At 37.8% G+C, this 72,089-nt stretch overlaps 4 protein-coding genes across 6 annotated transcripts; 3 read left to right on the plus strand and 1 right to left on the minus strand.

The window, feature by feature from the left end:
• The first annotated feature begins 20,168 nt into the window (after nt 1-20,168).
• On the plus strand, nt 20,169-23,832 carry LOC131300911 (PHD finger protein At2g01810-like). The gene is made up of 2 exons (XM_058326934.1): nt 20,169-21,078; nt 22,058-23,832. The coding sequence occupies exons 1-2, from the start codon at nt 21,038-21,040 to the stop codon at nt 23,739-23,741; spliced, it is 1,725 nt and encodes a 574-aa protein (XP_058182917.1). The 5' UTR covers nt 20,169-21,037; the 3' UTR covers nt 23,742-23,832.
• A 17,107-nt stretch (nt 23,833-40,939) lies between these two features.
• On the plus strand, nt 40,940-45,593 carry LOC131300926 (disease resistance protein RPP13-like). Of its 3 annotated transcripts, none has more exons than XM_058326967.1 (2): nt 40,940-44,109; nt 45,313-45,593. In XM_058326967.1, the coding sequence occupies exon 1, from the start codon at nt 41,399-41,401 to the stop codon at nt 44,057-44,059; it is 2,661 nt and encodes an 886-aa protein (XP_058182950.1). In that variant the 5' UTR covers nt 40,940-41,398; the 3' UTR covers nt 44,060-44,109; nt 45,313-45,593. The 3 variants fall into 3 exon arrangements, with proteins under 3 accessions (XP_058182950.1, XP_058182952.1, XP_058182951.1); XM_058326969.1 differs by having other exon boundaries at nt 40,944-44,109; nt 45,143-45,593; XM_058326968.1 differs by lacking the exon at nt 45,313-45,593 and adding an exon at nt 44,241-44,402 and having other exon boundaries at nt 40,944-44,109.
• A 13,508-nt stretch (nt 45,594-59,101) lies between these two features.
• On the minus strand, nt 59,102-60,987 carry LOC131300071 (uncharacterized). Its single transcript, XM_058325728.1, has 3 exons — nt 60,793-60,987; nt 60,298-60,707; nt 59,102-59,344 (listed from the first exon to the last, which is right to left on the minus strand). Exons 2-3 carry the CDS (start codon nt 60,630-60,632, stop codon nt 59,341-59,343), a joined length of 339 nt encoding a protein of 112 aa, XP_058181711.1. The 5' UTR covers nt 60,633-60,707; nt 60,793-60,987; the 3' UTR covers nt 59,102-59,340.
• A 6,082-nt stretch (nt 60,988-67,069) lies between these two features.
• Nucleotides 67,070-68,800, plus strand: LOC131299724 (putative late blight resistance protein homolog R1B-12). The gene is made up of 3 exons (XM_058325302.1): nt 67,070-67,560; nt 67,666-68,050; nt 68,333-68,800. The coding sequence occupies exons 1-3, from the start codon at nt 67,070-67,072 to the stop codon at nt 68,798-68,800; spliced, it is 1,344 nt and encodes a 447-aa protein (XP_058181285.1).
• The last annotated feature ends 3,289 nt before the right edge of the window (nt 68,801-72,089 follow it).

The following is a 72,089-nucleotide window of genomic DNA, read 5'->3' on the forward strand; positions in this document are numbered from 1 at the left end:
TTGGACAACAAGTAATATTTAAGTTTTTAAAAAAAACCAGAATAAAGAGAACTAAAACAATTAAAAAACCAATCTATATTTCCATCTATTAACATATTAAGTCAAAAAAGAAACCTATTAAAATTCCTACAAGAAGAAATTAGATATAAAATAATTGAAGAGCAACTTACTATTAAATTTCTTGGTCAACAAATTAAAAATTTTAAAAATGAATTAGAAAAAGAGGTTTGTTCTAACCTTCCCAGTGCCTTTTGGCATCGGAAAAAACATATAGTAACTTTACCAAATATAAAATAATTTAATGAACAACAGATTCCCATAAAATCTAGACCTATTTAAATGAACCCTGAAGTAATGAAAACTTGTAAAAAAGAAATTAATAATTTGCTTGAAAATAAAATTATTCGAAAAAGAAAATCACCATGGTCATGTCCAGCTTTTTATGTCAACAAAAATGCAGAAAAAGAAAGAGGTGTACCGAGATTAGTCATAAATTACAAACCATTAAATACAGTATTAGAATGGATCAGATATCCAATTCCTAATAAAAAAGATCTAATCAATAGTTTAAGTAAAACAGTAATCTTTTCAAAATTTGACCTTAAAAGTGGATTCTGGCAAATCCAATTACACCCCAATTATAGGTACAAAACAACTTTTACTACACCCTTCCGACATTACGAATGGAATGTAATGCCTTTCGGATTAAAAAATGCCCCAAGTGAATTCCAAAATATAATGAATGAGATATTCAACCCATTTTAGTCATTTCAATATAGTCTACATAGATGATGTTCTCATCTTTTCAAATTCAATTGATGAACTTCGAAAATATTTAAATTCATTCGTGGATATTATTAAGCATAATGGATTAGTCATCTCTGCTTCCAAGATTAAATTATTTCAAACCAAAATAAGATTTTTAGGGTATGATATTCACCAATCAACCATAATACCAATCAGTAGAGCGATTTAATTTGCTGATAAATTTCCTGATAAAAATCAATTACAAAGGTTTTTAGGATCCTTAAATTATATAGCAGAATTTTATAAAGACCTTAGGAAAATATGTCAATCCTTATTTGAGAGATTAAGAGATAATCCTTCTCCTTGGTCATCCATATATACTTCTGTAGTCCAGAAAGTCAAAAAATATGTCAAGATATTACCATGTCTAGGTATTCCTATAGTCATTTCCTTTAAGATTATTCAAACTGATGCCTCCAATATTGGATATGGTGGCATTCTACTCCAAAAAGTCCATCCTACTTCTTCTGAACAGATTGTTCGTTTCCATTTTGGTCTTTCGAATAATGCACAAAGCAATTATAGTACTATTAAAAAAGAAATTTTAGCAATGGTGTTATGTATTTCTAAATTTCAAGATGATATATTAAATGAAAAGTTTTTAGTCAGAGTTGATTGCAAAAGCGCGAAATACGTTTTAGAAAAAGACGTTAAAAATATAGCCAGCAAACAAATCTTTGCCAGATGGCAGTTCATTTTGAGTATTTTTTATTTTGATATTGAATATATTAAAGGAAATCAAAATTCTATTCCTGATTTCCTTGCTAGAGAATTTTTATTTGGTAAACAATAATTATTGTTGTATCTGCAGTTCAATCATGGCAGAAAAAGTAAGAAACCAATTCAAACCATCAAAAACCAGCTTGCTCTCCCTCCAGCTGATTTAGCAAACAGGTATTAAGTTCTTGGGCAAATCCCCAAAACTGGGTACAATTCTACATTAGCATACATTCCATCATCTAGTCAAAGTGTTGTACCACCCAGCCAAAATATTTCAGTTGATCCTTTTTGTCCAACCCAGGCTATTCAAACTAGTCAACCAAAGTCCTCTTACCTTACAAGAACCACAGAATATGTTCTTAAACCAGTCAGCACCAACTTATTTTCCATTGAACCAGTTCACAAAAATATTCACAACCCAATTGAACTAGTAAAAACCTTTTTCCCTCCTGGATGGCATTTCATTCCTGCTCATCTAGACAAGACACTTTCCTTTTACAAGGATATTCTTCTACATCACAAGTCCATTGTAATAAAACCCATTACAGATCGAGTCAATCCAAATAAAGTCATTTACCATTCTCTTTATATTCACAACATTGTCAGCCTGGATGAATGGGGACATCCATCACTAGTTAGAAATCTTTCTAATCATCCAATTCAGTATAATTATTACGATTATATTGATTCATGGTTTAAGGTCATCCTTCATGAAAATGAATCTTTTATCCATTCTTGGTTCTTTTCATTTGACCATAAGTTCAAATATGTGATTCCATCTTGGTTCTTTCGGTGTTGAAATAACCACTTAAATATAGCTATAAGAGGGGGCGAAAGCACAGGCACAGTATGGAAGAATAAGAGAATTAGAGTATGACTAATTAAACGTGTGAATCGATGGAAGACACAATCGGTTTACTTAAAGGGGAAAGCACAGACCCAGTATAGAAACATATATGATTACTAGCACACAGTATAAAAAGAACAAGAGAATCAGAGTGCAAAGTATACTAAATGATTCGTTACTTAAAGAGGAAAAAGAAACACTACAGATGACTAGTGCAATTCCAATATAGGAAAGAATTGAAATTGAAAATTGAAAAGTGGAAACATAAATGATTACTAGCACAATGCTAGAATTGAAATTTTAAAAACAAAAGCAAAGCACTAACAATTGCAATTTTCAGATATCCATATAGCATATTATAATTACTTATTAAAATAAGTAAATGGAAAACATACTGATTACATATAGTATATTATAATCTATAAAGTATATTATATACTTAAACTATAACGTACTGATTTCATATAATATATTGTAATCTATAAAGTATAATATTTTTAAACTATAAAAAATATGTTTAATGAAACAATATATATGTGTATAACATATCTTTAATAAAATAATCTAAATAAAATTATATGGAAACATAAATGATTACTAGCACACAGTATGGAAAGAACAGGGGAATCAGAGTGCAGAGTATACTAAATGATTCGTTACTTAAAGAGGAAAAACAAACACTGCAGATGACTAGTGCAATTCCAATATAAGAAAGAATTGAAATTGGAAATTGGAAACATAAATGATTACTAGCATAATGCTAGAATTGAAATTTTAAAAACAAAAGCAAAGCACTACCAATTGCAATTGTCAGATATCCATATAGCATATTATAATTACTTATTAAAATAAGTAAATGGAAAACATACTGATTACATATAGTATATTATATACTTAAACTATAACGTACTGATTTCATATAATATATTGTAATCTATAAAGTATAATATATTTTAAACTATAAAGTATATGTTTAATGAAACAATATATATGTGTATAACATATCTTTAATAAAATAATCTAAATCAAATTATATATTAATCAAAGTAAGAAATCACTTACTGAAACTGTCTGATTTTAATTGCTGAATCAGGAAAGATACATGACTGAAGGTTTACAAGTGGTTTAGTGGGTAGGAAAGCTGGAGTATCAGCTCTTGACTAAGGTGATTACAAAAGAAGCAGAGTTTTTGAAAATACTGACTTCTCTCCCTAAACCAAACTTTCTTTCTAATTTGATCTGACTTGACTTGTTTACTACATCATTCTCGGTTCTTTTTATAGAGTAAGGACCTGAGATTTACAAATGCTGTGTATCTCAGCCATGTGACTAAAGTTGGTAACTATTCTCTTTCGGTGGAGATGTGACTAAAGCAGGTTATGGCTGTCTTTTGAAGATGCTGATTGTCTCCACTTTCGGTGCTGAAATAACCAAAAGTAGAATTTTATTGTTCTTCAAAAGCAGGAAAAACTTGCTTTTCTGTAGTGTTAACTATCATGATGACTAGAAATAGTGCTTGCTGTCATGTTGACTGGAAATAATGCTTCAGACTATTGGCCAAATGCTGTCATGATGACTGGAAATAATGCTTCAAACTAGTGGCCAAATGGGTCCTGAGCATCTTGGAAAGTTGATCCATATGGATTTTTTTGGGATGTTGCCGTGGCTGAATCTTCTAAGGAATTATCATCCTTTTCTTGACTAGCTTGAGCTATTAGCTGCTGGGCTAACATTAATAATTGTGAGCACTTGATTTTTGACTTGGATTTTGAAGGTCGAGAAGAATTAGGTGTTGGGCTTCCAAGCCTGATAGTGGAAAATGTAGGTGAACTTGGTTGTGGAAGAACTGCTACCTGGTTACTTGGTTGAATTTGTGCAACTTGAATTGGAAACTTGACTGGAGTTGGAACCTTGACTGGGAACTCTTCTTTGACTTGGTAAATGATCCGTTGATACTTATATGCATCCCACCATTTAACCAGATATTGGCAAGTAACTATTTTGTTGACGATATTGTATCGCCATTTTAAAATCCATGAAACTTTGTATTTTGTCATAAACAGTAAGAGAGCAGGGAACTGACTAGTGTGACTGTTTACTTGATACATGGAGGAAAAGTAATTGACTTGATCCATAAGCTCAAGTGGTAAGAGGTCAGGAATGGCTCCATTCTGATTCCACCACTGAAAGAACCAAGATGGAATCACAGATTTGAATTTATGGTCAAATGAAAAGAACCAAGAATGGGTAAAAAATTCATTTTCATGAAGGATGACCTTAAACCATGAATCAATATAATTGTAATAATTATACTGAATCAGATGATTAGGAAGATTTCTGAGCAGTGATGGGTATCTCCATTCATCTAGGCTGACAATGTTGTGAATATAAAGAGAATGGTAAATGACTTTATTTGGATTGACTCGATCTGTAATGGGTTTTTATTACAATGGACTTGTGATGTAGAAGAATATCCTTGTAAAAGGAAAGTGTCTTGTCTGGATGAGCAGGAATGAAATGTCATCCAGGAGGGAAAAAGGCTTTTACTAGTTCAATTGGGTTGTGAATATTTTTGTGAACTAGTTCAATGGAAAATAAGTTGGTGCTGACTGGTTTAAGAACATATTCTGTGGTTCTTGTAGGGTAAGAGGACTTTGGTTGACTGGTTTGAATAGCCTGGGTTGGACAAAAAGGATCAACTAGAATATTTTGGCTGGGTGGTACAACACTTTGACTAGATGATAGAATGTATGCTAATGCAGAATTGTACCCAATTTTGGAAATTTGCCCAAAAACTTGATACCTGTTTGCTAAATCAGCTGGAGGGAGAGCAAGCTGATTTTTGGTGGTTTTAGTTGATTTCTTACTTTTTTCTGCCATGGTTGAACTGCAGATAAAATAATAATAATTGTTTTCTAAATAAATATTCTCTAGCAAGGAAATCAGGAATAGAATTTTGATCTCCTTTAATATATTCAATATCAAAATAAAAAATACTCAAAATTGACTGCCATCTGGCAAAGATTTGTTTACTGGCTATATTCTTAACATCTTTTTTTAAAACATATTTTGCGCTTTTGCAATCAAGTCTGACTAAAAACTTTTAATTTAATATATCATCCTGGAATTTTGAAATACATAACACCATTGCTAAAATTTCCTTTTTAATAGTACTATAATTGCTTTGTGCTTTATTCCAAAGACCAGAATGAAAACGAAAAATCTGTTCAGAAGAAGTAAGATGGACTTTTTGTAGGAGAATGCCACCATATCTAATATAGGAGACATCGGTTTGAATAATCTTAAAGGAATTGACTGTAGGAATACCTAGACATGATAATGTCTTGACATATTTTTTAACTTTCTGGACTACAGAAGTATGTATGGATGATCAAGGAGGGGAATTATCTCTTAATCTTTCAAATAAGGGTTGACATATTTTCCTAAGGTCTTTATAAAATTCTGCTATATAATTTAAGGATTCTAAAAATCTTTGTAATTGATTTTTATCAGTACTTTCATCAGAAAATTTATCAGCAAATTGAATCGCTCTACTGATTGGTATTATAGTTGATTGGTGAATATCATACCCTAAAAATCTTATTTTGGTTTGAAATAATTTAATCTTGGGAGGAGAGATGACTAATCCATTATGCTTAATAATATCCATGAATGAATTTAAATGTTTCCAATGTTCATCAATTTAATTTGAAAAGATGAGAACATTTTCTATGTAGACTATAATGAAATGACTAAATGGGTCAAATATTTCATTCATTATATTTGTGAATTTGCTTAGAGCATTTTTTAATCCAAAAGGCATTACGTTCCATTTGTAATGTCCAAAGGGAGTAGTGAAAGCTGTTTTATACCTATCATTTGAGTGTAGTTGGATTTGCCAAAATCCACTTTTCAAATCAAATTTTGAAAAGATTACTGCTTTGCTTAATCTATTGATTAAATCTTTTTTTATTAGAAATTGGGTATCTGATCCATTCTAATACCGTGTTTAATGGTTTGTAATTTATGACTAATCGTGGTACACCTCTTTCTTTTTCTGCATTTTTGTTGACATAAAAAGCTGGACATGACCATGGTGATTTACTTTTCCAAATAATGTTATTATCAAGTAAATTATTAATTTCTTTTTTACAAGTTTCCATTACTTCGAGGTTCATTTGAATAGGTCTAGATTTTGTAGGAATATTTTGTTCATTAAATTCTTTTATATATGTTAAAATCACTATATGTTTTTTTCGGTGCCAAAAAACACTGAGAAGGTTAGAACAAACTTCTTTTTCTAGTTTATTTTTAAAATTTTCAATTTGTTGACTAAGAAATTTATTGGTAAGTTGCTCTACAATTTTTTTATATCTAATTTCTTCTTGTAGGAATTTTAATTGATTTCTTTTTTGACTTAATATGTTAATAGATGGAAATATAGAGTGATTTTTCAATTGTTTTAGTTCTCTTTGTTCTAGTTTTGTTAAGAACTTAAATATTACTTGTTGGCCAAATGGCTTAGTAATAATTCCTTCTTCATTAGTTGTAAAAGGATAAAGTAAATAGATAAAAGGTGTTCCTAAAATTACTCTATCAGTGAGATCTTGAACTAAGACAAAAGAAGTTCTGAAACAAACTTTATCTTGACAGATATGTACTTTGGATAACTTGTATCTAATTCGCATCTTGCTGCCATTTGCAGAACTTAATTGTTCAATTGTTTTGTGATAATATTTAGTAGGTAACAAACCTTTTTGGATACAATTTAAGTCTGCACCAGTGTCAATAAGAGCATTGACTTCTATTTCATAATCATTTATTATTAATCTGACTTTAGCATATCATTTTTGGTAATTTAAATAGTCAATATCTTCATCTTGATGATCGGACAGCTGATTAATTTTATGGATTTTGTCAAGACTTTTATCTAATTCTAATTTTTTATCAGATTCTTTTAATTTGGTAATATCTTTTTTAATTTAATTCATTTCTTGTTTTTGGTCTTGTAAAGTAACTTCTTTATTTATTCGATCTATAGTATCATTAAGTTTTACTACTAGTTTAATGTATTGTGATTTTTGCAACAGGAGTTGTTTCAGTCTTACAATATATATATATATATATATTTTTTTTTTAATTCAGAATCATCCATTTTATTAATTAAATCAATTAACAATTCTTCTTCTGGTGAATCTTTAGTAATTACATTTATTCTTTTAAATTCTTCTATTTCTAGTTTGCAAAGGTTTTCATTGGTGGGGGGTGTGATACTATCTAAAAAAATAGGATAAGAATTCTTTTCCCATTTTACTTTTATACTAGTGCTGGCATTTTTATAATATTTTTCTAGGTAATCGAAAAAATAAATTTTAGCTCTTGTGTCTTCCATAAATATTTCCCAACGAGCTATTATATTTTCTTGTTGACAATGTGTATATTTATTAGCATATTCTTTTCTTTTTTGCTTATTTTCTTTTGACTTAAATTCTACTAATAATTTGTCAATATCAATATTAAAATCTTTATTTATGACAAATAAAGACAGATCAATAGGGTTTGAGGTTATTTCTTCAAAATCAGTTTGAGTTGGAGACCCTTGGGAGGTGTCTTCTTCAAATTTTGACTGCGTAGAATAACACGGTTTACTGATTTGTGAACTTGATTCAACACCTTTTAGCTTAACTCTAGGATCAAGTAAGTTTCTATCTTGCTTAGGCATAACGATTGAACTATTTGACCTGCTTAATTCTTTAATTCTAAGATGAGGGTTTACTCTTTGTTGATCAAAACTTATCTTAACTGTACCATTTAGGTATTGTTGAATATAGTCTAGATCAATAGTATCATTTTGCATTTTTTGTGGGTAACTTTCATTTTCACTAAGCCAACTGGTTGGTAGCTGGATATCACTCCAAGAGATGGTTTTGGGTACTTGTATATTAGCATTAATGCTATTTTGTATGAGAACAGTTTTATCCTTTGGACTTTTGACTAAGGCATGAATATTCAAATTGGTTTTCATACATTTATAATAAATACGGTAAATTAAGGCAATTGATTGACTTCCTTCGAGCATTTGAGTAATTGCTCCGGCAGTTTGAATATTTAAAGTTAAGGCTTTCAAAATATTTTTGTCTCTTAGACTAAGAAGTAAATCAAGATAACAATTAAAATAAATTGGACCATTATGTAAGCTTGACTCCATTAATTCTAACAGACTATTACTATAAATTGTGAATCTACTATCTCTTAAAGATAATAAGACTGAAGAGTTTAGTCCTTTTCTTATAAGGGGTTTAATGGCTACTTGTACTAATCCTACATGAATATAGCTATATCCTCTTTCGAGGTGTCGTTTGACTAATTCTCTATTAAGAAGTGTGCATCTTTCTTCTTGTTTAGTAATAGCATAAATCTGTTATACAGTTTTTGCTACTTGACCAGTTCTAAAAGTATCATCTAAAAAACTTGTTTTGTAAATTTTCTTTTACTGGAATTTTGGGTATATTCCAATTTCTTAATTCTGTATCTAAATCTTGGTACTCATGTTCTTGATTGACTATGTCTGGAAATTCAGATAACGAAGCCATTGAGGAGCTGGTTGAAGAACTACACTTGAATAATCTATTCATTGTGTTTAATCTTAGAGATACTTCTTCCAATATTTTAATCCTAGATTACCATGTTTAAGACCTATCCTGTATACATGCATACCCTAGTTTTAATCATATCCTTCACAACTGCCTCACACTATGACTTACAAAAACGGATAGATAACAACTTGGGTAGCCATTGACAGAATGCTCAAATGATGATAGCAGAATTAAAATACTAATTGAAAATTCAATAGGAATAAAAACAACTTACAGATTACTTAGTATTTACTCCTTCAACTATATCCTACTTGGCTCTGATACCATGAGGGGACGGAAGGACAGACACGGTATGGAAAAACATGAGAAGGCAGAGTATGTAATTCTTTATATGAATTGAAACATGGGGAATTAGATTACTTAAAAGAGAAAGTGGAAACACTGATGAGTACTAACATAATGCTAGAATAAAAAAGAATTGAAATTAAAAGCAAAGCACTATGAAATAATCAATGCAATTGTTCAAATCGATTCCATTATAAAATCAAAATGGGAAGCATACTGATTACCATTTAGTGTATAATAATCTATATAATAAGATATGTATTAAACTAATACAACATTAGATTATAGTTATATTATATACTATAACGTACTGATTTCATATAGTATATTATAATTTATATATTAAACTAATCAATATTTTAAAGTATAATATATTATAAACTAATGAAACAATATATATACGTATAACATATTCTTAATAAAATAATCTATATTTAAGCATATGATAAGTTAAGTAAGAAATTACTTACTGAATCTGTCCAATTTCAATTGCTGAATCAGAAAAGATACATGATTGAAGGTTTACAAGTAGTTTAATAGATAGGAAAGCTGGAGTATACACAAACTCAGCTCTTGACTAGGGTGATTACCAAAGAAGCAGAGCTTCTGAAAATACCGACTTCTCTCTCTAAACTAAACTTCACTTCCTAACTTGACTTGACTTGTTTACTACATCATTCTCGGTTCCTTTTATAGAGTAAGGATCTGAGATTTACAAATGCTGTGTAATACAACCATGTGACTAAAGCTAGTAACTTCTCTCTTTCGGTGGAGATGTGACTAAAGTAGGTGCTTGCTGTCTTCTGAAGATACTGCCTGTCTCCATTTTCGGTGCTGAAATGACCAAAAGTAGGAAAGTTTCAAAAGTGCCAAAAATAGTGCTCTTGTCATTATGATTAGCTTTGACTGGAATATTATCCTTCCATCATGTTGTCGATATTTTGTAACTCCTCATATGTTAGTCCTAGGTGCTTATCACCCCCCCCCCCCCCCCCCTAACTTGAGCGTTGCTAGTCCCTAGCAACAACAAAATTATAACAAAAAGAGAAAACTCTAACAATCCTTCCGACAAAACTACTTAGCACTCGCTCATACCGCAGATAGTTGGCAAGAGTTCAAAACAAACGCATTATTCCAAATCAACTCACAGCCAAAGATTGAGTGATTAACTAATCATTGAGTGAATTATAAACGAGTATCCAAAATAAGCATCTCAAGACAAAAGGCGGATACGAAGCTATAACATCACCACTTGCGTGCAAAGTAACCATATCCCACCAAAAAGGTGCTCGAAAGAGGCACGGTGAACAAAAATGCTGAGCCTTATGAGTGGAGAGCACCATTAAATAGAACTTAAAATTAAACAATTGAAAACTTGATTGCCGAAAGAAACATGCCACAAACCAAAAATGCTAGCTATCATGCGATAGATCAAAATGGAATCAAGGCATACTAGAGATCTACTAAGGACTTCATAGCATATATTGACCTTGGTTTAATCAAAGAACGGTTAGCAAAATAAGGTGGCAGCCATATATTAGCTAGGATCAACTACCTTTGGCCGCCACCAACTCCAACTACCAAGTCATAGGCCACATGCCGGCCTCAACAAAAACTTACTAAATTACTAGTTAAAAGTGTAACCAAACTAAACTAAAGACAATAAAATAAAAGGATAAGAGGTGGGCTATCAACCACCATGCACCCCGACCAAGTTGAGGGATTTCAAACTACTCCACCGACCCTACTCATCATCCATAAACTCTGGCTCCCCCCCAGCGAAACCATCACTGTCCTCATCCGGCTCCATTGGTGGTGGCTCATACGGTTAACTAGCTTGCCCCACACCGCGACTCACAACCCAATCCAACTTGTGATCTATCCTCCTCTGCCTCCTCGCATTGTCTCGGGTTTCCTTCTTAATCTTTTTCATGCATCCCATAATGGCCACCCTTTGGCAAAATAGTAACTTGTTCTAAGAAGCTGAACGGGCGCCCTTTGGTGGCAAAGTAGTCAAGTACGCCCCGCGTGGGGCAGCAACAGCAGTTGGCCGAGACTGAGAAATACTCCTAGTGAGAATGGAGCTATTTATATTGCCCAGATTGAGTTTCTCGCGCTCCGAAAACTTTGAAACAAGGACCTTCTGAGCCAAACAAATAGTGGTCACCAAACATGGGAAAGGCAACCTAGAATTGGTTGGGGCCTTGGCTTTGAAATCGATCATCTCCTGAAATATGACCTTTGCCCAATCACACACCAGATTTGGATTCGTGAATGCGTGAATCATCCCCCCTCGTAACTATCTGGCTTGTTCTCTGTCCCCCTCGGATTGAAATTGTGGTGCACTAGTTGATTGACAAGCCGATAAACATCCTTGAACTTTCCAGGCACATGAGGGAGACTCGCCTCCCTAGGGTTTTTGTACAATTCCTGAACAATGGCCTCGTCCGCCACATACTCCTCATCTGGATAGTTCACGTCATTTGCAGGTGGTTGGCGGTAATTCAAAACCCGCACAATAAACCCTGAAGTCACCTCAATAGGAATCTTTCCAATCTTCGACGTTATCTTAGCATCATCCTTCTTCTCATCCTCTTCGGGCGGAATCTTAACGTTTTTGTAGAATTCCATGACAAGCTCTTTGTTATAACTAGGATTAAGGGCAAGGTAGCAAGACAAACCTTGGTCCCGTATGCGGCGAACGAAAGGGTTCTCAATGCCGAGATTGTCGACGTCCACATGTCGCTCATTCTTGAAACCCCGGTTGCGAATTCCCTCTTCCCATTTCTTTTGAGTTGCTGCTCGCACTTCAGCTGCCGTCCTTCGCTTAGCACGGGCCCGCGCCGGATTGGTGATCATTTCCTCCTTTTCCTCCATTTCCCAGACTATCTCTTCCACTTGTTGCGAAGAAGAAGCCGGAGCTTTTCCTTTACCCTTGTTAGCCACCGTTTTGGTCCTCACCATTGAAGTAAAAACCTTTGTACCTGTAGGATTCGACTTGCAAACCCTAAAATCCTTTGGAATTCCTTGAAAGCTTGAAGGTTTGTGGAAGATTATGGAGTTTTGATGAAGATTTTGGTGTTTTGGGGTTGAGATTCGAAGAACTTGGACGGTTATGGTGGGCAAGTGAGAGAAAATGGGTTTAGGAGATGAAGATGATCGAGCTAGGGTTAACTGCAGATTTCAATTTTAACCCACGCGTATCGATACGGTCATTAATCCGTATCGATATGGGATAACCTGTCTCCCCACGAAACCAACGCGTATCGATACAGATTAAGGCTGTATCGATACGGAGAGCTTAATTCCAGAAGTTCAGCTTTGCCACCCGATAGCCAAGGCTGACGCCCGAAGCCACTTTTAAAACACGCCCGGAGCCTGTAAAACTTGGAGCCAGCCCAGCAAAGCTCAAAACCAACTTCCAACCATCCACCCTAACATCCGGTTTCCTATGGATATGGGAGAGACGGGGACTAGGCTTTATTTTGAAGGACAATGGGACTCTCTTGTGGTTTTAATCAAACAAAGATGGTCTTGTATCATTTCCTAAATATGCCATAGATTCCGAAATGATTAAAATAGATAACGAACACAATTAGGCATGACATGAGATAAAAACCTAAACTAAGATTATAATGTCCAAAACAATGGGATATGGGTCAAACTTGCTCACAACGCACTCAACAACTAACTCCTCATTCTTTCCTCAAGCATGCGAGTTGGGATGTACAAAGTTACTTAAAATATTTACAATGAACTCTTGCCATTTAAAGACTTAACGAGCATGTGCTAAGCAGTTTTAATCCACTAACTTTGTACTAACGGAAGGATTGCAAAACTAAAAATGAAAAAATTTAACCAAAAACATATAACCAAATATATATATACTATATATATCCCTCCCCCCAACTTGAAAGATGCTATGCCCTCATAGCATGGAGAACAACAGTAGGGAAAAAGGAACAAAAGAGTGTACCAATGGGGGAATGTCAACCCCCTTATACCTCGACCAAGTTGGAGGCTTTGGCGTCACCGGCTCCTTTCGTCATCCGAACGGCTTTCACGGTCGACTCATTCGGCTCTTCCGACGGAACCACAACTAGTCACACAAGATCATGGCCAAAGTTTTGTTGGACTAACAACCGCGACACGTAATCGCACCCATGCTTAGGGCTCCTGAATGCCTCAATCACTCCGACAGTGGATTCAATCCACCAAGGCTGGTGTGGTAGCACGTTCACCCTGCAAAAGACTTAAGCTCGAACTATCTACCAAGAGCCAAATGACATTAGAACCGCCCGGCTCGTGTTATCCGGGCGCCAACAAACAGAAGAACAAAGAAAAATAGCAAAGAACACCACCCGATTTTCACGCAATCTTACGAGTCATACTTTTCTTCCCGTGTCTCACCGGGTAAATAAGACACGGGTGGCTATACTAGACCGTCGAACTTGTTACATCATGCCCGAAGTAAAATTCACCGCCTGACCTCGCCAAGCAATTAAGCCCAGCGTTCCCTATGATCGAAACAAAGTGAGACAAGACAGAGCCTAGTGCCAAAGCACGGGAATATCAAGTCGCACCCAAAGACCTAAGCTGCCCCAGATAGGGACATATTTGGTGGGCATGGATCATTAACGGAAAACTACGAGAAAGAAGGACTAATTAAAGCCCGATACAATGATGCATTGGTGAAATCTTCTAATGTGAAAATCCTAAAACTAAACAAACACACAAATATGTACAAGAAATGAAACATTGCCGTTACTAACCGGAGCTGGGCACACGATCCTTTTTTTAGAAGCGGCATGCGAAGCTACATATACCCAAGTCAATGGAGGGTACCCCTTACCTGGGGGCCGGGTCCGACAAACAGTTAGGTTCAGCGGTTACGCTTTCGATCCCCGGCAACGGCGCCAAAATATGCTTTCTCCCAATCTAACCGTTGAAATAGGTTGATTTACCCCGAGCGTAGGGCTAGGTCGTTGTCAGCATAATATCCGGAAGTCCGGTATTGTTCCCACAGGGATGGTCTTTAAAGCTTGCTAGGATTTTTAGATGTAAGGGTTTGCGGCGTTTAGATGGCCAACTTTTGATTTTGCTTTGAATGGTGATAGACACTTATGAAAACGACTAGAGAATGAGTTTAAACTTAATTTAACAAGCGGCAAGGTGTTGGGGTAACTAATGCCCGTAACTTTATCCATCAAACCATTCTCAACAAAAACACGGTTGAATCGCACGGCATAGGCTATCAACCGGAAGATTTAGCAAGGAAACCATTAAAGACTAGAAGTGTAGCTTGGTAAACAAGTGAGCTCTTTCGTTCTTTTGGCAAACACGAGGCGAGACATAGCTCACGGAACCACATGAGCGAGCATATGATCACCGGAGATTAACATCGACAAGTTTTGTTACCTAAAAGGCGAACCACACACATTTTCAAACTAAACTTCAAGTTTTTAGTTGAGAAAGGCAAGATAAACATAAGTCACGAGGCATTAATCACTCCGAGGCCAAGCCTAATCAACTACTCACACATAAGGAAAATACTAGAAAGCATGCTAGAATTGGAAAACATGTTTAACCGAAGAAAACAAAAATAAACTTGATATTGTAAAAGATCCAACACATACGAACAACTTTAATACTCAAGAAATTAACATAATGAAAATACCTTAAGGCGGTCTTGAGGAATTACACTTGAAAAGCTTAAGAAGATAATAATGGAAAAAAACCTAAAAGTAGTAATGGGCTAGATACAAGGAGAGAGAAGGAACCCCCTGTTTATACAAAATGGGCACTCTCTCACAAAAATATCTAAGAAACATACTAATAAAGGCAAGTATTCCATAAATGAAAAGCCCAAAAAGTAAGAAATATCTGGCCGAAGGCTCCCTGTATCGATACAGAATATGCTAAGTATCGATACCATGCTGTTAAGTCAAAATGGGCCATCTCCCATAGCTCTCCCGTATCGATACGGATTAAGGCTGTATCGATACAGCAGTCTCTGACTCCCCATGAAGCTAATGCGTATCGATACACATTAAGACTGTATCGATACACATTAAGGCTGTATCGATACGCGTAGCTTATCTTCTCCAGGCCAGCCTCCTATGTTTGGCACCCAACGGCTTGACGACTCACCCGATGGCCTACTCCTTCGTTCTTTGATCACTTTGGCACAAGTTCTACCCGGCGTGGACACTTGAACTAACTTGGGGGTTGGCGTTGAGATCAAAATACGCCTTTTAAAGACGTTTTACCTGAAACACTCAACAAACTACCTTACGAGTAATATTGAATAAAATCGACAAATTAAACTAATAAAGCTACTAATTCAACGGACTTAAAACACCACGATCAAGCAGTCCTAGGTGCTTATCATGGACCTGATTTTTGGATGGGATCTTCACAAATTAATTTGTAAATACTCTCAAGGAAATAATCATTATCCCCAAGATTATTTGCAATTGACTCGGCTCTGTGATGCTTGATCTGTGCTCTAAATGTCTTGGAACATGGCCAGGGACATTCATCTTGAATAAGTTCAATTAGTGGATGGACCCTACTGAAAGGCCAATTTGCCGAGAGATACATGATGTGCTGTGCTAGTATCACATTCTTTGTATTTGTCCATTCTGGCATTTTACTTCTAATCAATACTTGGCATCTCAGTGCTCCATATTTTGCAAAGAGATTGTTGATACATACTGCCAATTTTCTGGTAACTCGATCAGTCTGTTCCGGAGAAGTGAAGATTATTTACCTGAGGAACCCATAATCTAATAAGGTCATTGGACTGACTTGGATAATCTTCCCCTTATATAAAAGAACAAGATCTTGAAAATACTGCATGTCAATACAGGTTTTGGGGACGCTAAAAATTAACTGACACGGGCAATCCATTCTTTCTAATGGGATTTCTTGGCATAATGGATTAGTTTTGGGGCAACTAACTCTATCTTGTTCTTTATAATAGTGGGGGTTCCTAAGTGATGGATGATTAAAGGTGGTTGACTGGCTATTTTAGTAAGGGTTTCAAATAGAAATTCTTAAAAATGGTGACCATCCTGTCTGGCTAGATGTTGAATATGGCTTACTATCTCTGATGGTAGTGAATTAGGGATGAGGGATAAGAATTTTGGTAAAGCCAGGATTTTGGAGGTCTTCTTTTGAAAGGTTTCAAGCACATTCATGCTTTCATCATAATTTAGTAAGGATGACTGTCTTTTCTCTACTTTTAACAGTGAGGTAAAAGAAGTCTTCTTTTTCACTCTTTTTGACTGGTGCTGTAATATATAAACTTCTGCTCTGAGCTGGTTATTCTCATTCATCTGATGGTGATACCTGTAATTTAAATCTATGAAATTGTGAGTCATTGTTTCACAATGCTCACAAGAAGGGAAGTTAGTAGATGAACTACTGCTGGTGTTGGCTAGGAATGGGTTTAAGGAAACTCCACCCAAAGATCTAGGGAAAATAACTCTACTAATCTGCTTATTCTTATTTTGCTGATTAAAATAAATACTCAAACTATTTAGGCTGTCTAGAAATCTGTGATTATCCCCACGCGCGTTCCAGAGGTTATCTAGGAGACATTGTTGGGTTTCATCAATGCTGTCTAAGTAATTTAGCTTTCTAAATTTTGTATTTGCTCTATCAGGAATCACTGGCAGGATGATTTTCCTAAATGGAATGGCTTTCTGTTGATTTTGAGACATCTGTAAAACAATCAAATAAATTATTAGTAGGATAAATAGAACAATTTTTTTAATTGAGTTAATTCACATTGTTCTGGTGTGAATAAAAATTCAAAATTTATTTTTTGACCAAAAGATGTAATGGTAATTTTATTACTAGTGGCTGTGAATGGATAAAGCAAGTAAATAAGAGGTATTCCTAAGATTACTTTGTCAGTTAAGTTTTGGACTAAAACAAATGAGGTTTTAAAATAAACTCTATTTTGACAAACAAGAACTTCAAGTAATTTATATCTAATTTGCATTTTACTACCATTTGCACAACTCAACCGTTCAGTTGTTTTCTGATAATATTAACTTGGTATTATTCCTTCTTGGATATAATTTAGATCTGCTCCTGTATCGATAAGAGCAGTAACTTCAATTTTGTAATTTTCTATTATTAATTTGACACTAGCATGCCATTTTTGTATATTTATTCGATTTATTATATTTAATCGTTACTTTATGGATCACTATTTGGGTGATCAATATCTTTTTCTTGACCAGAATATTGTTCTTGATTATTGGTTTCATTATCTTCTAAGGATTCCTCTGAAGATGAGCTGTCCATTTTAAATTTAACAAATCTTTTGCTTGGTTGTGGAAGTTGATTTTTGATTTTCGTGATTTCTTTTTTAATAAGATCTGTCTCTTGCTGTAGATCCTGTAAGGTAACTTCTTTATGAATTTTACTAAATCGTTCTATAGTATTATTAAGACTTACTATTAGTTTATTATATTGGGGTTTTTTATCTTGTTGTACTAAGAGTTGTTTGAGTTTTTTAACATATTGTTATTTTAACTCGGAATCTTCTATTCTACTGATTTGATCAATTAATAATTCTTCTTCTGGTAATTCTTTGATAAGTACATTTATTTTTTTGCAGCAGTTATCGGTACATCCAATCTCAATTTGATCATCACTTGGACTATCATCAATAGAATGGTATTCTAAAGATTTAACAATTTCTTCTTCATTGTCTGAATTTCATCCTAAAAATTTCTAAAATTTGTTGTTTATCAGTATCAGATATATTAAGTTGACTGATTTTTGCTTTAACCTTACATTCATTTTTGTAATGTCCTTTTTTACCACAGTGTTGACATGTAATATTACTTTTGTCATACTTTACATCACTGGTTGTATTTTTCTTTTTATTCTTTTGACCTTTAGGTTTTTTGTAATATTTATCTTTAGAGGATTGTGATTTACTATCCTTAGAATACTTGTGATTTTTACTCTTGTTCTCAACTTTCTTATAATGTTTATGTTTTTTTCGTGATGGTGCTACTGGAGGTAGACCGTATTGTTCACAAAAGTTTCCTAGCTCATACTTGGTTTTATTTTTATCTTTCTGAGCTCGTTTACTAATTTTCATATCAATACACATTCTTAATCCTTTTTTTTTGAATGGTACTGATAATGTCACCATATGTTAATTTATCATATTCAATTACTCCTGTTGGTTGACTAAGAACATCTCTAATTTTATTAGGAAATAAATTAGGGAGTTCGTTAATAAATTTTTCTTTCCAAAATGACTTTGTACAATCATCTCTAAGCATTACTCTAGATATAAAAATATCTTTGTACCATCTAAAATCGCTTAGTGTTGGACAATGTAAATTACTTAGCTGATCATGTATTCTAGAAGTAATGTTACTAGGTTTTCCAATGAAGTGTTTAATTATGGTATAGATAAGAGTGTTAACTCCATTCAGTGCTCCCATGCCAATATCATTATAAAAAATTGGGAGACCATTCTCATCAATTTGGACAACATGTTTTATTTCTTCACGTGACTCGTTGGTGAGATATTTATCCCACCATGCTTTTACCATTCCAGTATATATATTGAGCGGCTTAGATATTTATCAATTTTTTTTCTGATTTTTCGCGAGTACCTTTAAAATCACGTTCTGATCACATTGAGCGGCTTAGATCATTGAAAATCGATTGGGAAATGGGAGGTCCGAACAGTCCAGACCGTAAGGCGTCCGAATTTGAAAAGAACTATACACACACACACACACACACACACACACGTTTCCCATGAGAGGGTTCTCATTTTAGTTAAAATGTGGACCTTCTCATTTCTCCAATTTTCCGATCGAATTTCGATTATCCGAATCGCTCAATGTTATCAGAACGTGATTTTAAGAGTATGTGTGAGAAATCGTCAAAAAAAGACCGGGAATGACTTGATTTGAGTAATTTTTATTTAAACCGTTCAATAAAAAACTATTCATAATTGCTCGGATGAAGTCCTTCCTGGTCATTTTTTTTGGCCGATTTCTCACGGTTGCCTTTAAAATCATGTTCTGAACACATTGAGCGGCTCGAATCATCAAATGAGGACCCCCTCATTCCAATCGGCACGAACCAAATTCAGTCGTAAAAAGGAGTACCATTCTCAGTAAGGTGTGGGAATGACATTTTTTAGTCCAAGAACCTGGGTCTCGGACCATATCTGATATCCTTGTAGTTGTGGGCTGGGTTCCACCTAAGGAGAACTTTGTCAAACTTCAACACTGATGGGGCTGTCAACCAAGCCTTGGGCACGGCCTGCACAGGAGGTTTACTCCGGGATCACTTCGGGAGATGTGTAGGTGTGTTTATTGCGGGCCAAATCGATGTGCGGATGCATTGGCAAATGACGCACCGATTTTGACAGAAGATTTATATATCTACCTTTATATTTCTAATTGTATTGTTAGTCTATTTTACTTGAGCTTCATACTACATTAAATAAGAACCCCATTCAATACAAAATGGATACCAATATGTAAAATAATTGTGCTAAGATTTATAATAATTAAATAAAAAAAATAGCTCATTTCCTACACAACCAATGTTAGTACTAAAATTATGACGCAAGTCAATATCCTGGATCCCCATTTAATGGTCCTCTGCCTATACAGATTCAGAAACATATGTTTTGTACTTCCTCTACGTGCGGGCACACACAAGTTCGTATGTTTCTCATCCCCTTACATCTTTGTTCAAAGAAAATGTGACTGCCACTTCGTGTTGGACGTGTAAGATGGCGACAAATGGCTCATCTCCAAAACCTACACAGTTTACCACGGAACTCGTCTCACCAGAACATTCGCACCTTCCATGTCCCAATCTTGCGATCACAAAGCCGGAAAACCAACTTATCCGCCCCCAAACCCGATGACGAAAACGCCCATCTCTACAACCAAAACTTTCCCGCCATCAGAGGGCTACAATCGTAATTCCGCCCATCAAAAACCGCCCATTACTTTCAGACGAAGCACGATTTGAAACCCCTCCCACTCTCTCTCTCTCTCTCTCTGGAAAATTGAAACAAAAAACTTCGAAGGCTTCTCCGATGGCAACCCAATTGTTCGAACCCTGTACGAAGACCAGAAAAAGAAAAACAAATCTGTTTGCGTCTCGTACCTTCCCGTGTCGATCCTCGACCGTTGGATTCTCGAGCCCTTTCCGAGACTCCGTCGGGTTGTTTCTGAAAGAATTCGCGGAGATTTCAGAGCATAGCGTCGCCGGTTTGCCCACTTGGTCCACTCTCCTCGTCAACGAGGAAAATGGCGCCGTCTTCCCTCTCTACACCGTCGAAGAAACCGTCAAATTCTCTCTCAGCCCTTTTTGCCAGCACTGCAAATGCGTCGGCAAGTCTCTCTCTCTCTCTCTCTCTCTCTCTCTCGATATATTGATTGAATTCTTTGGGTAATTGAATTTGTTTTCGAATTTTCGTGATGTGGGTTTTGGTGAATTTGAAGGTTGGGGGCACCATTTTGTGCCGAAACGGAGGTATCATGTGATAATTCCGGCGGGGAACAAGTGGGATAAGCCGTTGAAGGGGAGTTGTCTTGAGAATCGCCGCCATCTCTTGTATGGATTGATTCACTGCAATGGGTTTGGCCATCTACTATGTATCAACGGAGGAATTGAGGAGGAGGATTCTAATTGTATTCCAATAGTTCAAATCATGGATCTCTGGGACCGTATCTGCACAACTCTTCAAACCAGGTATATACGCATACGCGCGTGTAGTTATGATCTGATGAATTCCTTTCTTACGTTCAGTTTATGTAGTGTGTCTCCTTTGGAATTAGGGACAGTGTTCAGTAATTTGCTGTACTGGATTATGTAGGATACTTGCTCATTACGATACACAAGTTAGCAATAAACAAATTAGCAATCCACTTGTCTTTGACAAATAAAGTATTGCTATAATAAGGTTTGATAGTTTACAATCGTTGCGCGATAGGAATATAGAATATTCTTGCTGAGTCAAGATCTTCTCATGTGACGATTCCTCATGCGATGCAAAAATATAGCTCACCGCAGTTCCAACTCGACGATTCTAGCCTTTCGTTTGATAGGTCTTGACGTGTTAATCATTTGGATGAAGGATCAGGTTAATTACTGCATCAATAAAAACCTGATTGAATCGTATTTGACAGAAGAGAAGTTGATAGTCTGGGTCTTACCTTCAATTTTTTATGCTACAAATTTAATTTATTCGTATAAACACCGATACTCGATCAATATGATTTTTTATATGAACAATGATTGTATCTCAGTACTTACAAAATGGTTGGTTCGGATTGTTAAATGACACCGTAGTAGGTCTTATTTTGCGTCACATGATGGAACACATGAGAGGTTATCACATGAGGCAATCTTTGATTGGTACCTAAATCTAATAGGTAGCCATGGATAAATCCAAGCAATGAACAAACATATCATGGGTAATTTGTAGCAATAGTTTTGGATAAAGACTAATCAGGTAATAAAGGCTAGCAATCGAAAGTATCCAAGTATCCAAGCAGGTCCAAATTGCAAAGTGCTATTCAGATTACCAGCATTTTTTTTGAACTTCTTTGTCAAGTGAGTTCTGGCGCTTCCCCTAAAATTACAAACTAGTGAATTACGGCGACCATATCCATTGATTTCTTGACACGTTAAGAATATATTTGAACCTGAATTTCTGGAAAATTGGCAGGAAAATTTCGACGAATGACGCTTCAGAAAGGAGTTCCATGGAGTTGAGGTTGCTCTACGGTGTTGCATATGGACAATCTTGGTTTGGGAAATGGGGTTACAAGTTTGGCCGTGGAAGCTATGGAGTTACAGAGGATCAATACAACAAAGCAATCAACACACTCAGCACATTAGACCTCAACAAAATTATGGCTCACTTCAAAAACAAGAGACAAGGAAGAGTCATTCACCAAATTATAAACAGATACAGAGGATTTAGCGAAACCAAATTGGTCACAATCAGTGATCTCTTACAGTTCATGCTTGATTTCAAGTCAAGAGCTAACAACACTTGTTCAAAGCATTCATCAAGAAAAACCCATCAATGTGGGTCCCAAACGGTGGACAATCCATTAAGTATTGCAACATTTGTGTCTTCATTAGGGAGCACTGATTGCAGGTGGCCTCCAAAAAGGCTGGAAAATGCAATTGAAGTGATTTTTAACTTGTTGAATGGTAGCACAGATTTCGTGATGTCACTGGGAGAATTGCGAGACGGGGCTAGACAATGCATTGGAGACGCTGGATTGATCGATTACGTGCTGAAATCGATCGAGTTCCTAGCCACGGGCGACCAAATAGTACGTCGCTCGGTAAACCCATCAACCAAATTGGTAGAATTCACTATAAATCATGTTGCCAAGAGAACAGATTCATCTGCAGAGTCAGAGTCGGCTACATTTTTATCTTCTGTCGCGAAATTTGATTCGAGGTGGCCCCCGCAAAGGCTAGAACATGTAGCAAAAGTGGTGTGGAACATTCTGAGAGAAGTCAAAGGAATCAAAAACGGCAAAAACGGTCTCTCTAGGCAAGAGTTGCGCGATTTTGCTAGGCAATTTGTTGGAGACACCGGATTGATCGATTACGTTCTGAAATCGATCCATGGTTCTATTGTGGGGAATCAAATTGTTTGTCGCTCGAGAAACCCGTCCACCAAAACGGTTGAATTCTCGATTCAAGACATTCTTGACCGATCGGAGGTTGAACACGTGGTTGGTTTATCTGGGTTGGAATCTGCGTTTGATGTTGATGGGGATGTTCTGTTTCTGTATAAAAATGTATTGCTCGGATATCCCGAGTACAACCCGGTGAGTTCGGCCGCTGGGACAGTGTTGGACACCAAGCATTTTGTTAAGGAATGGGAAATTATGGAAAAAATGAATGACCATCTAATGACGCTTACGTGCCGGGTCTTGCCGAGTTTTGATGAGTTAGAGACCGAGTTGACGCGGCCGTTGCCACCAGGCGAGTTGGTGGTGGTACCACCCTGGATCACAATTGGTGAGCTAAGGGTGGTGGCGCAATGCTCACTGAGGGACACGTACTGCATCATGGACAGGTTCGATGTAAGGCAGGTTGGGGGGTTGAGGGGAATTGAGGACGGGAGGGTGCTATCGTGCGCGGTGGAGCCAGGTGCGCAGGTTTGGGTCAGAGGGTGTGGGCTGGACTTGGAAACGAAGCTGAGGTACGAGGGTGGGCCCGGGAATCGGACTGTGGATTGCGTTTGTGGGGCCAGGGATGACGACGGGGAGAGGATGGTGACGTGCGATGGTTGTCACGTGTGGCAGCATACGAGGTGCTGCTGCGGAATTGAGGATGATGAACCTGCGCCTTCTATCTTCCTATGCAGGAAGTGTCGGGGCTAGGTTTGAACTATGAATTTTAAGTTAATCAGGCTGATTTATTGGTGTCGATAAGATTATTCAAGTACGGAGTATATTATTTTCAGCTTAGAATTGGAATAGAGAAGGAAATGAAAGAGATAAAGGCAACATTGACAGAGAAAAGCATTGACGATTTTAACAATTTGTCTTATGACTTGTGATTTAATTGTGGTTGTACATGGTTGTTGGATTTCTTTTCCAATCAGATTTTTGAGGATAGGAGTAGGCCAATTTCGCATGAGAATTGGTATTTAATATCCACAAAACAGGGTAGTCGAAGTAAAACATAGCATGGCTCCTTCGAATTTCAACAGGTTCAGGTATTTCTATCGAAGCCTAAGCCCTTTGAATCGCTTGCGATACTGCTATGGAGATGCAGTTCATTGAAGTTGTCTTTGAGTCTGATTTGGAACTTGTTAAAGCAAATTTCAGATTCTAAATATACATGCCCTTGGGAGATCAACACAGTGGTAGAAGATAGTATCAAGTTGTGGGCAAAGGACAGGAGGTGGTCCTTTGCGTGGGGTTTTAGAGAGAAAAACAAAGTTGCACATTGGCTAGCTTCCAATTGTTGTCTCACTAACTAACATAAATTATTTTTCGAATTAAAAGTGATGCATATGTTGTGATAGAATAATTTGTCTTGTAAAACAAGAAATAAGTACTTAAAAAATAAGAATTTTATCGAAACATGGTCTAGTAGGAATTTTGTTTCTCAATTGGGTTGTATTCCGCCTGAAGTAGAAGTTTTGTTGTCTAAAGATGTATCCCATGAATTGAGTTTTATGAGAATGACCTTGATGTTGTCAAAAAAAAAAAAAACAAAAAAAAAGAGAGTAAAAAATAGCAAAGATCAGCTATTCAGAAGCTCTTCTAGAACTGTCATGTCCTATAGTGGGGGCTGTGCATACTTGTGTTCATGGGTGGTCCTAGTTTCCTAGATTTGACTGCAGCCTCTAACTTAGGAGTTGATATAAAGTTGGAAAGATCCTCGTCTGCCCTGGTTTAAAATTCTTCTTTTTAATTTTTATAATTAAGATGTCTGAATCCGCTTAAGCATGCACACATTGATTGATCTTAGAGAATCAATCTCACAATTCACTAGGATGGGCCCCATTGGTGACAAAGCATATACAAGAGTTGATAACACTTAAAATATTTTGAGCCTTAAACTTTAGAAGTGAACAAATCTCTAAATCTCAGGTTTTCAACTTGTCTAAATTATTTTTTCTCTTTTTTAGGCAAAAAAGGAACATCACATTATGCAACCAATAACTGAAATAAGTTAGAAAATTCTAGGAACGTACACAATAATATGCACAACATTCTTACTTTGCATTGTTTCATTAGCGGCTAGATGAATTGATATAGTTTACAGACACCAAGTGGGTACAAACACTAAGTAGGTTAGGATCAAAGAGAATACAAGACACAAGATATATTAGGAAGACACTGGCTTTCATTAACTTGAACTAACTTCTTTTTACAACGGGGAGAGTCCCCCTTTTATAGGCATAAAAGGGTTCTCCGGTTACATCATAGTGTCTTCCGCTTACATCATATAATAGTACAACCACTGACTATTACTTAATACTTCTGACTCCTGACTACTTTTACATTTATTACTTTCCTGACTTTTACTTTACAGACTTTAGACTTTCACCCCTCTCCGGAAAGAGGACAATACTACCACACTTTATATTACAGTACACACCAATAATATGATACAACAATAAACAGTAATCACCAATAATTTTCACCCTTGTCACTCTGGATCATCTGAACTACTTTCTTCATCTCTGTCAGTCAAGTGATACTGGGTCAAAAGATAGCGAATATTTTGGCGCCATTCTTCCGGATATGCATCATTGAATTTCCAGTTTGCAGATTCATAATGGAGGAGAGATGAGGGAACTTCTGCAGGTGTCAATCCATTGAGTGAGCACAGTGTTTGAGTCATGACCAGGTAATTTCCATTGTGAATCTCAATGCTCTGATACCAAAAGTCTAAAGTCTGTAAAGTAAAAGTCAGGAAAGTAATAAATGTAAAAGTAGTCAGGAGTCAGAAGTATTAAGTAATAGTCAGTGGTTGTACTATTATATGATGTAAGCGGAAGACACTATGATGTAACTGGAGAACCCTTTTATGCCTATAAAAGGGGGACTCTCCCCGTTGTAAAAATAAGTTAGTTCAAGTTAATGAAAGCCAGTGTCTTCCTAATATATCTTGTGTTTTGTATTCTCTTTGATCCTAACCTACTTAGTGTTTGTACCTACTTGGTGTCTGTAAACTTGGTAGCAGAGTCATGTCTTCCATTCTAGCTTAAACCCCCTTCTGGGAACTTCTTTTCCAAAACTACTTCAAATCTTTTCTAAAAGAAAAACTTGAAGCCTATGCTCTGTGGTTGCCTTCACAGGATCCTCCACATCAGAAACTTCATTAACTATTTTGGTTAAAAGAATTTTGTATCAGTGGGTTAAAGTACCTTGAGACTTTTGGCTATTGAGCAGTGTGTCTCGGTTTATCTACCCTAGTATACAGAATTTTATTAATCAGAATTGGTTGAAGATCTATACGTTGAAAAAGGAAAAAGGTTTGTTGTACTGAGGAAAAAGGAGAACCCAGAATTCTACTCTTAAAAATGAATCACCTGTTTACCACCCACTCCTCTGCTTCGTCATCCTTAGTCCTTTCATGTTCCTCCACCAGTAGAAATTCCTCATCTTCTTCTTCTAATCTAGAATATTTGTATGAGTTTGAATACCTTCCTGATGATAGTAAGGTTCCTCTTACTGATCTCCCGTTCCTAAACCCCTATAATGCTTTTGTCAGATCACAAACTTCTGTAAAAAAGACCGTCACCCAACTTTTCTCCACAAAACGCCCAACCTCCGTAAAAGAGTATGTTCAAGCCTCTAAATTTGATCAGTGCTTCATAGCAGCAATTGAAGCTGAACAACTTTTACCTTTAGAAATCCCGGTTGATTTGCCCTGTCTTTGGCAACAACAAGGATTTACCCATCTTCACTTTGGAGCAATCTGACTTGCTGTCACTTTCCATGGTAGAAAAGGTTTGCCTGTTACGTCCAGACTTGCTCTGGTCCAGACTTGCTCTGGTCGATACCAGGTTTTTACAGTATCAGCACGCATGCATCGCTACAGTTCAAACCACTCTAAATGCTGGAACTGTGATTTTTACCTTCTACCCCAATTTCAACATGCCATTAGCAGATCCTCATCTGCTATCCGCCTTGAAGGTCCAAGTTCAAATTGGTGGTGCCTCTCAAATCTCCTCCACATATGCAGCCACCCTTCACTACCAAATGGCCTACCGTCTCCAAAACCATGCCTTTGATATGTCCTTACCATCCTCCACAGATGAAGCCTTTTTCCTCACCATAAATGCACCTCACCAAGCTTCTTGTGTCCATGTACCTCGACAAATTTCCCGTCTTGAGCTTCTCAAGCTTCTCCCAGAATTTTGGGTTACAGCTTATGAGAAAAACCAAAACAAGCCCATACCTGTCCAAACATCCAACCCAACTTTCATCACCAAACCTGATGGTACCGTGGAAATTGCTTTTCCAAAAGAAACCTCTGCCTCATCTTCAACCCATCCTGTTATTTTTCCCTTGAGAATTAACATGTTTGTGGATGGTTCTAGACCTGGCCCTCCAATTAAATATTTTGAACCCAGTGGCCTTCTAGTCTTCTATTTCAAAAATCCAGAAACAGGTCATTGTTATTTTGATACCTGTGACTGTGATGATTGTCTAGAAGACAGTCTCCTAGAAGATGACGAGGATTTTGAAGAACCATGTCCCATATGTCCTTCTTCACCTCCCACTCCTTGTAAATCTCCACCTCCTCCTCAACCTCCATCTGATGATGGTTCGTCGAGTCAACCGAGTGGATGTTTTATGTTCACCTCATCCCCTTCCTAGACAGAAGCAGATTTTCCTCCTTTGGAATTTCATAATTCCCAAGAGAGGAAGACCCATCGGCATAAAATTCTAGACTCTACTACCATTCTCCCTGATGGTAGTACTAAAGCAGTGTCAGCAGCAGAAGCAGCAATAAATTGGCAGTCAGCAAATTCTCTGGCTCAGAACAAAATTCTTCAGAGAATTGCTAACTCCCAGCAAAATTTGGAGAATGCAGTTCATAAGAAGTTATCAACCTTAGAACTTCTTATCAGAGATTTGCAGCAAAAAATTCAGAATGTTCACCAGGAACTTCTCCAAATGGCCTATGCCAACCAAGCATTTTCAGCAGCCTTTTACCACAAGGATGCTGAAATGAAGCATCTCAAGAACCAGCTTCATTCTCTCCAAGCTCAGCAGAATTTTCAACAAAAAAACCCGTTTGATATGTTCACATCTTCTTCTCAACAAAGTTTGTTTGGGTATCCTCAAATGTCTCAACCCTTACCTATAAATCCTACTTCAGGATTTGGTGAGTCCAATATCTTTGGGAGCTCATCAGCTTTTCTTCCTCCACCAAAAAGACCATATCCACCAAAACTTCCTTTCTTAAAGCCCCAGATAAAACCTGTCTAGCCTCCACAAAGTCCGTCTCCACCATCTATATCTACATCTACTCCAACTACCTCTACTCCCTCCAAACCATCAGACCCAAATTCCAAGTCACCTCAGTTAATGGTTCAACTACCATCTGGCCCTGCTAAAAATCCAATCTCCACTCTCCTACATACCTTAGCCACTATACCAGAAACCCCATCTCCTGAACCAACCATTGAGTTTGATTCAGATACTGAATCCACAAACTCTATGCCAATTCCTACTGTTTTCATGATGAACCCTGAAAACCCAGAAGAACATGTTGAAGATCCCATCATTGAAGAAGGTCCTGAGTTTGATACACCCCCTGAAATTTCTACCTTTGATTCCTTCTCACATTCCAATATGCATACCCAAGGTTTCTCTTTTGACACCATTCCCCCATCAAAATGGTTGAATAAACTTTATGAGATTCATGCTTGGTGCACAGCTGCTATGCTCTCTCCTAATGCTACACTCAGTGATGTCATTACTAAGTATACAGCAAAATTTCTTGGCTGCCTACGTCAATGGTACTTAGCTCTTGGTGAATACCGACAGCTACAGCTCAAACAATTGCCAACCCTTGATCAATTCATCTCAGTCCTGCATACTGAGTTTCTTGGTGACCACAACAACACAAAAGAGTTTGTTCGAGAAGAATATCTTAACATGAAGTGCTGTTCATTCAAAAGGAAAGATCTCGAGATTTATTATGACCGCATGTCTCAGAGATTTTATCTTTTCAACGGCATGGATGATGTCAATCTCAAGCAAGCCTTTCTCAATTCCTTTCCAGAACCATTGGGAAATGAGACAACAAGATTACTTCAGACAAAAGGATTGACACTGAATGCAACATCTCTTGGTGGTATTTACCAGCACTCTTTGATTGCCTTGGAAAAATTGTGTAATCACCAAAAATTCCTCAGAACTCTTGAAGAACAGGGAAAACTTCTTGGTAAAGCATGTGATCGTCCTGACCTATCTATAAAGTGCAAAGACAAGAAGTGCACTTGCCGTCCTTCACACCGGAAGTCTAAACACTTTCAGAAATGAAAGTTTCAATCTCCTGGTAAGTTTTCAAAGTTTCCAAAATCTGGCAAGTTTCCATGTCGGAGAAAATGGAAATTTTTCAAGAAGAAAAAGTTCAAAGGGCAGCGAAAGTCTGATTGCTGCTACATATGCTGAAAGAAGGGGCACTATGCAAAACAGTGTCCAAATAAGGCAGCAAGAGACAAAATGGTGAACTCTTTGGCTTTCATTGATGATGATCTTGAAGATGCTGATGTAGAATCACTATTTTCCATCGACGATGAAGCAACAGATGAAGCAGTTCTTACATTCACTTTTGATGACTCAGACGATTCAGCAGAATCAAATGACTCTTCTGATGATCCTGACTCATTCCCTTATGAAGTCCAAACAATTGGGTTCCCCAACATCATGCTGGCTCAACCTTTAGCCAAGGTCAAAATTTTGCTTGGCAAATATGAGAAACCCATACCAGTCATCGCTTTCTTTGATACTGGTGCAGCAGCCTCCATTCTCAACCCAGCAATCTTTCCCAGGTCCTACTGGCAGTCTTGTTTCAGGCCCTTTACAGGAGCCAATGGAGAAACATTTGTTATCACTTTGATAAGTAAGCCTGTTTCCATTCAACTTTTTCCTGGATACACCATAAAATATCAAGTCTATGGTTCTGATCTCCCAGGAAAAGATTTATTGTTAGGCTTTGATATTCTCCAAAATCTCAGCAAAGTTTTCTGGCTCAAAAAAGGTTTGAAATACAAAGACTACTTGTTACCCTAGACTACCCAACCAAATCTCTTTTGCATAGAAACTTTCTCCACCATTAAAGAAGCCATAATCCAAACTTCTTGTGCTGAATCCCATTCTCAGTTTCTCACCAAATGCTCCTACCCACTTTGGAAAAATTCAGATTTCTTCATTTCTCTTCCCTTTAAGAAAAATGAAGACATTAATCCCACCAAAGCTACCCATCATGAAATGAACCCAGAACACTACCAGCTTGCTCTTCAAGAACTTCAGCAACTTCAATCAGAAGGTTTGATTGAGCCCACAACCTCTCAGTGGGCATGTGAAGCATTTTATGTCAACAAAAGAACAGAGCAGATAAGAGGAAAGCTTCGCTTGGTTATCAACTACCAGCCTCTTAATTATTTTTTGCAGGATAACAAATTCCCTCTTCTTCGGAGAAGTGTTCTTTTTGCAAACTTGCCTAAAGCTCAAATTTTCTCAAAGTTTGACCTAAAAGCAGGTTTTTGGCAGCTGGGCATCTATCCAGATGATCGTCCCAAAATTGGTTTTTGCATTCCAGATCACCACTTCCAGTGGTCAGTCATGCCTTTTGGATTGAAGACAGCTCCATCCTTGTTTCAAAAGGCCATGATTCGGGTATTCGCTCCTATACTATCCTCAGCCCTTGTCTATATAGATGATATCCTACTTTTTTCTCCAGATATTGAGTCTCATGTTGTCCTACTACAAATTTTCCATTCTCTAGTCCAAACCCATGGTATCATGCTTTCAGAGAAAAAGATGTTTCTTGCCCAACCAGAAATTGATTTTTTAGGGATGCATATCTCTAAAGGTCAATATACCCTCCAGCCTCATATAGCCTCCCAACTGGATCATTTTTCAGATGAAAATCTCACAGTCAAACAAGTCCAACAGTTCCTTGGAATTGTTAACTATATGGCTGATTTTATTCCCAACCTGGCCCAATACCGAACTCCTCTTTCAGCTCTACTAAAGAAAACCCCTCCTCCTTGGTCAGCCCTTTGTACCAAAGCTGTAAAAGACCTCAAAACCCTAACCAAAACTCTTCCTCCATTAGCCATACCTTCAGATGGAAAGAGAGTCCTTCAGACAGATGCCTTTGATCTATATTGGGGAGCAATTCTTTTGGAAAAAAATTCAAATCAAAAGCGCAAAATTTGTGGATACAAGAGTGGTGCATTCTCTCTAGCAGAACTTCATTACCACTCTACTTACAAAGAAATTCTGGCAATCAAAAGGAGCATTGAGAAGTTTGAATTCCATCTAATCGGTCATCATTTCCTAATTGAGACTGATATGATGAGTTTTCCCAGCATGCTCAAGTTCAAACAGAAGCACCTTCCAAAGGCACAGTTACTCAGATGGGCAAATTGGTTTTCCAATTGGAGTTTTGATGCTGTTCACATAAAAGGAAAAACAAATGTCCTCCCTGATTTTTTATCAAGGCTCAAAAAAGAAATCAACCAGTTTTCAAAAACAAAACCACATTTCTTTGTTCCTGGTTGTTTTCCCATGATTTTCTGTTTCCATCCGGTCAATTTTCCTGTCCACCTTCAGTGTCATCTTTTAGAGTTAACCATTCTTTCTAGATGTGTCCAAATGTGTCAAAACCTTCAACATCTCTGTATTTTGAAGTATGGTCTTGATGAAGGTCCCATAAAAGGTCTACCCTTTCATCCTGTCTATCCTTTTCTCACTCAGTTTGAAGTGTCTTACCATAATGTTTTTTATTTCAAAAAAGAAGCTTACCTCCTCTTATGGTATTTAGTCGATGTGTATACTATAAGTGTCTGTTTTAAAAAATCATCAGTCTTGGTTTATCTGGCTCATGCGGCGTTCAATCAAGTTCAACCTCCAGACGATTTCTTTTTGAAATTTCTTCTACTCTTTGGTAACATACCCTACTGGCAACAGAAGATCAGACAAGTCACCACAGGTCCAGACGAAAATCTCCAATTTGCTTTTGGGACAACTCGCAACAACAGATGTATTCCTAATCCTGATGGTTCTATCACTTGGAGAAAGGAGTATCACACTATATTCCTTTCAGCATATCAAGAGTCCCCGAGCATTGAGATTCACAATGGAAATTACCTGGTCATGACTCAAACACTGTGCTCACTCAATGGATTGACACCTGCAGAAGTTCCCTCATCTCTCCTCCATTATGAATCTGCAAACTGGAAATTCAATGATGCATATCCGGAAGAATGGCGCCAAAATATTCGCTATCTTTTGACCCAGTATCACTTGACTGACAGAGATGAAGAAAGTAGTTCAGATGATCCAGAGTGACAAGGGTGAAAATTATTGGTGATTACTGTTTGTTGTTGTATCATATTATTGGTGTGTACTGTAATATAAAGTGTGGTAGTATTGTCCTCTTTCCGGAGAGGGGTGAAAGTCCAAAGTCTGTAAAGTAAAAGTCAGGAAAGTAATAAATGTAAAAGTAGTCAGGAGTCAGGAGTATTAAGTAATAGTCAGTGGTTGTACTATTATATGATGTAAGCGGAAGACACTATGATGTAACCGGAGAACCCTTTTATGCCTATAAAAGGGGGACTCTCCCCGTTGTAAAAAGAAGTTAGTTCAAGTTAATGAAAGCCAGTGTCTTCCTAATATATATTGTGTCTTGTATTCTCTTTGATCCTAACCTACTTAGTGTTTGTACCCACTTAGTGTCACCATCACATAGACATGTTGTGCACAATGTTGTACGTGTATGTTCTTGTGTGGATGGATAGGCTTCTATGTACTTCAAACTCAACAAATTAAAATCAGAAGTGTAGTCCATGAGGGCATCAAAACTGGGTCGGCCTTGGGGCCTAGGCCCACCAGGCGGTGGCCTAGGGCCCCTCCCAAAAGGTCTAAAATTAGGGCCCCCCATTTTAAGTTAGTATACTACATTAGGAGTTTTTAGGTCCAAAATTTGTACCTAAATTTAACTTTAACTAAGTGAGACCCCATTTTAAAATAAGGCCCAAAAACGTTTTCAGCCCAATTCAGAAACTCCTGTGTCAACTCTTTTAAAAAAAAAAACAAAACAATTGAACCACAAAGCCAAGTCGGCTTTCTCACAGAATTGAAATTAGAAAAACCCAACCCAACGTTGGCTTCTCCTGAATCTCCTCTCGCCTTCTCAAATTTCATCTCCGTATCTCACCCCCAAATTTCATTTCCTACAGTTCTACTTGTAGCCCTAACCCAACAAAGCCCCAAAATACGTTTGGTCCCTGCCCTTGAAGAGGTAAAAACGTGAATACAAGAATTGGTTTTTGCGGAATCACGGCAAGAAATCAATCTACCAGGTATGGGCTTTGGGCATTTGTTTATGCTTTTGTCTTTTGCAAGTATAATTTGTTTATGCATTTGGGAAGTTGAGAACTGTTTGTTTAATTGCTCGAAAATAGGGTTAAAGCAATTTGTTGCGTGGTTTGTGATTTTGTGCTCTTGTTAAAGCAATCTGTCGTGAAGTTGAGAACTGGAGTTGTGCTCTTGTTTTTTATTCCTTTAGAATAAAATATGTTGGAATGTGGTGGTGCATATAGAATAAAATAGGCATATAGGAGAGAGTTCATTGATAACCTAACCTTGTATATATCTTAGACTATGGAAGCTTTAATTGATTTATTTGCCTCTAAAAATGCAAGAAGAGCAATGTTCAAGTGATACTTATTAGTTGTTGTATTGTAATTTTTGTAACCTGGTCATATAAGAATTTGTAAGTCTTATATTTGAGACAATTTGTATCTTTTGAAAATATTTCATTTGTAGATGTGAAGGGCCCCAAATTGGTTGGTCGCCTAGGGCTCTGGAAAACTCAAGGCCGGGTCTGCATCAAAATATAGGTGTAAAAAAGGGGCGACATACAGGAAATAAAGAAGTTTCAAGTTTTTTTTTTTTCAAAACAGTAGAAATTTCATTGTTAATCATACGAAAGAAGTTTCAAGTACTTCCTCCAATTGTGCGAGTAAAAAAGGGTTAAATAATGATGTTTTGTTTTCCTTGGCAAAAACTAGTATTGTGAGACTAGTTAGATTAGCACACTAGAGGAGTTGAACTCTTGATCTTCTTAATCTAACACTTAGTTAGGGCTTGTTTAATAATCTAAATTCAGCACTTAAAACTAAATCAATTAAGTAATAAATGATTCAGTGGGTTTGATAACGACATTATACATTGCTTAACAAATTAAGTGCTACTTAAAATGTAGACTAAAAAGCTGAAAAAAATAAGTAGCTTTGAGCTACTTAATTATGGCTGAATTCTTGTGTACTTGCATTTAATCACCATACCACCACCACAATCACTCCTACCACCACCACTTCGCCACTACCACCACCACCACTCTCGCCACCACTTCACCACCACTCCACCACCACCACCACCACTGCCCTTATCACTCCATCACCAACACCACCATTACCACACTACCACCACCACTACCACACCGTCGCCGCCGCCGCCACAATGCCACCATTGCACAACTATCACTTCATCGACACCGCTCACTGTCATCATAACACCATCACTCCACCACCGCCACCACCACCACCACCACCATTACACCACCACCGCCACCACCACTCGCTACTACCGTTACATCATCATCATTCCACCACCACCATTACACCACTATTGCCAGCACTCCAACACCACCACCACCACTGTCACCACTACTCCACCACCACCACCACCACCACCACAATCGCCATTCCACCATTATTATAAGTACACTGTGACCATTAGGCTTCGTTCGGTTGCCAGAAATGTTGTACAAAAAAGTTATTCTCAGGAAAAGTAAAGTAAAGTAAAGTAAAGGGAAAAAAAATTTATTTTTCTGTGAGTGTTCATTTGACAAATTTTTTTTCAGGAAAACTAAAGTTTAGTGGTTCATTTGTCTGGAAAAAACACTTTATGAGAAACTTCTTTATTTCTCCTGGCTAAAAGTAACTTTGAGAGCTAACACATACGGAAAAATGTATTTTATCTAATGTAAAGCCTTAACATGAAATGAAAAAATCGACTTGCAATTCCCTTTTCATTTTTCTATCTTTTTGAATGGTTATGTAAATTCCCCATTTAAATTGGCATCATCTAATAATCAACGGTACAAATGAAGCTTAAAAAATAAGTAGATGATAACTAAATAAACAAATGTTAAACAACTATGCTTGATTAGTAGTTGATACAAAAGCTCACTGATAATTAGTAAGTACAAAATAAAATTGAATACTAATGACAAGATAAATAAATACTTCCAAAAAAAATCAATTACCAATTTTTTCCACAACAATTATCTCAGAAATCACTATAGTAAATAGTAGTCAAAATTGTTGCTGCTCACGTAAATCTCAAAGTGTCTTTCTAAGAACCTAGTTCGTATTTTTTTAGGTATTAGCGTCATTCATTTTTTTTTCTTACCCGCCAATTATTTTGGCCCCACAATGTAGAAAACTTTTTCCGTGACGGAACATCCTATGCTTTTAGCTGGATCACTTTTGCAAGAAAGTAAATCTTGCAAGAAAACTTTAGAACATGTTTTCCACTACTTTCTAGGCAACTAAATAGTACAAAAGTTATAAAAAAGTTGATTTTTCCATCATTTTCTGTACTTTCTTGACAACTGAACGGAGCCTTAGTAAATTAAGAGAGAATCGGAACTAAAATTAATTTATGTTTTTTTTAATTCAATACTTAATATGTTTACCAAACAGCTTTTCAGCTTAAAAAATTCAACATTTAGCTTTCGGTACTTAATTTTTCAGCATTCAGTTTCAATTTTATCAAACAGGCTCTTTACACCCCTTAATGCGATTGGGTCTAAGGCTCTTGGTAAGGGTAAAAAATGATGTTCTGATGATAATGGGATTTATTATAGTTTCTAGAGTAGTTTTAGCAGCCGAATCCACTTCACATGTTGATCACTTGGAACCCTGCTATAGTAGAGATCCATAGCACACAAAGTGAATTTGTAACCATGGAAAATCAGAGCTCAATATTCACCGCTTCCTCCACCATTCTCAATTTCATTGTTCAAAAGTATTTTGGACGGTTTGAATTTTCTTCCTTATTTTTGATCGGTAAAAAAAGACTGACTGCTAAAAAATTTAGTTACATTGATTGCCGAACCGCTCTCAATCTGACTGTCCAAAAATATTTTTGACGGTCCGGATTTTCTTCTGTATTTTTGATCGGTAAAAAAAGACTTCGATCGCTAAAAAATTAAGAAAAAATCTATACCATTGATTGTCGAGACGGACAGTAAGATATTGAACGATGAATATTAAGAGGTGAATGTTGAGCGACGGGATAGACTTTTGGATGGAAAATCACTCATTTGATGTATTGTAGACTTCGCACACGGGAATTTGTGAAACAATAAAGATGTAAAAAAGTTGCCAAAAGGCTTGTGAAAATACTATTAGAACGTCATGAATTTTGGTATTTTGTCTTTTATGAACTATTGTTCAATTTACGTCAATTTTTTTTCGGATTAACCATTCGTCAATCATTTATCTCAACGAGAGGAATAAAGACAATAAAGACAATAAAGACAATAAAATGTTATGTTTCAAATTTCATTCGTGTTTAGTGGATACTTTTAGCTTTTAGCGGTAGATTTTTACTTTTTAGTCTCTTCTCTTTGACACAAATGACCAATCGAAAAAAATCATGAGAATTTAACAAAAAATCAAATAAGACAGAAGAGTAATACTCCCTTCGTTGGTTTTGCTACTAAACGCCCATTGGGCATTAAAGTTGGAAGGATGAAATGACTTCTCTTTACATGCTAGAAATTCACGTGTCCTGTGTTTGATTACTTTCAACGAGTTTTTCAAGAATTGCAAAGGACTCTTTTGCAAAGGGGGTTAATGACTATTTTAGCCTTGCCTTTTCGTCACTTTGAACTTTGTAGTATGTACTTCTCACTTTTTCTCTCTCTAACTTATGGGTCTTCGACCCCGTTTGTTTTGGGTTTTCCGATAAATACTATGTCCACCGACCGGCGTGTGGGGTCCATTCTAAATTCTGCACGAATGATTCGAGCCGTTCAAAAATTAAACAAAAAAATCTGAGTGGGGCTTGGTGAGGATCAACTTAATCCGATATGTGTAGATACTCGATCTAAGCTTCCCATTCTTGAAAAATTGGGAAAAAAAAAAGATTAGATTTTTCGATTTTCAAGAATGGAAAGCTTGGATCGAGTATCTCCACGTATCGAATTGAGCCGATCATTGCTTAGGCCCACTTGGATTTTTTTTAAATTTTTTTGAACGACTCGGATTATCCGTGCAGGGTTTGGAGTGGACTCCACATGCTAGTCGATGGCCGGCCATTGACTCCCCTTGTCGGTGAATGTAGTGTTTCCGTTTTGAATTTGAATTTGTAGGTAATGACAATAAGATTTTGTACTCCTTAGCTTTTAAGGGAGCTTTTTGGCATTGTTCAATTTCTTTTTGCGTTTTTTAGTCTTGTATCAAACTGTGTATTATTTGTGACGAATAGAAAAAGTAAAAATATTTTTGTGAGGCCTATGTTGGGTCCCACAAAGATGATCCGAATTGCTTATTTTAAAAATAAATAAATTAAGAGTTCATGTAAAAACCAACTCAATCGAATATTGGTAAGAGCTTTTTTATTCAAATATTCAACACTTTTCCTTTTAATATTTCAAAGTATAAAATATTAATATTTCATTAAACATATTCACCATTGTTCTTACGTTAAGGTAATAAAAATATCACTTGCATTATTCTAATTTCATAAAATATTAATGTGCATATATGCGTTAAAAAATGAAATTGAATCAGACAAAGTACATAGACCGGATGTGAATGGAGAGAGAAGAGAGAGAGGTGCTTGGGGTTAATTTGGTAATTTGATTCATCTATTCCAATTTGATTTGACTTAGATTGTCGTCTGGTAAGAAAGCTGCAAAGTTTTAAGAAAGGCACAAGAAAAACAGTGCGTGTGTTGCACCGCGGATCGCCCCGTGGGCAGTTTGTAGAATTTGCCTTTGAATAATATGCCATTGCAAAAAGTCGTGCGATTTCAAATAAAAAATAAACTACTTTTGTGCATACTTTTTTAAAAAAAATTTGACAGCAAATTAAATATCTCAATTACTTCATATTTCTTTAATTTGGTGTTAGTAAATTTAAAAATCTTGCACTAAAATACTACTTCGTGTTTTTTATTCATTTATTACACGTATTTTTTAGTAGTCTATAACGTAGGAGTATCAAATAATTTAGGAAAAAACTGCCTTTAAAGTTGGGCTGTGGATTTTCAGGAGTGGTTCACCACTTTACTAGCAATATGGAATGGAAGGAAGGTGAGGATAGTGATTGGGCTGGTTCATTAACGTGTGCAATTGCTTGGCGTATCTGGAGATGCAGGAATGATATCGTGTTTTCGGGGAGGAAGTGCGAACATCAGATTGCGGTTAACATGGCGATAAAGGATGCTGTGGATTTTTTGGAATCTCAGAAACGAGATGGATATCCGGGGGCAGTGAGGAAGGATAGGAATGAGGATGAACTACAGCGCTGGACTTGCCCGGATAGTGGGGTAATTAAGATCAATTTAGGGGCGGTGAGGAAGGATAGGAATGAGGATGAACTACAGCGCTGGACTCGCCCGGATAGTAGGGTAATTAAGATCAATTTCGATGCAGGGGTGGATGTCCGGAGCCGTACAGGGGGTGCTGAGGTGGTGGTTCGGGATTCCAGTTGTCGATTTGTTGCTGCTGCACGATCAATTCCTTTAGTGGGCATAGTGGATCCTCTTATTGCTGAAGCCTTGGCAGCTAGGGAGGGGCTGCTCTTTGCTGTATCTTGGGATTGGAAGGTGATTCAACTGGAAGGCGATTCATTGAAATTAATTCGGATGCTTAGAAGGGAGGAGAGTGTTCACCAAAGGGTAGATGTTTTGGTTGAAGATATTCGAAGACTGATTTGTAATTTGATAAGTGCGTGTTGAGTTTTGTTAGGTGTAATGGTAATTGTGTTGCTCATTGTCTTGCGAGTAGGTATTTTGGAGGAGAGGGTGTTTCCGGTTGGGAAGCCTATGAGCCTATCCCCTCTTTGGCTATCCAATCTTTGCTACATGATGGATGCATGTTTTGATGTTCTATTTCGAACCGTCATCATTAATACTCCTAAACTTATGGCAAAAAAAAAAAAAGAGTTGGGTTTACTATGCTTCTTACATTTCTTTCCCAAGGAGCGGTACACTAAGTACTCAAATGCACCCATAGAAATTTATATGATCTAAATGGAGGCATATCCCCACGAGAAGGGTGGTGATCAAGCAAATTGGAAGCTCGTGTAACAAGATATAGATGACTGCAAGTCATCCTTCTAGAAGTAGAAGGCCTCACCGAAGGATTGTTTATTTTAATTTGATCAAGTTTTCTTTCTTTCGGCATTTTTTCTGTGAAACTTGATGATGCTAGCTACTGGTATTTTCTATTTTCGTGCTTTAATTTTGGTACGTCTTCTTGTTCGTTGAATTGCTTTTGATCTTGTTTCTGCACTTTATCGTGTCATTTTGGGACGTGGTCACGTGGGTTGAACTCAAATCATTTTATTGCATGTCAGTTGTTTGATAAATTTCCCAAACCAGATGCTATCTGTTGAAACTTTTTTCTTATGAGCTGGGCTTCAATTAGTCGAGTTCAAGCGTGTCTGGAAGTTGAAAATTTGGCTCTAATTTTAGTTCATCTGGGCAATTTGTGATATGTGCCAGTGCAGTAAAACAAGTAGAGTAGTCCTAAGACTCCGGAGATTCTAGGTTATAAATTACCCAAACATCCCCTAATAACAATGTGCCTCCATTAATGATAAGCAAAAATTATTACTCCTACTAGGAATTCCCTAAAGCGTGTGGGGACTGAGAAGTCCCCTGTTGAGACAGTGACCTTTGAAGAGAAGTTAATATTCAGGGGTGAAGTTTCTTTTTTGGTGGTGGGTGTGTGGAATATTATCAGATATTTTCAATTCCATGGAAGAACCTTCCTCTGAGTACCCCAATCAGGACCACAAGCTGGTGGGAAGAAGTAATAATTTAACCAATTTTATTGTGAAATAATACGAAGTTAATTGTATTGTATCCATTTTAGGAATTCCGGAGCATGGGATTATCTATAAACGTCAATAATTTTGCCAATTATAAGACCGAAAGAGTATAATGTAATAATGACAATTAATGACTTCCAACAAAAATCACATTTAAAGTTCAACAAGCGTTTCAACTTGTACACAAAAGATATCAAAATGCATTACAAATAAACTTTCAAATTAACTTTCTTATAAGTTATCGACAAGAAAAAGCTACACGAGCTTCTACAATTGTATTCGACGCGATTTCATATTTTCAAATCTTATGAATGATAGTCTCTATGTCAATAGCGTCAAATTCTATATAATTATTTTTCCAAAAAATCAAACAACCCATATCCTATATAGACTTTGCCAAAAAATCAAACAACTCATATCAAGTTTGAGTATATACAAATTTCAAAGGGCAAAACTTATAAAATTATTCATCGGTGAACATGTTTTGCTTTTCCTTTTGTACAGTGTTGCCTCTGGTTTTGTATTAACTATGAAGGAAAAATTATCTTGTGTGGTGTCAATGTAAATATCCATAGGGTTTCTATTATCCATGGTGGGTCGCCGGACCCCACACCCTGGCTGTGGCTTCGCCAAATGTACTAACCACACAAAGAGATCTCTTCCTCACCAAGCATAGGAAAAGCTTGAGCCACCGAAGGGCCATAAAAGTGAAGTAACTAAATAATTTTTTGAACAGGCAACATAGTTCAAATGATTCCTTCATCTCTCGTTACTTTACAAAGTTCAGCTTTCATTAATCAAAACCAAGTGTTTGGCTCCCTTTTGCTTGTGTTGTGTTGTATTGTATTGTATTGTATAATAGTATTATTTACAGTGTAACAGCGATAATATCATACTACATTGATTAGTCAAAAAGCAGATTAAGACCGACTGCTCCAGCTCTCACAAGTCAACCAACAAAGACCTGGGTAATTTCCAAGCAATTTGCTAGAGTCAATAATTTGGTTTTTTGCAAGCAACTTCCAACAACTAACCTTGTTTGGCTGGAAAGAAAAAGATCTTAGAAGAATGAATTCTTGCAGTTTTGGTATGCTCATCTGCACACTTTAAGAGTTCCGCAGAAATACTTGAAAGAAAGTTGTCCAGGAAAACTTTCAGCCCTGTTTACACACGCTGAGAGAGAGAGAGAGAGAGATGGCTGATGCTGCTGTTGAATTCCTGCTGCTGAACCTGAAGCAACTACTGGTATACAACGCCGATCTAATATCCGGCGTTAAAGAACAAGTTGAATCCCTTTACAATGAGCTCAGCATGTTGAAGGCTTTCCTAAAGGACTCGACAGAGAAACGCAGCGAGTACGAGATTGTGAAAGAGCTAGTCCGACAGATCAGAGTCGTAGTCTACGAAGCCGAAGACGTCATCGACACTTTCGTGGTCCACACCTCCTTACAGAAGGCCAGAAGCGGCTTTTCCAAAGTCATCCATGGCATCGATTACCCAGGAAAGCTTCGCATCGTCGCGAAAGAGATCCGATCTATCCGAAAAAGGGTAGATGATCTATACAGAAAGCAGTCGTTCGGATTCGGAGTGATTCAACAACAGGCAGGAGAGAAGTCCGGCAGAGGGTCACCGGATAAGAAGGCTCCGGTTGTTGAGGAAGAGAACGTGGTAGGTTTCGATCAGGAGGCGGAGATTCTGGTGGCTCGGTTGAATGGAGGAAAGGAGGAGATGGAAGTAGTATCGGTCATCGGTATGGGTGGACTCGGGAAGACTACTTTGGCTCGAAAAGTTTTTACTGGTCCTGTCATTGAGTATGAATTCTATATCAGGGCATGGATTTATGTTTCTCAAGAGTACAGTAGGAAAGAAGTTTTCCTTGGGATTTTGAATTCAATCAACAAGCTCACTGATGAAATGTATAAATGGAGTGATGAAAAGTTAGCCGAAGAGCTGCGTGTCCATTTGCATTGTGGGAGGTATCTAATTGTGATTGACGATGTTTGGACAAAAGGGGCTTGGGATGATCTCAAAATGGCATTTCCCAAGAACAACAATAAAAGTAGGATATTGTTGACGAGTCGAAACAATGATGTCGCTATCTATGCTAACCCAGATAGCCCTCCTCATCATTTGCGGTTTCTATCTGATGATGAAAGCTGGGAGCTACTGGAGAAGAAGGTGTTTCGGAAGGAGAGATGCCCTTTGGAGCTTGAGGATCTTGGGAAGAAAATCGCGAAGGAATGCAGTGGACTGCCACTTGCCATTGTGGTGATTGCAGGGCTTTTAATGAAGAAAGACAAAACGTGCGAGTGGTGGGAGAGAGTGGCTGAAAGTGTGAGTTCATATGTTGCTAGAGACCCCAAGCAATGCATGGACATTCTAGCACTCAGTTACAAACACTTGCCGTATCACTTGAAAGCGTGTTTTCTCTACTTTGGGGTCTTCCCAGAGGACTACGAGATCCCCGTTTGGAAGCTAATTCAGTTATGGGTTGCTGAGGGGTTTATCCAGCAAGTTGGGGAAATAAGTTTGGAGGATATAGCAGAGGAGCAATTGGAGGATCTTGTTGACAGAAATTTGGTAATGGTGGATAGAAGGAGGTCTAATGGAGGAATCAAAACGTGTCGTGTTCATGATATGTTGCATGACCTTTGCTTGAGAGAAGCCGAAGAAGAGAAGTTCTTGCAAGAGATTAAAGGGTTTGTTCTAGTTCCTTGTTCGTCTTTTTCCCCTAACTTGAACAAATACCGTCGCCTCTGTATCCATAACCATGTTTTGAACTATATTTCTTCCAAACCTTCTGGTCCACATGTACGTTCTTTCTTGTGTTTTGCGGTAGAACAAGGGGAGTCACGTAGAGAACACACTGCATTCATCCATGAAGCGTTTAAGTTGCTTAGGGTGTTGGAAATGAGGTCAATCAGTCTCCCCGTTTTTCCTGTCAAGATGAAAGAATTAGTTCATTTGAGGTACATAGCCCTCCATGGTGACTTCGAAATTCTTCCTGCATCAATCTCTTACCTTTGGAACCTCCAAACTGTTATCATTGAAACAACTTCACGTACCCTCAAGGTGGAAGCAGATATTTGGAAAATGTTGCAACTGAGGCATTTCTTCACAAATGCATCTAGTCGTTTGCGTGGCCCTCCAACTAATGCATGGAAAAGTGGCAAAGACCCATTGGTGAGGAGAAACCTACAGACCCTTTCTACAATATCCCCTGAAAGTTGTACAGAGGATATTTTAGCCAGGACTCCCAACCTCAAAAAACTTGGAGTTCGTGGAAAATTACGCACCCTCATGGAGGAAAAGGGAGGGTCCAGCTTGTTCGATAACCTTACTAAATTAGATCACCTTGTGACATTGAAATTGTTGAATGATACCTTCCCTGATCGTCCTTCCAGCGGTAGCCTTCCTCCGTTGTACAAATTCCCGCCAAACCTAAAGAAGCTAACTTTAGCAGATACCCTGCTGGATTGGGAGCACATGGCCATTCTGGGTATTCTACCTAAGCTTGAGGTGCTGAAACTGAAAGACAACGCGTTCAAGGGGGAACGGTGGGAGCCACTCGATGGAGGTTTTCGTCTACTCAGATTCTTACAGATTGGGAGGACGGATTTAGTTCATTGGGAGGGTTCGAGTCATCACTTCCCAAGACTTCACCGGCTTATTCTTAAGCACTGTGAAAGCCTAAAGGCTGTCCCTTCTGGTCTGGGAGATGTGTCTGCGCTTCAGATTATAGAGGTGTATCATTCCTCCCATAATGCTGTTGCTTCCGTCAAGCAAATTCAGACACAAAAGCAACAAGGAGTTGCAATCAATCAACTTAAGCTCCTTATCTATCCTCCAGAATAGTAAATTGTGGCTTCATGTCAATCAAGTCTCTATCGGTGTTCGCTTGACAGGTCAGTGAAGTTTACGAATTTATACTAATTCTCCCATCATTTTTGCCGCCAATTTCCCATTTATTTTTGAGCTGCAATAATCCAATTAATTTCGTTATTGAGCTATGTGATGGATCTGTCATGTCATTTAGGTCGTGGGCCACATTGTCTACGAAATAGGTAGTCTACTTCATACATGTTCTTGCGGCAATGATTCAGATGATGTTACGTTGAAAAGAGAATGCATTGTTCTACATATGGGCAGAGTAAATACTAAATACCCTATACTGGTTTTCAAGTAACTATTATTCATCTCTTCATATACGTTAACTCTATTTTTCCCCATTCGTTCTTCTGGTGGTGATACAAATGAATTAAGCCTTGAGAAATGATATTGGAGTAATAATTTGGTTGATTTATTTTAAAAGCGTATGGCTTATTCTCTACTTGTCGAACCCATGATTATTGTTTTAGAGTTGTATTCGAATGATATATGGAACAATTTCATAAGAATCTACCTTTGGTTTAAGATTGAACTTATATACGCTAGTTGTCATCTATGTGAAGCCAACTCAGTAGTTCACTTTTGATCCCCGGCTGACAGCAAGTCATGTGCTTTGCTTTGTGGAATCGTTGCTTTCCGTGGATTCGGAGACAAAATAATATGGCTTATTTCTTCAGCTCTATAATTACATTCATGAACACATGTAAAGACTTTCATAGCACCTATATTGAACGTGGTCCATGTGGACTTAAAAATTCAATACTCGCCTACATTTTGAACGAAAAAAACTTGCCAACATTTTGAACCAAAAGAAATTTGTTCCCTCAGATTGACAGAGGTTCTTTCTGTTTACTTTGTGATGGTTGACCCTGATTTACTGAGTTCTAAAATTTACATGAAGCAACAGTCTTTTTAATCTTGAATCATACACATATTAGACAAGTTCACTTTGTTGTTTGTAATATATCTACTTAGCTATGGGGAATACCTTGTGTTGGTTAACTAGTGTCTATTCATGATATCATAGCAGCTTCTTTTTTTTTATTGTAGTTGGGATTCATCACACGGACAATTGGATATGTCCACGCTTCTGACCATTGGCTGGCTAATTTGTTAGAGCCTATGTGAAATCGATTACATGTTTTAGGCAAAGTTATTGCGAAACTAAACGGTCCCCTGCAGAGTGGATTCTCATCCATTTGCATTTTCTCTTCATGCAGGCAGATGGTGCTAGAGAGAAGGTATTTAAGCCAGTGGTGACATCTGCTTCCTTCTACTACATGGAGTTATGGCTCTTTCTACTCATTTAAGCTACTATACTATTTGTCGTGTTGTCCGTGCAATTCTTGTTGTAGATTGGGAAATGTTGCAAACCTCTCAATGTTGCATGAAGTAACATGTTAGTTTTAGACAAACACATATTTTATTGCTTCATGTTTGCTATTAATGGTATTTGAGAACTCTAGTTGTATTATTATATCTTCTCCTGTTTTTCTTTCCACTTTTGATCATTCCCTCCTTTCAGAAATTTTTATAAATTTCTCTTTTTTAGTTTCTTACAGTGAGCTTACATGGTTAACGTCAAAACAATATTATTGAAGGTCATTATTCAATTAAATCCCTTCTTTCAAATTTTTTTCTAAATATTCGCTATCCAGCCTGAGAAAGTTAAAAAGATCCTAGGGCGGTTACAAGAGGGAAACGGGGGAAGCTCTCTTTGACTACCATTACTAGCCAACCAATTTTTACATTCATTACCTGCTTAATAATGGCTTGGATACTCCCATCTGCTATGCTAGCGCTTGCTGGCAACATATGATTAAAATTGGAACGATACGATTCAAAAGATTGCTTTCCTTTTTCCCCACCCTTGGCCTTTGAGCATGCTACCACTCAAAGGACCCAAGCCTCAGTCGCCAGCCTGAGGAAACCTCAATTCTCCCACGGTTCACATCCATAACTACTTCGTTGGCATCTCGAACAATGACCGCTAATGCTGCAGACTTATCTGTTGGGTTAGAGGTCTGATCACTCTTGAATTTCCAATAGTTGTTTGGGGGGGACGTTGCCATTTTTGGTCGTTACTATCCTTTGATGAATGGATTGAGTTATCCCTTTGTGCATTAGCCACCACGAAGTCTTCCCCTTGACCCCCTTAAGGCCTGTTGCAACAAGCTCTTTGGCTTTAAATCCCTTATACGCTCATTCAAAGTATATCAATCTAATGTATTGCCTATCCGCCTAATAGGAGCACCAAAGCCTAACAAAACATCAGTGGAAGGTACAACCAAGTGCATCGGTTGTAAAATAACAAGAGTTAACCTCAATTTGGAAAATCATTGCACATGAATTCAAACCTTTACTAGTGTACTACTTCATATCCTTTGGTGTTCCAGGTTTAAAATGTGTGACGATACAACCTGACACAGCTAATAAATCAAACTGTGTCCGAAAGCTACTCTAGAAAAACAATGAAACTTTCTTTTCTAGAGTAGTTTTTTTTAGAGTAGCTTCTGGAAAGTAATACCCATTCCGACCTGCATCTCCAACAACCCACAAGTAGATGCAAATGTGAAATAATGCTGTACAATAAATCCTAGATAAAAAAAGAGAACAAATCGTACCTGCAATGTAGCATTTCTTAGCTGTAGTTTCCGTTAAGAAACCAAAGAACCATCACAAAAAAGAAAAAGGAAAAAATATGTATCAAATTTAAAAGATGACAGTAGAGGAAAATTGTTTTAACCAAAAAAAAAGAAGAACCACTTGAAACATAAACCAATCCACTGGAAATAACAGTCTTGACAACAAATTTCTTCCCCGTATGAGGCTATTTCTTAAGTGTTTTTATTTATTTATTTATTTATTTTTATGTACTTTTGTGGTCCTCACGTGGTTTGTGTAGCGTCCTATGAGATTCACAGCAATGCAAGGAACGGCCTCGGTTCATTGAGTTACCAGATTCTACCAAATTGATGTGGCAGGCAAAGCACACTGATGCTGCTTCACATATGATGATGACTAGTAAATATTGAAATAATTGTCTCTGCGACAATTCACCTAACATTGCAAGGAAATATCACTCTTTTAGAAAGTAGGAATTTCGGGAGCAAATAGTATCTTCAGTACATTCGATATTCTCTGTAAATTACTTTCTTAACCACCTCCAAAACTAGGTCGATATATAGCCGATATGATTTGTAATAGTCTACCAATCTTATTTTCAATGTTTATACTCATAGAGCTCTGATGGAAAAGAAAGGGAGTTTATAAATGCAACTGCGAATTTACTGCATGTAACATGTGCTAACTAAAATCCATAAATCTTATAACAATTTGTTACATACAACCCAACAAATACACATGAACTTCCAAAATTACCCTTAAACCTAATTTTTCCTCCCTTTTGAACTCTCTCCTTCCTTTTCTCTCTATCCCCGACGTCGTTCTTCTCTTCTTCTCCATTCTGTTTTCTTTCTCTTCCTCAGACCACTAAACGACACACCACCACCAGCAGGAGCAGCAGCCTACACCACCACGCCACACCACCACCAGCAAGAGCAGCAGCCTTCACCACCACCGTTGGGTGCCATCCATCATCTGTAGCTCCACCATTCCGTCCACCAACCCACGGTAATGTTTGAATCCTTATGACTGAACATTCGGATCCGAATTTTCGATTTTTACAAACTATATCAGATATTAGAACTCGGTTATGGGTTTTAAATTTAAAAAAATTGTTGGGAAGTCCACTATAGATTGTTTGTAACCCACTAAATCCACTTCTAAATTTCATAACCCCTCTAGTCCACTAATTAGGTTTTGGTGAGGCCTTAAGTCCAATTCAATTAAAAAAGGAATTAGTTCAGGACCAAAATACCCTTACCTTTAAAAACTGTTAATCTGATATATCTCACTCCTATAAAATCTCCCATATCCCACTCGTATAAAATCTCCCATATTCACGTTGTTCCCATATCCAGAAGGGAAACAGAGTCCAAACGAGAGAGAGAGAGAGAGAGAGAGAGAGAGAGAGAGAGAGAGAGAGAGAGAGAGAGAGAGAGAGAGAGAAGATTACCTTTTCCATTCAAATCCCATATTTTTAGCCCATTATCCGTTCTACGTTTGAAATCCCAGCAGTTACGTTAGAATAAAGAGACAAAAGATTCTTCTTTTCTGATACACTGTATATAACGTAATTGTACATATATAACGTTATATACTCGTTCATCAGTTCTCATTTAACGTGCGATACTTACATTTTACGTTATATACTCATTCATCGGCTCGCATTTAACGTTATATGAGTTTTTGAAATCTTTTTTTATTATAATACAAGAACATATAACATTCCACGTTTACATCTGAACGTACATATATTAACATAAAATGGTATATGTTCTATAATTTTTTTGGAGTTTCGCTGCACAAAAACTCCCATATAACATTATATTTTTACTTTATTGAATTGGTCCGCGCAGCGGCCTCAATGACTTGCTTCGAGTAACAATATATGTTCTTTTTTTGTTGGGAGGTATACAAGTCAGGAACTTTCATATAATGTTATATGTTCTATTTTTTTGGAGTTTCACAGCACATAATCTCACATATAACGTTATATGTTCTACTTTATTGAATTGGTCCGCGTAGCGGCCTTATTGACTTGCTTCTGATAACTGTATATGTATGAGCTTCTGGAATCTTTTTTATTACAATGCAAGAACATATAAATAATCTTATATATGTTTACAATGCAAAAACAAACAAAAAATCTTATATGTATTACTTTGCCACATAAATAAATACACAAAAAAAAAACGTAATACGTGTGACAAAAAATAAACATATAACCTTATAACGTTATACATGAGATTCTATCTTTTCTAACTCTAAAAAAAAAAAGGAAAAAAAAGAAGAGGAGATCTCGTAACTTCTTTCCCTTTGTCACCGTCGCCTTCTTCACAGTCGACTTCACAGGTAACTTAATACTCTTCACCCCTTGAACAACTGCACAAATAATAAGTCAGTACCAACCTAGCAAATAAATATATAACCATATATACCAACAATGAAATGCAAAGCTCTATTCAACCATACCCTAACGGATCAATGATTGATATAACCACATATCAATCAAAATCCTAACTTAACTTAACCAATAATAGACCGATCAGAACCCTAAATAAACATACCTGGTAAATGATGTCAAACAACTTCGACGAGCGACTGGACCCGACTTGAACGGTCGAAGAATGGCAACTAGCAACCGACTAAAACGGGCGACTGACTGATACTGGGTGAAGAACGGCGACGATCGGAGAAGGCCGACGAATGCCGTCGAAACTATGGCGCAGAACGACGACTACCAACAGGCGAGACTGTTGTTGAACAGAAGCCCAAAGAAGAAATGGTAGGCGAGCTTGTGGCTTTTTCACGTATAGTATCGTTCGGTCTGAAAAAGGGGGGGGGGGGGGGGGGGGGGGGGGGGAATGGGATTTATACTGAATGGGGAGAGATTTCAGGAATCAGGAGAAATTTCAGGAAATTTCAAATGGTTGTTTTTGAAATGGTTGAAAAAGGGGGCAACAAGTTTTTAAAAAACAGGGGTATATTAGACCTAACATGGTTATTATATCTTTACTAATAGATTAGTGGACTTAGGAGGTTTAAGAATTTAGAAGTGGACTTAGTGGGTTTCAAAATTGCTATAGTGGACTTATGCAAAATTCTCCCTTTTAAATTTGAGTATTTGAATCTGAAGCCATATCCTAGAAATCGTACCCTAGAAATCGGTCATGCCCTTGAAATCGTTTCTAATAATGCCCTAGAAATCGATTCTAACAAAATCATGCCCTAAACAGTTCCGGATTCTAATATCCGAATATTGTTACTTATTTCAGATACACGAACTCAATTTTTTCTACTTATTTCGGATACATGAAGTCAAAATTTGTCAAGAATTTCAAACTTACGAAATCAATTTCTGATTTTGAGACTATCAACTATTGTTCACAATTGGGGAGAACAATTGGCTAAATTTCATAGTCTATCATAGACTTCATAGTTAGTGTTTTTGCCGTAAAATGTCGGGCCAGAAGAAGCGCCAGTGATAGGCTTGTAGAGAGACGTTCTATGGGAGTTACAAAGTTTGAAAACCAAAATCCAGATGTACTGGGACTGATATAATCAGATAAACTCGATTTTAGGTGTTCTGTTCAATTATTAGAGTTCAAAAATCTGTGCCATATTCGGACACATAAACTCGAAATTTTCAATTTTTTCAGACGTTTGAAATCAATTTTTTTGACATATTTTGAACTTAAGAATCTGACTTTTTTAGACTAATTTCAGATGTTTAAATCTTAAATAAATCCCCCTTTTTTTTGTATGTCTTATGGTCTTGAAAAGGAATCCAGTGTTTAATGTTTTGGAAACAGGTAATTGGAAATTATAGTGGTTCCTCTGTGTTCATTTTATATGTTTTTAATCAAGTTCAAACAAATTATTAGATCCATGTATAGATGTGTCTAAAGTTGCCCAATCTATCTACTTGTACATATCATGATCTGTATTCGTTGCATTACTCGCGCAAGTAAAAAGGGCTCTCGTGGAATGTGATGAAGTCCCATCGTTGCATCGCACAATTGCACAAGATACCATTGGAAGTCCCATCGTTTCAGATGTTTGAATACGATTGGGATATAAGACACATACTTAGCACTTGGACACACACATCCAGATTTCCACACACACACACACCCCGCAACCAAACACACCCCCTCTAACTCACACACACAAAGTGTAAAGTAAGAAATAAATATTTGCCTTATTTTTATTATTGAATTAGAGTATGCAACTTTATACAAGAGATTTCCTACAATTGTGCTAATCTATTCTAGGCAATCTAAATATAATCGGAATCTAAAGATTTTACTGCAAATACAATACAATCTATCCCATGAATATCGGGATATCATTGATCTTCTCAACACTCCCCCTCAAGTTGGAGAGTGAATGTCAAGAACTCCCAACTTGCGTATCATGACTGAGAAAGCTTCCTTTCCCAATGGCTTGGTGAACACATCTGCAAGCTGACTTGTTGAAGCAATGTATTTGGTTACAACCGAACCGTCTTGTATTTTGTCTCGAATAAAATGGCAATCCATCTCTATGTGCCTGGTTCTTTCATGGAAAACAGGATTAGCTGCTATGTGCAAGGCTGCCTTGTTATCGCAATATAACAATGCCGGTTTCGGATGTAATATCCGCAAATCTTTCAACAATGAGCGTAACCAAGATAATTCGCAACATGTTCCTGTCATGGCTCTATATTCGGCTTCGGCTGAGGAAAGAGATACTGTTTTTTGCCTTTTTGTCCGCCAGGAAACAAGAGAAGATCCCAAAAAAACACAATAACCCGTGGTCGATCTACGAGATGTTGGACAACCAGCCCAATCCGAATCAGAAAAGGCTCGCAAAGATAAATCATTCTGAGAAGAGAAAAATAAACCTTGTCCTGGACTACTTTTCAAATAACGCAACACACGCAAGGCTGCTTCCATATGTGGTTTGCGCGGTGCATGCATGAATCTACTTAACACATGTACCGAATAAGTGATATCCGGCCGGGTAATAGTCAAATAAATTAGGCGTCCAACAAGCCGCCTATACTGAGATGGATCTTTAAGCAATTCACCTGTATCTGAGAGCTTCATGTTTTGCTCCATGGGAAAGTTCACAGGTTTAGCACCCAAAAATCCACCATCCTTCAGAATTTCCAAAGCGTATTTCCGTTGTGAGATGAAAATACCTTTTTTTGATCGAGAGACTTCAATGCCCAGAAAATACTTCAAATCACCCAAATCTTTAATCCGGAAACGACTATGTAGAAATTGCTTAAGAGTAAATATGGCAGTGAGGTCATTACCCGTAATAAGAATATCGTCAACGTATATCAACAAAGCTGTAAAAGATTTTCCTTTCCGACACGTGAACAACGAGTAATCTGCTTTGGATTGAACAAATCCAGCAGCTTGGATAGCTGTAGAAAACTTAGCAAACCATTGACGGGAGGCTTGCTTTAAACCATATAAAGATTTATTGAGGCGACACACCAAGTTCTCCCCCTGTCGCTGAAGACCAGGAGGCGGAGACATATAAATTTCTTCATGGAGATCACCATGCAGAAAAGCATTATGAACATCAAGTTGGTGAAGAGACCAATTCTGGGCAGCGGCCAAAGCTAAAAGACAACGAACAGTAATCATTTTAGCAGTGGGAGAAAAAGTATCATGAAAATCGATACCTTCCAATTGGGTGTAACCTTTCGCAACCAAGCGAGCTTTGTAACGCTCAATAGTGCCATCTGAGTGACGTTTTATTTTATAAACCCAACGACAACCAATAGGCTTCTTGCCTGGAGGGAGCGAAGTGAGAGACCAAGTGTGATTCGCTTCCAAAGCGGCCAATTCAGATTGCATGGCAGCTTGCCAGTGGGAATTCGAAGCTGCTTCGGTATAAGAGGTAGGCTCAATATCCTGACAAATAGTAGCAGCAAAGGAGCGATGTTGTGGGGAGTAACGATGATAAGAGATAAAATTGCAAATAGGATATCGCGTACCTTTTTGGGAACCAAACGACGAAGGCAACAATGGTTTGGGAGACGTAACTTGGTTGCAAACATAATCGCGTAAAGCCGGAGGAGGGACATGAGGACGTTGAGAACGGCGGAGGGCTGGTGTGGGAGGAGGACTGGAAGGAGGGGACTGAACAGGCTGGGCTTGTTCTACAAGTGCTGGGGAAGGGACCGGTTCTGGTGTTGGCATTTGTTGGGCAGTGGAAAGAGGTCCTGAAGGGGCAAGATCAGGCACAAAATGAGGAAGTACAGGTGCTGAATTTGGAGCAGTGGATGGAGTGGACTCATAAGGAAAAATATTTTCATGAAAAATAACATCACGGCTAGTGAAGACTTTATGGGTGGCAAGGTCATAGAGCTTGTAAGCTTTTTGGCCAACCGGGTAACCAAGAAAAAGACAACGTTTGGCTCGAGGAGCGAATTTATGAGGAATATGCACGTCAGTAGCATATGCAAGACACCCGAAAACTCTAAGATGAGAATAAGTGGGAACCTTACCATAAAGCCGTTCAAAAGGAGTTTGTCGAGAAAGAAGTGGTGTGGGCAAACGATTAATGAGGTGAACAGCTGTGAGAACACATTCTGCCCAAAAACGTAAGGGGAGATTGCTTTGAAAGCGAAGGGCTCGAGCTGACGCAAGAATATGACCATGTTTGCGCTCTACAACCCCATTTTGTTGAGGAGTATCAACACAAGAAGTTTGATAAGTGGTGCCTTTTTGTTTATAAAATTCCCGCAGGGCAAAGAACTCCCTTCCATTATCAACCCGAATGTTGGCTATAGAGGCATTGAATTGTGTTTGGACAAAAGAGAAAAAATTGGCAAGTAGATGTTGTGTTTCACTTTTGTGATGCATAAAAAAAACCCATGTGAACCTAGAATAGTCATCCACAATAGTCAAAAAATATCTAGCACCAGAAAGAGAGGCAATTTTATAAGGACCCCAAATATCACTATGAATTAATTCAAAAGGTCTAACAGACGAAATTGAACTAGAAGAAAATGGAAGTCGTTTCTGTTTCGCAAGTGCACAAACATCACAAGCTTTATTTGACTTGAAAGGAAAATGTAACAAATTTTTGGCCATAAAATCTAATCTAGAGGAAGATAAATGCCCCAATCGGCGATGCCATAAGTTGGTGGATGAAGTGTCTTGAAAATGGGATGGACGGTTAGTAATGGCTGCAGCTGATTGGATTTTATTTTTTGGTTTCTCCGATGCCAACGCAACCAAGTAGTAAAGTCCGTCTTGTTGTTTACCCAAACCAATCGTCGTCCTCGTCGTCAAGTCCTGCAAAATACACCAATGAGGGAAAAAAGTTACAGAACAATTGAGATCTCTTGTAACTCGACCCACAGACATTAAATCCACCTTAAAAGATGGTACAGCAAGCACATTACTCAAAGAAATAGCTGAATTCAAGGGTAAAGTGCCAGTAGAAATAATTGGAGCCTGTTCTCCACTTGGCATAATGACTGGTGGCAAAAGGGTGTTCTCACGACTGTTGATAAGTAAAGTCGGAGATGAAGTAATGTGATCAGTTGCACCACTATCAATAATTAAGTGATGGGGGCGCAACAATGCTCGTGACAAACCTAAAGAAGTTCCAGCAGCATTAGCCATAGGAGTAGTGGATTGTGATGTCCCCTTGCTGCTCATGATAGATAATATTTGCTGGATTTGCAAATCAGAGAGCCCATCCCTCACCGATTGTATTTCCTGCATCGTTGGACCCTCCTTGACATTGTTAACCGAAGACTGGTTGTTGTTCTTGGGTTTAGAGCGGTTGTTTCCTTGATTGGACTTGTTTGATGCATGTTTTGGGTGTCCTGGAGGATACCCATTCAACTTCCAACATGTTTCTCGCACATGATGGTCTTGATCACAGTAAGAGCAGTGTAACGGTTTTCGATTAGATGAGCTGGAATGAGAAGAAGAACCTTGTCCATGTCGAACAGCCAAGGCTGCTATTTCATCCCTTCGAACAACCATCGCTGCTGTCTCCGTTGTCTCACGCGCAGCGCCCAGGCTTCGTTGTTTCTCTTCTTGCACAACAGAAGAGTAAGCCCTTGCAACATCAGGTAGCGGATTCATTAATAAGATCTGCCCTCGGATTCCCTTGTAGGACTCATTGAGTCCCATAAGAAATTGCATCAATCTGCGTCTCTTATGGTCAGCCCCACAAGAGCAAACAGTATCATTGTAGGAGCCCAGTTCATCCCATAGTCCTTTCAACCTTGTGTAGTAGGCCGCAACAGTCATTTGATCTTGAGTGAGACAAGCGATGTCCCTCTCAATTTGGAAAATGCGAGGGGCATTGCTTTGAGAAAAACGATCCCGAAGGTCTTCCCATACCTCCTGGGCAGTGGTTGAATATATAACGCTGTCTGTAAGATCCGGTGTGAGTGAATTAAGGATCCAGGAGAGGATCATATCGTTGCATCTTCTCCACGATGCATGGTCATCTGGTTTGGTCTTGGCTGGAGGCGCTGTGATGGTACCATCTACAAAACCCAACTTGGATTTGGCGTTCAAAGAGATGGTCATGGCTCTACACCAGGTAGAATAATTATCCCCATTGAGAGGCTTGGAAACAAGCACCATTCCGGGATGGTCTGAATGGTGGATAAAATAAGGATTGGCGGCATCGGACTTGCCTTCACTCGAAGATTGCTCGTTCACCATGATGATGGGAACGAAAAAAAAGGCAGAAGAAAAAAGAGGGCAGAGAGCTAGGGTTTCGTTCCCTGCTTTGATACCATGTAAAGTAAGAAATAAATATTTGCCTTATTTTTATTATTGAATTAGAGTATGCAACTTTATACAAGAGATTTCCTACAATTGTGCTAATCTATTCTAGGCAATCTAAATATAATCGGAATCTAAAGATTTTACTGCAAATACAATACAATCTATCCCATGAATATCGGGATATCATTGATCTTCTCAACACAAAGCTATTTTATCCTCTCGCTTTTAGCCTTTTCCACTTGGGTACTAGTTTTTCTGTGTTCCTTTCATATGATATTCTTCTAAGAATGAGTCTTATCTGCTTGCACTGTGTGTGATGTTCTATCTTCAGATGTTCGAAATTGAATTTTTTTTTTTTTTTTTTACAGAAAATGAAGGGGAATCCATGTGCTAAAGTTTGATTGCTTTTAATTGGAGAATACAGGAAAATGAAGAAGAATCGTCCTACCGTTTCAACAAGGAGGAGAAAGACTGAGCAAACTTCAACTTCAGAAGTTGGAGGGAGAGGACGAGGACAGAGGCAGGAGAAGGTTGTCAGAGAGGCCGAGGAGGAGGAGGCCAAGCCCGAGGCAGAGCAAGAGGTAGAGGAGGTTGCTATAAAGGCCGAGGAGGAGGAGGCCAGGCCCGATGCACAACCAGAGGTAGAGCCAGAGCTAGAGGTCGAGCAACATGAGGACGAGGCACACACTGAGGCTTCGGTTGTAGGTAGAGGGCGAGGGAGAAGTGACAAAAATGCAGAACAAAATCAAAAATTAAAGTATGAAAATTTGTACTAATTTCGGATTCATGAGATTGAAATATTACGTACTTTTCATGTACTAGAGTATGAATGTGAGTGGTTTTTTCAAACTCTAGAATCTGAAAGTTCTTTGTCTGACTGACAACATTCATCCATAAGCACCAAAATACGTACAACTACAATTTGTCAAATATTTGGGTCCAAAGTGCAATCTCCATTCTAAAACAAAATATAAGTACAAAGTACAAGACACATCAATATTTGACAAATAAAAATGCCTAATCCACACCTTTCAATAGAAATGGGCATTCAATTTTCTTTGTGCCTGTGGACCGTGTCGCCCTTTACTTCACAGCCACCTCCTCCCCTAAAGACTTCTTCACAAACTTCCTATACTTCCCGCTCCTCTCGCATGAAAATCTCATCCTTGGTTTGCGATTCTTAATAAATTTCTCCGAGGCCTTAATGATAATGACAAAGCCGTGTCGTTTACCCGTAAATCTTGTCCACTCTACCAACTCTTCCTCGAACAAAAATACCTACACCAAAATAAAAAAAATTAATCATAACCCTTCGAACTCTAGAGTTTGAAATTTTGGCAGAATTTCGAATTTTAGAATATGATATTGTTGTCAATTTTCAAACTCTAGAGTTTTAAATTTTGGCATAATTTCAAGTTTTAGAATCTGATAATGTCGGGACAGAACTAGGTTAAAAATGGAGGAGTGATTATTGTCTACAATTTCGAACTCTAGAGTTTGAAATTTTGGCAGAATTTCGAGTTTTAAAATATGATATTGTTGTCAATTTTCAAACTTTAAAGTTTGAAATTTTGGCATAATTTCAAGTTTTAGAATCTGACAATGTCGGGACAGAACCAGGTTTAAAATGGAGGAGTGACGAGTTACCTTTTGCTGCGATTTCTGCTCCGAAACTACAACATCCATGGCTACCTCTTCCTTGTCAACTTCCATTTCCATTGCATAGCCTTCCAATCCCTAATCAATATGCACATTGCTCTCATATGTTGGGTCAAAGACATCTTCTTTACCAATGGTGGGAGAGGAAGCAATGGAGGTTTCCATTGAGACTTAGGAGGTGTGAGGTGAGAGTTAGGAGGCAGATGTGGACTCAGTTTATGGTGGGAGGTGGGAGCTCCTGGAGCTTGTTTGTAGTGAACAATGGTGGTGAACCTGGAACCAGAAGCAAGAAGATGTGGTGAACCTGGAAGAAGATGAAAGAAAATGGGATTGAAATATGGAGGGAAATGTGGGTTATGGGTTATATGTTTTAGATGCGGTTATATGTTTGTGGATGTGTGTAATAAAAGTAGGGATATTTTTGTCAATTTTTGTAAGGACATTTTTGTCCGAACATTATTTACTTAAAAACAAGTTACATGTAGTAAATTCGCAATTAGATTTATAAACTCCCAAAAGAAATAATTACAATAGTAATACCTTGAAAATGTATGGGCTTATACAATTCAGTTCATATGTATGTGAGTCTTATGGTGGTCCTAGCCTTATGCGAGTACTTAGATTAGTTTTGATTGGTAATCTCATCGGACAAAAAAAATGATAAAGTTGTTTAAGTTTGGGAGCCCACCGGCCGCATCATAACTTTAATAATTCAAAGTAGAGACTTCATCTCTTTTTTGTCTTTTTGTCTCCATGGTTCCATTGATTTCTTTCTTTCCAAAGTTGGGGTGTGGTACCGAAGGCTGTCCAACCGAATGGTTTGTATACTTTCGATACCTCAAATGACGATAAGATACGTTTCCACCGTTGAACTCAATGATCACCTCTTGCCATCAAGAATTCAAGACTAAATACTTCCAGGCCAAAAGCCCACTGTTTTCATTAAGTTTGGGAGCCTACTGGCCACATCATAATTAACTTTAATAATTCAAAGCGAGACTTCATCTATTTTTTGTGTCTCCATGGTTCCATTGGTTTCTTTCTCTCCGAAGTTGGAGTCCTAAAAGTGGGGCGTGGAATGTACCATGGGCGGCCCAATGTAATTAGAAGTTTGTATACTTGCGATACCTCAAATGAGGATCGAATACGATCCCACCGTTGAACTCCATGATCACCTGTTGCTTTCCAGACTAATATTTCCGGAGCAAAAGCCCACTGTTTTCTTGGCCGATGCTATGGTCTATTTGGTGCCAAATGTACGTTATAGAGGAGAAACTACCGACTGGGGCCAAATCAATTTACTCCTCTTAAATCTCTCGTCTCCCATCTGCCCAATTTTTACTTCAGCTGAATTCATTCTCTCTCTCTCTCTCTCTCTCTCTCTCTCTCTAATATTCACTACAACAAAAAACACATTCGGTGACATGTAAAAATGTCACCAAAAGTCCAAATTTTGTTACCTATTATCTTTGGTGACACAAGAAGAGGTGTCATTATATCTATGACACTGAAAGTCAAGGGTGGCAAAATTGTGTAGTTGTCACAGAATGTTGTCAACAGTGACGAGAATTTTGTGTCATCGAAGACAGATTTTCCGTGACACAATTGTCACCGAAAGTAACATTGACAACAATATGGTGTCACGAAAAAGAGATTTTATGCGACAAAGGTGATTATGTCACTAAAAGTAACGATGATAGCACCATATTGTCACATAAGATATATTTTTCTGTGACAAAGGTTGTCACTAAAGTACCTACCATGACAACCAATTGTGTGTCACCAATAACCTATCGTAGTTGCAGACACACAACAATGACAATCTCTTTTGTCACCAAAAATAGGACTTTAGCAGCAATACACACTTTATTCCATATATTGTTATCACCTGCTTACAATGGTTCAGATTTTTTTGTATCTTATGATTCAACTTAGCAAAACTTAAATTGCGAAGAAGCAAAATATCATTCAAATCAAATATCCAATAAGTCAACATTCATCATCCAACTTTAAAGCCTTTCAAAACATTCATCCTCCAACAATAACCACTTCAAACTTAACAACATTACTGAAACTACAAAACATCCATATCCATGGTGTGTCCAATGACAAAAAGAACTCAAAACAAGTGTTTCATTTAGCTATCAAAAAGTTTTCAACTCCATCTTGGTTAATTGCCAAAAAGCAACTCCATCTCCTTACTTACCTGTACAAAATTGCAAAAAGAAAAAAGAAGAAGAAGCAATTATCTAACATGTCAAGTCTATGAAAGGTTCTGAAAAAGAAAGAGATTTTGCCCCAAGTTGTTATATGACGAATTATGGCATGACTCATGAGTGACTAAGCGAGCTACCCAACCCAGATTTTGATGTCATTCTACATAATATCGATGATACGCAGCCTACATAGCAGCAAAACTTCGCCAGAATCAAAGTGTCAGTGTCAGAAACTTGTAAGACATGAGCACGCTCTGGACACACTTCAGACACATGTCTGACATGCTTCTGGTTCATAGCTTTCTAAATGAAGTTCTACTCCTAGGATGACCATATTGCCTCCACGCCAAAGGCAAGTTAACAAAGGAGATCCGAATGAAGCATTGCTGATTGATAATGGATTAACATATTTCACTAAGAAAGCATGTCCAGATAGCTACCATTAAACACAATTTACACAATATGACAATCGTCTACAGCCCATGCTCAATGATATCCTAAGTAATTAAGTCAAAGTTCAATTCTATCGAAAAATAGAATTTCAAGCAAATTGCAGTCATCATTTTTTGTCCAAAAAGTCATATCACACGATGTTCAGACTTTCTGAAACTTGTTAGAACTATGGATCAAGAAATTTACTTTTGCAGAAATTTTATAAACATATAAATCCAAGATAACGATACATGCATAGCAACTTCAAGGGTATGGAGAACTGAACAAGTACAATATGAAAACATGGACATGGAATCATGCTATAAAATAAACTTTTGAACTAGACAACACTTGCCATCTATTTTTTTCATGGGTCAAGAGTTGAAATGGCAACTCATACTTGGGGCATGTCCAGATAGCTACCATTAAGTTTAGTGACTAGTTTTTGAACAAATTACACCAATTGAATAACTACAAAAGATTGAGAGCTAATGAAGCAGAAGTTACTTACTGAGTATTAGAGCCTGCCCCAATAGGACCTCCATGCATATAAGCGGACATAACAGCCTCGAAGCGTGCAAACTTTTCATCATATGCATTCATTTTCTCCTGTTGCATTTGGATTGTCTCCTTTTGCGTTTGGCACAAGTCCTTCAAGGTCTCAACCTGATTGTTTTGTTGTTTGCACACATCCTTGAGTGTCTCAATTTCATTCTTCAAAACTCGCAACTCTTCATGTGATTGACCACTAGACCGCTTCGATGATGATGACTTCAAACTAACACCATATTCCCTCACATAAAACTTCTTACCAAGAACTTCCATTGGCATCTCCTCTTGTGGCATGGTGATTGGTAACCCAAGCGCGTCAGCCTCTTAGCGACGTGCCGCATCCTCTTTGCGGCGTGCCTCAAGTAGTAGCTAATAGCATAGGAAATATGGATTGAATATATTTCATGAAATAAAAAAAAAGTGTGGTGATGCAACTTTTATTGCAAAGACATACATGTAGTTGCTCACATATTGGAGCTACCCATTTCTTCTTCTTTTGATTAAAATGGGTTGAACAGTAAAAATCTGCAATGTGGAGACCTTGACCCCCACGCTCATGTGCCAGGGTGCCATAGCTGATGCGAAGGACTGTGACCCCATAGTATGGTTGAAAGGTAACTCTGATCAAGCTTTCTTCCTTTTAAGTACCAATGTCTACAAAATAATTTAAAATATACTTGTAAAGATTTCATTCAAATGAATTTGATTTTCTTTACTTGAAATTGAATTTTACCTCTTTATCTTTATTAGTCCAGATGTTACCAATCATCCATGCCCAATCTTCACCATTAACTCCTTTATACGGATTGACATATGGATCCTTACTTCCACTAATGCTTCATAGTGGTCCTTCATATTGTGGCGCCACGTTTTATACAATTTTTTACACTTGCGGTCGACGCCACGCCTCACATGCTCTTTCTCATCATATTCCAATATGTCAAATTTATCTTGCACTCATTTCTATTATAAAACAGAAGGGTGTGGGGATAAGTTGTTGGAACGGCTTAGATTCATTTGATCCAAAGGCTATAGTGCATCCTCCCACTTCTCGGTTAAGTGCCCATGGTTTTCACCTAAATCACATAACTGCCATCCCCTTCCAACCGGAATACGTAGTGCCGTAGGCACGGGCTAGCACTAGTTCATATATATTATAGAACTTTAGTATAAGCAAAAAGGAGTTAGATTGATAAGCCATGTATATCTTTTACTCAGACTCAATTGTTTCTTTTAATGTTCTTGAACTAAGCCCTGACCTGTTTTATACACAGAGAAAAAAGGGTTTAAAGTGCTAAAACTATGTGTAAAAGTGCAGGAATTATAGGGAGAATATTGGTACTGAAACTGTGTATTAGCTGCTTGAAATGGAATTTGGATGCAAAAACTAGTTGTTCAGGTGCAGGAATTGAAGTTCTAACTACTTAAAATGAGGTTTAGAGGTTGAAATCGCTTCTTGTGTAAGAGTGCAAGAATTACATGTTATGTGTTAGAAAATACTAAACTTGCAATAAAATAAATAACAGAAAGAAAACTAAACTTTACTCGTGTACTGTGTGGTACACTAGTACTATTGAGAAACAACTTTTATCTTTCAAAAGATGATTGGAGGCGGGCTTGCCACTACAATGTCTCCTCTTCACATGCACAAAAAATATCTACTCATCGTATTTTTGTTTGACAAAAAAAATATATCTATTCATCAACAATTTCAAGTAGTATCTAAGGAAAAGCTTAAGAAATTAATTTTTAAATTTTTTCTTGAATATTTCCAAAAATACTTGTATAAAAGTTATATTACATATTTTTAGTGGATATTTTCAATTTCTCCTGTCGAGCGAACCTATATTATATAAAAGTTTGGTGTATAACCAACAAACAAGAAAGTTTTTTGAATAAAAACAAAACCAAAAAGTTGTTTGTTCACAACTTATTTGTTAGTGGAAACACCCCCAAAGGTGGCCAAATTTTTTTTTTCACAAAGAATCAGTCATACCCACATCTAACATTACATCCTATTACCCTTCTCTGTTCTTTGTCCTGTCCACCCCAAAACGTGAGCCAACGCTGTTAAACTTTAAGATTTGATTCAAGTGCAATCATGTCTTCTTAAAATGTTAAAATTTCTCAAATGAGATAACATTAATGAATGAAGGAGTAATAACTTTGTAGATATTTTAAAGAAGTCTTCCTTTAGACTGCATTCTTGTAAACTTATAAGTCTGAAACTTGTTTTAGTATTTTTTACTTTTCATAATTTTTTGTCGTAATTTTTGTTGAGACGAATCGAAGAAGTATAAAAATATGGATCGATGTTGAAAAAATTAGAATAAGACGGCATTTTAGACAAATTAGATAGTTGTTTGATGCTTTTTAATTTCGTCATTAGTGAAAACGTTTTTTTTTGCTTTCGGTCATAATTTTGTACTTCAAGTACAAAGTAGATTAACAATAATTTTGTACTTCAAGTGCGAAAGAGGTTAACATTAAGGAGTGGAGGAGTAATAACTGTGCAGATATTTTAAAGAAGTCTTCTTTTTAGGGGCTGTTTGATAAAACTGAAAACTGAAACTGAAAGCTGAAAAATTAAGTATTGGAAATTGAATGTTGAAATTTGTAAGCTGAAAAGCTCTTTGATAAAATATATTCAGTACTGAATTAAAAAATTAATGAATTAATTTTGTTCCAATTCTCTCTTAATTTACTAACAGTCACAATATACTTCTGGTAATGGTGGGAGTGGTGGTGGTGGAGGTGGTAGAGTGGTGGTGTAGTGCTGGTAGTGGTGGTGGTGGTGGTGGAGGAGTGGTGTGGTGTGGTGGAGTGGCGGTGGTGGTGATGGTTGTGATGATGGTGGTGGAGTGGTGGAGGTGCTGAAGTGGTGGTAGGAGCGCTGGTGGTGGTGTAGTGATGGTAGTGGTGGTTGTGGTGGAATGGTGATGTGGTGGTGGTGGTGGAAGTGGTGGTGTAGTGGTGGTGGTAGGAGCGGTGGTGGTGGTGGATTGGTGGTGGTAGAGTGGTGGAGCTGCTGGTGGTGGTGGTTGTCACGACCCAAAACTGACCCTGGAAGTCGTGACCGGCCAAGCGGGTGTTAAGTTGCCGAAGGCCTGCTCATAATCTAGTTTAGGGATTTCTAACATCGCCGTCTTTTTGAACCATAGAATTCCAAGTGTGCGGAAGCGTAGAATAAATAAGATAATCCCAGAACTTCTGAGTGTACAAGTATAATATAATAAATACAAACCATTAGACACCACTTGATTCTCCATGGTTATTCTAGAAACCCATTCAGTCCACAACTTGCTATCTTCCTTAACCTGAAAAATTGGAAAAGGTTTTTCATAAGCCGAAGCTCAGGTGAGAAAGGTATACGAAAGTTACAAGTTTGACCATGGAAATAACCCACATTATAAAATAGTTCAAAGCTACAATTCAAATATTTCGTTGACCATCTAGTTCAAGCATTTTGGTCCGAAAGCTCATTTCTTCGGTCCAAGAGATGGACCCTTTTCATTCCATTTATTTTTCAACTTTTGCACTTTTGAGCGATAATAGCATTCAACGGTATTTTTGCCAGTCTGTTGGGGAGCGACCCCATTGAAGAGTGGTAAGATATCATTACCCGGTGATGCCTGGCCGCATCTCCTACCTTATTACTTCACGCCACTAGTATCTTTGCCCGTCCCATAGTGCTCGGGACACCGTTCGAATGAATCATATTATCACGAGCATGTACTAGCAACCAGTAACATTCAAATTTCCAAAACATATTGCCATGGTCTACTTTAACTGAACTTAAAAAATTTATAAACCAGCCATCGCATGCATTAACATCAATTAAACCAAGTAGGAAGTTCAAATCCCATATTTTCCAGCAAAATCAAGCAATGACATCTCATTCCAAAATTTTAGAAAATACATGTAACTGAGGTATGTGCAACTAACCAAAAAGAAGTAGCGGTCACTTTGCACACGTCACCTCACTTCACAGTTCTTGCACCTAAACATGTAATGTTCTGATGTTAGCTAAGATTCCTATATCCGAAATTTAACTAGTTACTTTGGGTGGTAATGTCCATAACTGGGGTAGTGTCATATTTATTTAAAAAGTCAGAATACTCCTTTAGACAATTTAGGGTCAATCAGAGTCTAATTTCTCTACTAATTTTAGGTATTCTATTTCTTTCACGTAAATTTTAGAAATCCAGATGGATACCTCAATTTTTCCAATATTCTCTGAACTTTAGTCTAAAATCAGTCAATAACAATCAAGAATTTCAAATTAGGCTTTTAAGATCCTATTTTTAGGGCTGATTTCATTACGACAGCGAGTCTCGAATTCGAACTCTTTGCCAAAAGGAGTTTTGCTTGTGTGAAAATATTAGAGGTTCGGGTGCGGTGAACGCGTGAAGAGAAAGAGATACAGTGGAGAGGTGAGAGGAAGTAGCACAGCGTGGCCGGCAGCGGGGGTTGCCAATATGTGGTGGCGTGCGTGTATTATGTGTGATTTGGGTGTCTTGTATTTTTTTCACTCTACTTTTCAATATAGATACGTGAAATACCTATTTTAATATAAATTCATAGAGTGGGAAGGTGAAATTACCAGAAGAGAGGGAAAAGGAAGCTCGGCAATGGAGTCTTCCGGCGAACGGCGCGTCCGTCAGTGCGGAGGACCAGTACAGAAGTTCCGTTCTCTTTTTATTTTAGTTCCTAATTTCTTCCTTTTTAAATAAGGCTTTATTCCCTTTTGTCTAATATATGAAACGGTGAAACAGGTTAAAGTAATGACACCTGTTTCCTTCCCCAATTGACACAGGGTGTTACGTGTTCCGCTAGCGCGAGTTCAATCCGTACGCGTTCAGATTTTAGTCTCCGAAAAATCTCAAAAATTCAACATAGACTAATAAAAGTATGGGGATTATCATGGCGGTGCCCGATTTTAAAGGAAAGATTCCAACGTCGCGTAACTCGTGCCGTATATAAGATATAACTCCATTGCCCCATAGTATTTACAAAATTAAATCAGAATTCACACATTCATTCGGATCATGATACATTTTGCGTAGCCTAACATACTATTAGAATTAAATTAGAGTGTCGAGTATCTATTCGGATCACGTGACTAGAATTTTAAAAGTTAGGATTTTACAGTGGTAGTGGAGGAAGTGGTGGTGGTGGTAGTGGTGGAGTTGGTGGTGGTGATGTGGTGGTGGTGGTAATGGAGGAAGTGGTGGTGGTAGTGGTGGAATGGTGGAGCTAGTGGTGGTGATGTGGTGGAGGAGTGGTGGTGGTGGTGGTGGTGGTGTAGTGGTGGTGGTGGAGTGGTGGAGGTGTAGGTGGGAGTGGTTGTGGTGGTAGTATGATGGTTGAATGTAAGTACATAAAATTAAGTAGTATCTCAAAGCTACTTAATTTTTTTTTAACTTTTTGATCTATATTTTAAGTGGTATTTAATTTGTTAAACAATGTAAAATGTGGTTATCAAACCTACTGAATCATTTATTACTTAATTGATTCAATTTTAAGTGCTGAATTTAGGTTATCAAACAAGCCCGTCTTTGGTTGAAGGCTCTTTCAATTTAGGTGTGCCCCGTTATATTTGTCGTGTTTAGCAAGTTGTGAAATATTCGCAGCCCACATTCGTAGCCCCACATTGCAAGTTGTGAAATGTCGTATCAAGACTCTCAAGTTTTTTTTTTGGTTCTTTTCTTTACAGCTTCAACTTGAAACAAAATATAAGCAGCAAACTTCAACGCGAGAGAGAGAGAGAGAGAGAGAGAGAGAGAGAGAGAGAGAGAGAGAGTTATGGCAGAAACTATTGCCCATTCTCTGATGGAAAACTTGGAGGAGTTAATGAGCTTCAAGAGAGATTTGATTAGGGAAGAGGAGGATCAAATTGCCTGGCTTTACAAATGATCTACAATTGCTAGTAGCCTTCCTTAAGGATTTACAGATCAAGTTTAAAGACCATGAAGGAGCGAAAAACCTGGCGGCACGAATTAGAGATGTGGTGTATGAGGCTGAAACAGACGTTGACTTGTTCGTAGTTACCACTTTCTTGAAGAAGGAGAATATAACAGCGAAGAGAATGGAGAAAATTGGCGTATCAGAGAAAACTGGTCGTGATCGCTCGTTAAATCTTGGCCATGTCAAGAAAGAGATTGAAGCAATCAAAACAGAGGCGAACGAAATGTATGACAAGAGGACATGCGGCGTGCAAACAGTAAATAATGTCGGAAATTTTTCGTTTGATAGAGATACATCAAGCACAACAAATAGTAGTAACTGGGAGGGGGAGGAGGAAACAATGGTGGGATTTGAGCAGGAAACAATGATCTTAAAGGAGCAACTTACTGGAGGTTCAAAGCTGCTTAAGATCATTTCGATTGTTGAGTGTATAATGATGACTTGGTGACATACTATTTCCCCAATACGCGAAGCTTGGATAACTGTTTCTCAAGAGTACCAAAAGAGGGATTTGTTACTTGGCCTTTCAAGTTCTGTTTTGCAGATCCATCAAATCAGCGACAATAGTGATGAGGTATGTGATGAGGTATTAGCTCAAAAGCTGTACAAAAGCTTAAAGGGAAGGCGATACTTCATCGTGATGGACGACATATGGGATCATAGGGCCTGGTTTGATTTGGAAAATTGTTTTAAAGATGATTACAAACGGAAGTAGGATTATGTTCACAAGTCGGCATCAACATGTAGCTTTGCTTTCCAATCCCATGAGTTTCCCTCCTCTTTCTCTGCGGTTTCTATCTCCTGATGAGAGTTGGAATCTCTCACGACAGAAGATATTTCAAAGAGAAACCTGCCCTTCAGAACTCATGGAGATAGGAAAGCAAATCGCACAAAAGTGGCAAGGACTACCACTTGCAATCGCTGTGGTAGCGGGGATTCTTAGAAATGAAGAGAAGAGTCGAGAGCGGTGGAAACAGGTGGGGCAAACGTTAAATTCGCAGATGGCTAAGGATCAAGAACTATGGACTAAGACAATAGCACTGAGTTATAACCACTTACCTCCTCACTTGAAACCGTGCTTTCTCTACTTTGCAATATTTCCAGAGGATTTGCAAATTCTTGTAAGGAAGTTGATTTGGTTATGGGTTGCTGAGGGATTCATAAGAAAGACAGGTACAAAAAGCTTGGAGGATGTAGCGGAGGAATACCTGATGGATTTAATCGGTAGAAAACTTGTGTTCGTTTCCAGAAGAGGGTACGACGATCGGATCAAAGCATGTGGTATTCATGATTTGTTGCGTGAATTTTGCCTCCAAAAAGCCAATGAAGAGTATTTTCTCTAGTGGATTATTGGTAAAAGACTCATTTCTTCTGCGGATAAAAAAAAGTACAGTACCCGCTCTATTTTTCCCTTCCACTATCGTGGGGATTGGGAGCAATTTTGTTGCGAACCTAATTATCGTTCCCCACCTTTCAAACTTCTGAGGGTGGTGCATATATCCTATTCGCCCCCATGTAAGATAGAACTAGTTCTGTTGAAGTACCTGGATCTATGTCTGCCTTGTATGCTTGATGATTCAAGTCACCCAACTTTAAGTCAGCTAACTTCACTATCCAATCTTGTGAATTTAGAAACCCTTATTTTTTCTTTTCACTTCACTCTCCAAGTGGACGAGGAGTACCATTTTAGTGACTGTGTTATCTACTTACCCCATAGTATTAGGAAGTTGGTAAAATTGAGGCATGTATGTGTTTCTTCTTATTGGTTCTTACCCCATACCCATACCCATAGATATAGTCAATTACGTGGGCATACTATCGATATCGGAAGTCCACATAACCATGTTGAGTATCCTTCATTCATGGATACCTTACAAACTCTGTCGTGGATAAATCCTTGGTCTTGGTTTGATGTCTTGGCTAGATCTCCTAATCTTAGAAAGTTGGGACTAAAAGTCTCATAGTGCGGTTATACGCATGGGAGATTATCTCTACTTCCAAATTTAGACTTTCTAAACCACGTCCAGGAGTTGAAGGTCTCTTCTATGTACGCAAGTGAGCTGAATCTTGGAAGAGCTAAGTTCCCGCCTAACCTTACCAAGTTAACTTTGAAGGGGACCCGTCTAAGTTCCGGTGTCATGTCTACCCTCGCCAAGTTAGTTCCCAACCTCGAGGCTCTAAAGCTATCACGTGCTTCCCTTGAAGGGCCTTGTTGGGAAGCAAGTGGGGTTTTCCCGAAACTCAAGTCCTTGAAATTCCAATCGCATTATATTCAGCAGTGGGACGTTGCCTCCAGTGATGACTTTCCAAGTCTAGAGCGTCTAGTGTTTGAACAATGTCCTAACCTCAAAAAGATCCCATCTGAGATAGGGGATATACTGACGCTGGAGATGATTGAGTTAGATTGGTGCAACCCTTCTCTTGATGCTTCTGCCAGAGAAATTAAGAAAGAGCAAGAGAGTCAAAAGGAAACAATGGCTTGCAAATTAAGATAACCAAGTAACTCCATTAATTCGGCCAAATTTTGTTTATGTTTTCCCATTTCCTTTTATGCATTGCTTTACCTTTCCTGGTTCTCTCAATCAAGTAAACTCACTCTCTCTCTCTCTCTCTCTCTGTTACAGTCCCTTTAAATGGTGGTGAGAAAGGATGAGACAAAAAAGAAAGGCCAATCAAAACATTTCTTTTTGTACTTTTCTCACCATTTGTCACCAAATCTCAATCCAAATGAGTGATTTCACAAGAAACCATAATCATTTCCTTTCATGAAACCCCTCCAATCCAAAGGGTCTGTTAACCCGACCTATCGAAGAAGCAGAAGAATATCGGAAAGATCAAAATATGTTCAGGTTAGAACTTCTTTGCTCTCAAATTCATGAAAGATCTGCACCCTAGCAATAAACTTCTTATTTTCTCACGCTCTCTTCCGTTTCTTTGTGTGCGAGATTAATAAGCATCCAAAATTGGAATAATTAATCAATAAATCAGAAAATTGCAAATAAGTGACAATTCGAGTACATAAGAACAGACCATCAAAACTACTTCCTCCGTCCCAAATTCTTTGTCCGGTCCGCAAAACGGAGTGATAAAAATAATACTGTATTAGTTTATTTACTAGTCTTGTGAAATGCAGTGTGATCGGATACAAGAAACTGAACCCAATCAGCCATGAGTCGTGATTGTGCGAATATATTTAGCAGTTTCACCACAGATATAGGTGGCAAAATGAGATACGAGGCGTAATAAATCGTGCAAAGAATGTTGTACCTTACTGTTGTTTGCCTAATAGTCAGTGAACTGCAGGTCAGTGCAAAGCGTATCCAACTTGTTAGATATATTCGAAAGCATGTAAATCACATAAGACTTACATTATGAAGCGCAGCGGAATACTTCGGGCTTTTCAAGATCTATGAACCGAGACCCGCTCTACAAGCACGAACTTCGAACACCGACTAGAACTCGAACACGGAACGAACACGGACACCACCGTCTTCTAATCTCGCCGAGTAGAGAAGACTACTAGAGTCTGCTCTTAATTTCCACACCACAAATCTTAGGGTTCTTAGATGGAAACCCTAGAGAGAGATGATCTTTCGCAGGAGAACATTTTCTAGAGGAGAAGGAGAGATAAAAGTCTAACTCTTTGCTATTGTGTATATCTCCAAATATCTGCAGGACTATATTTATAGATTAAAGTCCAAGAGTTCAAAGTCTCCTAATAGATGTAGTTAATCTATTATTTTTGAACTCTCCTAACAGATAGAGATTAGGAGTTTGTCTCATCCTTCTAACCAACTCAATCACATAACCCATGTGGGCTGGGTCCGGTCCGAACTGACCCATTTTTCTAACACAACTAACTATACATGGCATTTTATAACGACCGGATGCTCATAAAGCAAACAAAAGTACAAAACAATACACAACAAAAGTACAAAACAATACACCTACGGCTATGGTCGTTATAAAATACCATGTATGGTTAGTTGGATACGCGCCGCACTGACCTGTAGTTCACTAACTATTACTTAAACATCAGTTTTATACAGCCCATTAAAAAGTCGCCATGTGATGCTGGCCCCATAAATATTTGGTGTAGCCGAGGTATTTTTATGCGAGTTTAACAAAAAGTTCAAGAAAGACAAAAGAAAATCCCAAAATAATGATTTATGAAGAAAATGCCTCGACTTTGGGTTCACTATGCTTTTTACATTTCTATCCCAAGGAGCGGTACAGTTTAAAGTTTAAACAAAAGGGGAAGACCAATCTCCAATGCACTATCAAGAAAATGGGAAGAAAATCGTACAGTTTAAAGTTTAAACAAGGGAGAAGACTAGTAGTACTCCAATGCAACCATTTAAAAAAAAAACTGTTAGATCACCACTAGGGACACAAGTGAATTTCCAATAACAGTAGGATTGCATCAATGGTCAGCCTTAAGTTCGTACATTTTTGCGTTAGTTATGGATGAATTGACTAGACAGTTTCAGGAGAATATCCCATGGTGTATAATGTTTGGAGATGATATTGTCCTCAAAGATGAAACCGCTAGAGGTGTTGATGCAAAATTAGAAATTTAGAGGGAAGCATTAGATTCAAAGGGTTTTCGGATAAGCAAGAGCAAAACTGAGTATATGGTGTGCAAATTTAGTGGTACTAGCAATATGCATGAAGAAAGAGTGATGATCCAAGACGATGAGATACCAAAGAATGACCATTTTAGGTATTTAGGCTCGAGTACTAGTAAAGATGGAGAGATTGCCGATGATGTGACCTATAGAATTCAAGTGGGGTGACTCAAGTGGAGGAGCGCTACTGGTGTACTATGTGACAAGAGGGTACCCACAAAATTGAAGATTTTTTTTTATAAAACTGCCATAAGACCAGAGATGCTTTACGAGACAGAATGCTGACCTATTAAGAAATAACAGGTGACCAAGATAAGTGTAGCGAAAATGAGAATGTTGAAGTAGATATGTGGTAAGGCTAGACGAGATAAGATTAGAAATGAAACGGTTCGTGAGATAATAGGTGTAGCACCTATAGAATAGAAGTTGAGGGAAAATATACTAAGGTGATTTGGACATGTCTACCGTAGGCCTGAAGATGCAATAGTTAAGTGAGCAGATATGATAGCTTTGGGTACCAACGCTACAGGAAAGGGAAGACCTAAATTGATATTAGATGCTGTTGTGCGCAAAAATATGAGTCTAATGGGTTTGAGTGAACAAATGGCCCTTGACAAAGCTCAATAGAGAAAAATGATTTATGTGGCCAATTCCAATTGATTGGGACATAAGGGTTGGCTTGGTTTGGTACATGACATATCACCACAAGGACACCATCAAGAAATTGGGAAGCTCATGTGAAATTTGATCAGGCTAGCGCGTAGCTGTGGTCGTTGGGTTTTTTTTAGAGGTTGGTCCTGAGACTCAGTTCTTTACTGTGTCGTTTTGGGACGTGAGTTGCACTCAAATCCTTTTACTCACTATTACAATAAATCATAAAGATCACAGTTATTGGCCATGATTGTAATTTTTTCATCATGCTCTTGCTACCGTGATAGATCTGGGTGTGATTGTAAGTCACTCTCTTTTATCACGATCGTAAATCGTGATTGAAAAAGAGAAACAATCATGGCCAAAAGGTGTGATCGTTTCTCTTTTATCACGGTTATAAGCCGTGATTCTTTCTCTTGGGCGTGATCGTTTCTCTTTAGTGAGATTGTATGTCACTTTAGATCACGGTCTATAACCGTGATTGAAAGTTCAAAATGATCACACC

Source organism: Rhododendron vialii, chromosome 9a, assembly GCF_030253575.1.
Source record: "Rhododendron vialii isolate Sample 1 chromosome 9a, ASM3025357v1".
Lineage (NCBI taxonomy): Eukaryota > Viridiplantae > Streptophyta > Magnoliopsida > Ericales > Ericaceae > Rhododendron > Rhododendron vialii.

Excerpts from the sequence above, each read along its gene's own strand:
- LOC131299724 (XM_058325302.1), top strand. The coding sequence starts at position 67,070 with ATGAGTTTCCCTCCTCTTTCTCTGCGGTTTCTATCTCCTGATGAGAGT. Across the intron at positions 67,561-67,665 it reads GTGTTCGTTTCCAGAAGAGG|ACTCATTTCTTCTGCGGATA; the intron begins GTACGACGATCG and ends TATTGGTAAAAG. Across the intron at positions 68,051-68,332 it reads AGTTGGTAAAATTGAGGCAT|GAGTTGAAGGTCTCTTCTAT; the intron begins GTATGTGTTTCT and ends AACCACGTCCAG.
- LOC131300071 (XM_058325728.1), bottom strand. The coding sequence starts at position 60,632 with ATGCCACAAGAGGAGATGCCAATGGAAGTTCTTGGTAAGAAGTTTTAT.
- LOC131300926 (XM_058326967.1), top strand. The coding sequence starts at position 41,399 with ATGGCTGATGCTGCTGTTGAATTCCTGCTGCTGAACCTGAAGCAACTA.
- LOC131300911 (XM_058326934.1), top strand. The coding sequence starts at position 21,038 with ATGGATCTCTGGGACCGTATCTGCACAACTCTTCAAACCAG. Across the intron at positions 21,079-22,057 it reads TGCACAACTCTTCAAACCAG|GAAAATTTCGACGAATGACG; the intron begins GTATATACGCAT and ends GAAAATTGGCAG.